The sequence below is a fragment of the Zingiber officinale genome, chromosome 8A, assembly GCF_018446385.1.
Source record: "Zingiber officinale cultivar Zhangliang chromosome 8A, Zo_v1.1, whole genome shotgun sequence".
Lineage (NCBI taxonomy): Eukaryota > Viridiplantae > Streptophyta > Magnoliopsida > Zingiberales > Zingiberaceae > Zingiber > Zingiber officinale.
This window is the reverse complement of record NC_056000.1, coordinates 21,370,056-21,442,144: the sequence shown is the minus strand read 5'-3', so window position 1 is coordinate 21,442,144 and position 72,089 is coordinate 21,370,056. Positions and strand designations below refer to the sequence as shown.

Sequence of the window (72,089 nt, the reverse complement as noted above, 5' to 3'; positions counted from 1 at the left end):
CCAAGGATTATAAAAGAGGAGGTAGAGGAGGCTTCATTGTGAATGTCTCTATTATTTTTTCTCCCTCTTTTCTTCTTTGGGTGTGGCCGGCCCTTTTCTTTTCTCTCCTCTCCTTTGTGTGGCCGAAACTTTCTCATGGTGGAGATAGCTTTGGTGGCCGGATCTAAGAAGGAGAAGAAGGAGAGAAAAGAAGCCTCTTTTCTAGCATCCCTTGGAGCATGGTGGTGGTGGCCGAACCTCTTCATCTGAGAAGAAGTTTTGATGGCCGAAACTTGCAAGGAAGAAGAAGGTGCTTGGTGGTTCTCATTTCGGAAGATCGTTGCCCACACAACATCCGAGGTTAGAAGAGGAATACGGTAGAAGATCAAGAGGTTTTTCTAAAAGGTATAACTAGTATTTTTCTTTCCGCATCATACTAGTTATTTTTGGAAATAATACTAAATACAAGAGGCATACGATTCTAGTGTTTCGAATTTGTTTTCGATATAGTGTTCTTTTGTTTTTCTTTTCCTTGTGATTTGATTGTTCTTTTCGGTTAACCTAAAGTTATTTTAGGAAATTAAATATTAGCTTTCCATAAAAGGTTTTGTCTAGTCAGTGGTGGTTGCTCCCATATCCAAGAAGGTCATGTGCCTCGCCACGTCAGTACTGGGAACCAATTATGGAAATTAATATTTAATGGAATTAATAATTTAAGGTGATTTGGGTCGAACGTGTTAAGTTCCGCAGGTGATCCAAAATTTAATTTAAAAGAACACATGGTAGATAGAAAAAGGTTCAGACCTTTGTACAAAATTTTTGTACAGTGGAACCTCTAGGTTTTCCGAGTAGCAACCAACAATTGGTATCAGAGCTAGGGTTTTACCTCTGTGTATTTGGTATTAGTTTAATTATGCACATGTCATACATAATTTAGGCAGGATAATAGTAGGATGTGCTAACTTTGTGGATGCAGGATCCAACTATTATGGCTTATAGTTATTATGTGTGTGATTGGACCCTTGGACATGTCAAGGGCATTTTATTGTGTGTGCATGATTGTATTATAAAATACAGCAGGAGCTGTATTTAGTTTTATTAGGATTTTATTTTTTGATCTAGTTACATGTACATTCCTTTTATGGAATATAGGATCGATGGATGTAAATTTTATTTTATGTTCGATCTAGTTTACATGTACATTCCTTCGAGGAATATAGGATCAAAATGTAAAATTTTATTTATGTCGCGGATCGAATCTTGCAAAGCGTGGAACCTTCTAAGGACCAGAGGCGCAGCGGAACTAGGAGCAAGATGGATGCGACAGCTAAACCCGGTGGCAGTGGCCAAATATGGCAGCAGCTTGGGATGACAACACACGGAGGACAACAAGAGATAAAAACCATAATAGTTGGAAATTAGATTTTCTATTTATTGCTTTTATATTGTGATGTATGTGCATGTTAGTAGGCTAGCATAGTTAAAATTCCTCATTTATAAATAACTAAGTGGGAGAGGGATTTTTAAGTAAATCCCATGGTCTCCATTACTGGTTTGTAAGTGATGCAAACAAGCTTGCGCGTTGGCTCTGAGTGCCTTCCTCCATAACTGATGAGCTTGTTTGTGGATCACTAGAACAGACTTCCATTTTTGGATGACTATAGGAAGTTAATTAAGAGCATGTGATCTTCCCCAACGGAAGGGGCATAATCTTATTAATGGACTTAGTGTCAAGTAATGGTATACACTTAGACACATCTAATAGTATCCTCCCCATCGGAGTCACTGCTATTATTTGTGTGACCAAATGATACCAACTATTAATTTTATTTATCAAAAAGTTAGGTTGACAAGATAATAAAATTAATGGGTTAAAACCCTCCTTTTACAAATGTTGAATTTGTATACGTCCACACTAACATGGCATGCAAAATTCACGGTGTTTGAGGTGTTGGTGAATTTAAATAATATTGTTTGAGGAATCAATATTTTTTTAAATTCAAAAGTTTTTGACCAAATATTTGATCAAAGACAGATCAACTATTAATTTTATTCATCATAAAGTAAAGTTGACGAGATAATAAAATTAATGGATAAAATCTCCTCTTTGATTTTGTGTACGTCCACACTATCGTGGCATATAAAATTCATGGGGATTTAAGGAATTGATCTTGACCAAATATTTTTGTGATTCTTAGGATTTAAAATGTTTGTCAATTCCCTAGTTGTTATACTATAGAAAAGACTTAGTAGTCCCAATTGTAATGATTGGAAATAGGACTTGGACATTAAGGTAGACTGTCTTCTAAGAACTAAGAACAATTTAGGTGTATTTAATTCATTAGTTGAAACATGTCTAGTGGTGTTATCAACCAGAACCTGGAGTGTAGATACAAGATGCCATTAATCATGTCTGCAATTCATTGTAGGGTTCCAGGAAACCCGACAACTAAACGAAAGGTAAATCATCGTCCACATGGGCACTACTGTAAAAGTGGTAGCTGTTGCAATGGGAGATGTTTATCCTTTGATAAGAATAAAATATGGATTTTAAGTAATTGTCTTTACGTACCAAGTTTAGAAAGAACCTGATTTCAGTTTCTAAACTATTATAGATATTGTGTCTATTTTGATAACAAAGTTGTTATCAAGAAAAATAGGGAAGTTATCTATTCTGGTACGATGGTTGACAATTTATAATCCAATAACTCCCATGATGCAACAAATGGAAATTAGTAACACATCTTCTAATTTTAAGAGAAAGCAACCTTCGAAAATGAACCAATTATATCTTTGGCATCTAAAGCTAGGTTATACTTGAGTAGGATTCATTGGTAGCTGATGAACTTTTGGGTTCATTGGTAGTGGAAATTTTTTCAACCTGCGAGTCTTACTTGGAAGGAAAATAACCAAGAAGCTTTTAAGTCCAAGGGGTATGGAGTCAAAGATATGTTGAAATCGGTTCATTCTGATTTGTGTGATCCTATGACTATCCAGACAAGAGGTAGTATTGAATATTTTGTCTATTTTATAGACAACTATTCAAGATACAGATAAATTTACTTAATGTACCGCAAGACTAAGTACTTTGATTAGTTCAAAGAGTACAAGGTTGATGCGGAGAAATGTTAAAGTAAAAAGTCACTATGGAAGATCGTAGTGGCAAGTACCTCTTGAGAGATTTTAGGAGTCACTTATCAGAAGTTGGATTTCAATCCCAACTAACTGCATCTAGTACACCCCAACAGAATGGTGTAGTAGAAAGAAGGTAAAGGACTCTTATGGAATAATTAGATAGATGATGAGTTATTCAGAAAATTACCAAATTTGTTTTAAGGATAAACTCAAAAACGAAAGTGAACATAGTACCTTCCAAGTTAGAACTCTCTACTCATATAGAATTGCTGAATAGGTGAAAACCTATTTTGAAGCATATTCGGATTCGGGTGATCCAGCACATATGTTAAAGAGAGACAATGATAAGTTGGATAGGAGTTCACTTGTTTGTAAGTTATCCTAGATAAACAAAAGTAGGATTATAGTCTTAAAAAAAACAGAAGGTCATTGTTAGCATCAATGACTGATTTTTAGAAAAGGACTATATAATGAACCATGTGCTCATAAGTAAATTTGTTCTTAAGGAAATAATAAAGGACATGTCTAACCTAGTACCAACTATACAAAATGAGATACCACAAGAAAACTGCAACACGTATCACAAATGATACACAATTACAGAAAGTGTCTTGTCATAGTGGGAGGGTTGTTAGGCAACCTAAATAGGTTCATGTTTTGGGAGAGTTTTTGGATTCGATCCCTAGAGGACATGAACCTGATCTCCGGTCATATGATGAAGTACTCCAAGATAAAGATGCAGCATCTTGGCAAAGAGTAATGAATAACAGAATTAGAATATATGTATTCTAATAAAATCTGGAAGCTTGTAGAATCACCAAATAGTGTAAAAGTCGTTAGGTGTAAAAAGGTCTATAATAGGAAAAGAGGGATAGATAGGAAGGTAGTAACTTTCAAAGCAAGGCTTGATGAAAAAGGAAACTTTTTCACTGGTAGTCATGCTTAAGTCTATCCGGATTCTTTTATCTATTTGGCAAGTGGATGTCAAGACAGCATTCCTTAATGGAAGTCTTGAAGAAAGCATCCATATAAAGCAACCAGAAGGGTTCATTGCAAAGGGCTAAGAGCATCTTGTGTGCAAGCTCAATCGATCTATGGACTGAGGCTTCAAGGTCTTGGAACATCCGGTTTATCAAAGTAATCCAGATCTATGGATTTAGTAACGGATAAGTCTTGTGTATACAAAAGGTGTGATGGAGCGTGGTGGTATTTCTTGTACTATCGTAGATAACATTTTGGTAATTGGAAACAATATCAAAATGTTGTCGAAAAGTATGGTTGTCCAAACAATTCGATATAAAGGACTGGGGAGAATGTATGTATTCTTGAGATCAAAATAATAAGGGATCGCAAGAAAAGAATATTTTACTTATCCCAAGCTTCATACATCGGAAAAATCCTTGCTCGTTTTAAAGCATGCAAAACTCCAAGAAAGGTTTCTTACCTTTTCAGCATGGAGTAACTTTATCTAAAGATATGTTTCTGTAGACATCAAAGGAGATAAAGGAAATAAAGGCAGTTCTTTATGCTTCGGCTGTCGGAAGCCTAATGTATGCTATGCACGAGATCAGAAATCTATTTTGCCAAGGGCATAGTTAGCAGATATCAAAGTAACCCAGGACAAGGACAGTGGACTGCAGTAAAGCATATATTGAAGTACCTTAGAGGCACTAGAGATTATATGCTAGCTTACAAGGCAGTTAATTTGGTCCTTATGAGTTGCGTGGATTTTGACTTCCAATCGGATAGGGACAATAATAAGTCAACCTCGGGGTTTTGTGTTTACTTTAGGAGGTAAAGTCATAACTATGGAAGAGTGATAAGCATAGGTGTTTTTCTGGACTCCACCATAGAAGCTTAGTATATGGCAAGCCTCTGAGGTAGCCATAAAAGCTGAATGACTCAATAACCTCAAGATAGACTTAGATATGATTTCTGGTTTGTCCAAAGATTATTATAATTTATTGTAATAATGTTGGTGCAGTAGCAAACTCGAAGAAACCATAAGTCTATAAGGCAAGTAAACACAATAGAGCGCAAGTACCACCCAATATGAGAAATCGTATAAACGAGGAGAAGTTGTTGCCGCCTAGATTGCATCAGGTGATGACCTATAGATCCTTTCACTAAGGTCCTTAAGGCAAGAGCTTTTGATGGACATGTTGAAGGGTTGGGAATCAGATGTATGACAGCAGATATGGCAGCTTAGTCTTTTAGTATAAGTGGGAGATTGTTAGAGTGTATACTAAAAGCCTAGCTTTTGGTATAAACATTTATCTAGAAATAAGAATCACATTGGTCAAATGTCTACATTTATGATAAATGTAGTTGTTCAATTAATTTATATTGTAGATAACATGGTGTGTGGTGTCACACACAGAAGATCATGTTATCGGTTTCCTTATAAATTATAAACAGTAGCTCACGACTAAGATGGAAAGGAACAAACCATTGGAAAGTCGTAGTGTAATTAGGTATTAGTTTATCTTAACTATATAATTACACTAATACACTTAGAGTGTATTGAGTAGGACCATTTGAGGTCGTTCCTTTTATACTGACTTTATGAAGGAACAAAAACCTCAGTTATTATGGAAGTGTGTGCTCTTAATCATAATATAATAACAAGCACATATATTTGATATTTATTTCTTTAATTTATCAATGGGTGAGATTTAGTTCGATAAATCAATAAGCCCGATAAGTTGGGAAATGATATCACTTATAGTGTGTGTTGTTGATTATAGAAGGAAACTGTGTCCTAGTGATCTAGGTTGAGAATGTCCCCAAGAGGAGCCCATAAGGATTGTCATGTTAAACCCTGCAGGTGGACTTAGTCCAACATGACGATGAAGTTGAGTGGTACTACTCTTGGAGCTAGATATTAATTGAGTTGTCAGTAACTTACTTAATTAGTGGACATTTGTTATTTTAAACACAGGGAGACTAACATACTCATAATAAGAAGGAGCCCAAAATGTAATTTGGGATTGGTGCGGTAGTTCAATAATAGTTCTTTAGTGGAATGAATTATTATTGATGAAATTAAGTTTTGTGTTCGGGGCGAACACGGGATGCTTAATTTCATCGGGAGACCAAAACCAATTCCTCTTCTTGGTCCCTATCGTAGCCTCTAGTATATAGAGATTTATACCCACCGCATACCCACCTTCTTACCCATCCAATGGGGCCGGCCAAGCTAGCTTGGAACCCAAGCTAGGGCCGGCCAAGACCAAGTGGATGAGTCATACAGGTGACCGGCCAAAGCTTGGGTCCCAAGCTTAGGTGGTCGGCCACTAGAATATTAAAAAGGATTTTTATTAAAATTATTTCTTATGTGGATATCATGATTTTAAAAGAGAGTTTAAAAATTAAAAATTTCCTTTTATAACTTTCTACAAAAGATTAAGAGAAGAGATTAATCTCTTTCCTTATTTGTAGTTTAAAAGGATGGTTTTAATTTTTGGTAAAAACTTTCCTTATTTGTAAATCATCTATATGTTTAAAAGAGAGTTTAAAATTTGAAATCTTTCCTTATTTGTTGATTAAAGGAGGATTTTAAATTTTAAGAAAACTTTCATTTTTAATCATGTTCATGATTTAAAAGAGAGTTTAAAATTAAATATTCTCTTTTATAAGTTTCTACAAAAGATTAAGAAAAAATTTTATATCTTTCCTTATTTGTAGATTAAAAGAGATTTTAATTTTTTATAGATAACTTTCTTTTTATCCACATGTTTAAAAGAAATATTTTAATTTATAAAATTTCCTTTTTATTAACCACCATGAAGGGAAAAATTATTTAAGAAATTTTTATAAATTTCCGGAAGCAAATTAGGAAGTTTTAATTCTTGTGTGAATTAAAATTTCCTTGATTAAAGGGATTAAGGTGGACGGCCATTAACATGATGAAAAGAAAATTATTTTTAATTAAATAAATTTTCCTTTTCAATGGCAAAAGAATTAAGGAAGTTTTTATTAAATTTTCCTTATTTGCCAAGACCAAGGATTATAAAAGAGGAGGTAGAGGAGGCTTCATTGTGAATGTCTCTATTATTTTTTCTCCCTCTTTTCTTCTTTGGGTGTGGCCGGCCCTTTTCTTTTCTCTCCTCTCCTTTGTGTGGCCGAAACTTTCTCATGGTGGAGATAGCTTTGGTGGCCGGATCTAAGAAGGAGAAGAAGGAGAGAAAAGAAGCCTCTTTTCTAGCATCCCTTGGAGCATGGTGGTGGTGGCCGAACCTCTTCATCCGAGAAGAAGTTTTGATGGCCGAAACTTGCAAGGAAGAAGAAGGTGTTTGGTGGTTCTCATTTCGGAAGATCGTTGCCCACACAACGTCCGAGGTTAGAAGAGGAATACGGTAGAAGATCAAGAGGTTTTTCTAAAAGGTATAACTAGTATTTTTCTTTCCGCATCATACTAGTTATTTTTGGAAATAATACTAAATACAAGAGGCATACGATTCTAGTGTTTCAAATTTATTTTCGATATAGTGTTCTTTTGTTTTTCTTTTCCTTGTGATTTGATTGTTCTTTTTGGTTAACCTAAAGTTATTTTAGGAAATTAAATATTAGCTTTCCATAAAAGGTTTTGTCTAGTCGGTGGTGGTTGCTCCCATATCCAAGAAGGTCATGTGTCTCGCCACGTCAGTACTGGGAACCAATTATGGAAATTAATATTTAATGGAATTAATAACTTAAGGTGATTTGGGTCGAACGTGTTAAGTTCCGCAGGAGATCCAAGTCTAAACCTAAAAGACCAAATAGATTAAGTTTTGGATCAAACGTGTTAAGTTCCGCAGGCGATCCAAAATTTAATTTAAAAGAACACATGGTAGCTAGGAAAAGGTTCAAACCTTTGTACAAAATTTTTGTACAGTGGAACCTCTAGGTTTTCCGAGTAGCAACCAACACCTAGGACTCCGCTCGGAAAGAAGGATTGGCAGGGGGAATGTCCACCGACCCTGAAGGAGGGCGGGGAGTTGGTTGGACAGATGGTTCCGAGATTGTTCGAGGGGCAGACTGGGAAGTTGATGGAGGGACTACTGAGTGATAGTAATGGTTGCTCCTAGCCGAGCAGAGGCAGAATGGGGGAGGGCCCTCCTATCCAATATAATTCTGTTTCTCCGCATTATTTCCTGCTCGCTAAAAGGGAGAGGCTGGGCATACGATGCGCGGAGAAGGGTGTTGGCTGCATGGGAAAACCAGAGTTGTGGTCACCACACCAAACAACAGGAAAGTAATTCAAGGTTAGGAAAAACTCATCCCAAGAGCGAGGCAGCTCGGCAGAAGAGATGCGACTCAGCCTAAAGAAGGACAGCACATCCTCAGATAGCAGTCTCATCAAATCCAGTCGCCAGCACCTCAGCTGAGCCAGAGCATCTGTGAAGAGGGGGGCATTACTGAAATCCCCCACATAAGGCATTACGGGAAGGGTTCGCTGCCATCGAGTAGACCACTCCACAGCAGAAGGAAACTTAAGGAAAAGATACTTATCCTTCCAAGCAGGTTCAGATGAAGGAATGGGACAAAAGAAGATAGTCCGGGTGCGAGCCTGGAAATGAAACAAGGCCTCACTGTGCTAACGAGGGGTGAAGAAATAGTGGAATAGGCAAGCAGACCAGGATATGTTGCAAACTTCACATAAGACCACAAAGCCGCATAGAATCCTTATAAAATTGGGAGTTAGCTGGCCCAGAGAAATTTGGAAATAACGGCTTACATCGGAGAACAGAGGATGAAGGGGGAAACGAAGCCCTGCCATGAATTGCTCCTTGTAGAAGGTGACGTAGCCTGCTGGAGGGGAAGAGGCCTGGTGCAGTATGTTGGGAATGATGATATGCATGTCATCAGATATTTCATAGGTGAAACGAAGATCATCCAGATCCACGCCAACAAAGGTAGAGACCCCAGGGGGGTAGACGATGTTAGGAAGGGCCATAGGAAAGACTAAGGGGAAGCCGGGAACAAGAAGATGGGGCAAAGGGCACAAGGAAGTGGGGGTAGGAGAGAGCAAAGAGCGATAACGGAGAAAGCGGTTGAAAAAGTTCCTTGAGGTAGCGGAGGCGATCTATATATAGCCAATATTCTCGAGGGTATAATGGTCAAAGTGTCATCCAACGGCTCATAATAAAAGCGGTTTAGGATATCCAACCAAAAGGAGTCGAACGATCAGCACGGAAAACAAAGCGGGGGGAGAGAGGTCAAAGAGAGTACATGACGCGACGTACGAGAGTCATTATGAGTTTATCTCGGGAAAGAGCGATACTGTGTTACGAGTGTTATGAAGCGTGGGAAGTCTTAGCGAGTTTTTTCCCTCTATGCACTTCGCCCTAGCCTGCTAAGTTTAAAGGGCGAACCCAGTTCAGGAGCCAGCTCGGGACACTAAGCGAGCAGAGTTCCAGGGGAGGGGCACTAGTCAGAACGTCGTCGAAGTCAAAATATATCCCAGGTCGGGAAACAAACAGATCCCAAGTCGAGGAACAAGCAGATCTGGGGTCAGGGAACACGCAACCAAGAATTCTCAAGATTAAGATGCTCGCCGAGGAATTTCCTAAGTTTATGCAAGTTCATACAATAATAGACCGATGGATTTCCTAAGTTTTAACACCTTTGAACACAAGCAAGTCTGGAATATTTACGCATTAAAATTTTTACATCATGGCTGAGGGTCTAGAGGAGGTACATCAATCGAGGGAAGAACAGAAAGAGCCAGAAAATCATCGTCTGCAATGAAGGACGGGAAGGCTTCATTAGGAAGATCTCGCATTAGGTGATCCCTGTCTAGGAAGTCATCTGAGGGGGTAGAGAGAAGAAGTCCTTGCTCAAACAACTGGCGCACAGCACCTACGCCCTCATAGCAGAGCATCTGGTCGGTGAAATCGCCTATCTTCTTCTGGAAGAGCGGAGACTTGACATAAGAAATTCGATATGCTCTGAGGCGATCATTTTCGCCTGATCTGTACTCCGCCAGTTCTACCTTCACTTTATCTGTAGCGGCCAGAGCCAGTGTATTCTCCTTCTTAAAGGTAGAAGCCTCCGCCTGAACTTGGAGAAGATCTGCCTGGAAAGATTTGATGGTAGCATGATCCAGAGCCCGCTGCGTCTTGAGAGTTTTTTCTCGGTCAGCACTAGCATCTAAGTTAGCTTGGGTAACCTCCAGGTCTTTCCATATAACTTTATTAGACTCCTGGAGCGCCTTCAAGTCCGCAGAAAGAGTGGCCAGCGTTGATTCCTTCTCCTCCAGCTCGGTCGCCAACTGGCGACGACGCTGCCCCTCCGAGTTTAGTTTGGAGTCGCTGGTCTTCAAGGTCGTTTGCAGTTCTATTATCTTTTCAGAAGATTCCTGAACCAGATCTCGGGCGGTTTGAGCAGACTCCCCGATCGTATGCAGATAAGAATCCAGAGGGTCGAGCGGAGCGCGGGGAGTAAGGGGCAACTCTAATTCTTGAACCCGAGCCCTCGAGGACTCGTTCTCCTTCAGTAGCTCGGCGGCAAATTGGGTCAGGCTGAGGCTCGCAGAGCAGGTCTACCATGCAAAAAGAGGCAAGTCAGAAGTAATGTTAGATAGTCAGGTCAGGAAAAGGAAGAGTCACCGATATAATGTGCTGCGAAGCCAGATTCAGCCCTCCCCATTGGGAGCCACCCCAGAATTGCTCATTAGCCGACCTCCAGCAAGTGGCAAGGGCTCCGTGCAGTTGAACTTTGCCGCAAATAAAAGTACTACCGGCCTCAGCCAACCCCCCTGCTGAATCCTGCCTGAGCATAGAGGGCAGACTTCAGGAGGCCGTGAAATCATATTTGCTACCATTGGATCTCGCCCTGGTACGAGCAGATGAAGGGGAGGAGGCAACAGGAGCTGTGGAAGGGGTTGCTGAACTCCCGGGCTAGTCTCCGGCAGAGGGGCCAACCCGCTCGGGAGCTAAGACCCGGACAGGAGTGGGCGCAGGGACTTCTGCCACAGGAGAAAGCTCAGGGGCCGGGGTTCTAGTTGTCTTGACCCGGACCCTTGGGACTTGAGAGGAAATCTGCCCTAGAGGAGGAAGCGAAGGGGAGGATTAGACTGCTGGAATAACTCTTTTACGTTTTCGCTGGAGGCGCAGACGCTTATTGTGGGGCGGAGAAAGAGGTGGCTCCTCCGCGATGGGTTCCAGAGCTACAGAGCTAGCTTCCGGGAGGACAGCTTCCAGAAGAAGTTGGTTGGAGGACTCTGCCGGCTCTGATGCGGTTTCCTGGGAGGAAGTAGTCGAGGGAACAGTAAGGACTCTCGCGATTTCTTCGCCCACAACCTTCAAAACATTGCTGGGCATTCTGCTGGATTCACGCGAATAGGCTTGGAACATAGTAGCCTCTGCAAAGCAAGAAGAAGATACCTCAGTTAGCGAAAACTGGTAGAAGGAAAAGCAAAGTCTTACCGAATGGAGCTCCTATATCTGCGGGGATCAGGCTGAGTCCAAAAAAGTACAAAAAACCCTCTCGTAATATTGTAGACAAGAGAAGGCGGGCTTCCTTTATTTTCTCTGAAGTTGCGTGGCAATCTGGTTGATGCCGGTGCTCTGGTAATTCAAAAGGGGTAGGAAGATTGGAGCGTCATTGGGTTGGCCAAGTCACCGACCAGCCTGACAAAGAAGAAGAGAGACTTCCAACCCTTATTGGAGGAAGGCATGTCAGAGAAGAATTTACAACCAGCCCTGGTTTGCACCATGAATTTGCGAGGCTTGGATCGTTTCAAAGAATAGAAGTGGTGGAAGAGTCGTGCGGTTAAAAGAATCTCGTATACCTTACAGAGGATGACCATGTCAGAGATAGCACGAATTGCATTGGGAGCAAACTATGAAAGTGGAATACAGAAATATCGACTCAAGGAAGAAAAAATTGGATGAAGAGGAAAGCAGAGACCTCCTAAAAGTTGGTCCTTAAAGAAAGTTATAAAACCTTGGGGAGGATAGGAAGGGTGTTCATTCGGTCAGGGAGCTCGCAGTTGATAGTCTTCGGTAAGGTACAAGTTATTACGGATCTGGAATAAGTCGCTATCATCCAAGTCGGAAATATAATACGAATACCAGAGTGCTTCATTACCTTCAGCCATGAGGGAACTGAGGAGGATGAAGAGAATAAGCGTTCGCGAGAAATAAACACAGAATGAAGACCTAACGGGAAGAGCAAAAAGAAGCGGAAGAGTCGAAGGCAGCACGAGTGATGTGAAGAAGACGACGGACAACCTTTAGGGTTTATAAAGCCAAAACCCTTAGGAAACATCAAAAGGAGGGAAGGTATAATAATTTGAGTCGTCGGATCAAGGGTCCCGTGCCAAAAGGCGCTGATCAGCCACAGTAGCGAGAAAGGTTAGTGGGGCATGTGTCACTCTCCTATGAAAGGTATTAATGATGGACGTGACAAGCAAATCATGAAAAGAGATTTTTCGTACGACATCATTCCGACACAGGAAGACCATACGTTAGAGGGAAAGAGGGTCATGCGGTTACCTCGAGAAAAACAAAGAGATATACGTCAGGGTTATGCAGCTACCTCGGGAAAGAGGAAGGAAAATGAAGAAAAGCAAGAATTTGAATTTGGTGCTCATTAAGATTTTCGTAAACAAATAACTTATCTGACTAAAGTTCATGCAAGCTATTTGCAGGAAATGTCCCGAGTAGCGCACAAGTCTAGATGCCTAAAATGTGATGCCAGAGCGAGAATTTTGGGGATAATCCCCAGGCCAGCGCTTAAATATCAAAGCTGATTCCTGAATCAACTCTCAAAGAACTTTTTACCAACGACCATCCAAGTTAGTGTCCCAGACTCTCGCCTCAGTGCGAGTTATAAGTGAGCACACTCTCATGCCCAACGACTGTCCAGGTCGGTGTCCCAGACTCTCACCCCAATGCGAGTTATAAGTGAGCATGCTCTCACGCCCAACGACCGTCCAGGTCGGTGTCCCAAACTCTCGCCTCAGTGCGAGTTATAAATGAGCATGCTCTCACACCTAACGACCGTCCAGGTCGGGTCCCAGACTCTCGCCCCAGTGCGATTTATAAGTGAGCATGCTCTCACACCCAACGACCGTCCAGGTCGGTGTCCCAGACTTTCGCCTCAGTGCGAGTTATAAGTGAGTATGCTCTCACGGCCAACGACTGTCCAGGTCGATGTCCCAGACTTTCGCCTCAGTGTGAGTTATAAGTGAGCATGCTATCACGCCCAATGACCGTCTAGGTCGGGTCCCAGACTCTCACCCCAGTGCGAGTTATAAGTGAGTATGCTCTCAGCCCAATGACCATCCAGGTCGGTGTCCTAGACTCTTGCCTCAGTGCGAGTTATAAGTGAGCATGCTCTCAAGCCCAACGACCGTCCAGGTCGGTATCCCAGACTCTTGCCCCAGTGCGAGTTATAAGTGTTGGAATGTATACTGAAAGCCTAAGCTTTGTAAACATTTATTATGAATAAAGAATCACATTTGGTCTAATTATCTACATTTGTTTGTAGTTGTTCATTTAATTTATATTGTAGATAACATAGTATGTGGTGTCACATACAGAAGATGATGTTATCAGTACCTTATAAATTATAAACAGTAGCTCACGACCAAAATGGAAAAGGAACAAACCATTAGAAGGTCGTAGTGTAATTAGATATTAGTTTATCTTGACTATATAATTACACTAGTACACTCAGAGTGTATTGAGTAGGACCATTTGAGGTCGTTTCTTTTATACTGACTTTATAAAGGAACAAAGACCTCAGTTATTATGGAAGTGTGTGCTCTTAATCCTAATATAATAACAAGCACATATATTTGATATTTATTTCTTTAATTTATCAATGGGTGAGATTTAGTTCGTTGAATCAATAAACCCGATAAGTTGGGAAATGGTATTACTTATAGTGTGTGTTGTTGATTATAGAAGGAAACTGTGTCCTAGAGATACTAGGTTGATAATGTCCTCAAGAGGAGCTCATAAAGATTGTCATGTTAAACCCTCGCAGTGGACTTAGTCCGACATGACAATAAGGTTGAGTGGTACTACTCTTGGACTTAGATATTAATTAAATGAGTTGTCGAACTCACTTAATTAGTGGACATTCGATATCTTAAACACAGGAGACTAACACACTCATAATAAGAAGGAGCCCAAAATGTAATTTGGGATTGGTGCGGTAGTTCAATGATAGTTCTCTAGTGGAATGAATTATCATTGATAAAATTAAGTTGTGTGTTCGGGGCGAACACGGGATGCTTAATTTTATCGGGAGACCAAAACCAATTCCTCCTCTCGGTCCCTATCGTAGCCTCTTATTTATAGAGTTCTATACCCACCTATACCCACCTTCTATACCCACCAATAAGGGGTCGGCCAAGCTAGCTTGGGAACCAAGCTAGGGCCGGCCTAGGTATAACCAAAGCTAGTAGGGGCGGCCAAATAAAATTAAAAAGAAATTTAATTTTAATTTTTATTATTATGTGGAAGATATATTTTAAAGAGAATTAAAATTAAAATATCTCTCTTGTAAAAGATTTACAAAAGATTAAAAGAAAGAGATTAGATCTCTTTCCTTATTTGTAGATTGGAGAGATGTTTTATTTTCTCTTTAAAATTATTCACATGTTAATAAAATTAAAATTATAGATATTTCCTTTTATTAACCATGAAGAGATTTTAAAGAGAAATTTTATTTTTTTAAAATTTCCGGAAACAAATTAGGAAGTTTTAATTGTTGATTAAAACTTGTCCTCTTTTGTTTCCAATGATGTGGCCGGCCATCTCAAGTTAATTGGGAAATTTTGTTTTATTTTTCTCAATTAAATCATGTCAAGGAAATTAAGGAAAATTTATTGTAATTAAATTTCCTAATTTACCTAGGCCAAGGAATATAAAAGAAGGGGTGAGGGTGCCTTCACAAGACACAACATCTATTATTCCTCTCCCTCTTTTGTTCCTTGGTGTGGCCGGCCATCATCTCCTTCTCTTCCTCTTGTGGTGGCCGAACCTCTCCCTCTCCCTTGGAGTTCTTGTGGTGGCCGGATACTACTCGGAGAAGAAGAAGAAGAAGGAGAGAAAGCTAGCATCTCTTGGAGCTTGGTTAGTATTTTTGTTTTTCTCCTTGGTAAAGCTTTTCTTTTGTGGCCGAACCTTGCTTGGAGGAGAAGAAGGTGGTTGGTGGTTTCTCATCTTGGAAGATCGTTGCCCACACAACGTCCGAGGTTAGAAGAGGAATACGGTAGAAGATCAAGAGGTTTTTTTTCTACAAGGTATAACTAGTAATTTCTATTTCCGCATCATGCTAGTTATTTATGGAAATAATACCAAATACAAGAGGCTTACGTTCTAGTATTTCGAATATGTTTTTTCGAAGTTGTGTTTTTTTGTTTCTTTCTTTTCCTTGTGATTTGATTGTTCTTTTCGGTTAACCTAAAGTTATTTTAGGAAATTAAATATTAGCTTTCTATAAAAGGTTTTGTCTAGTTGGTGGTGGTTGCTCCCATATCCAAGAAGGCCATGTGCCTCGCCACGTCAGTACTGGGAACCAATTATGGAAATTAATATTTAATGGAATTAATAACTTAAGGTGATTTGGGTCGAACGTGTTAAGTTCCGCAGGAGATCCAAGTCAAAACCTAAAAGAACAAATAGATTAAGTTTTGGATCAAACGTGTTAAGTTCCGCAGGCGATCCAAAATTTAATTTAAAAGAACACATGGTAGCTAGGAAAAGGTTCAGACCTTTGTACAAAATTTTTGTACAGTGGAACCTCTAGGTTTTCCGAGTAGCAACCAACAATAAGTGAGCATGATCTCACGCCCAACGACCGTCCAAGTCGGGTCCCAAACTCTCGCTTCAGTGCGAGTTATAAGTGAGCATGCTCTCACGCCCAATGACCGTCCAGGTCGGGTCCCAGACTCTCGCCCCAGTGCGAGTTATAAGTGTTAGAGTGTATATTGAAAGCCTAAGCTTTTGTAAACATTAATTTTGAATAAAGAATCACATTTGGTCAAATTATCTACATTTGTCCAATTAATTTATATTGTAGATAACATAGTATGTGGTGTCACATACAGAAGATGATGTTATCAGTACCTTATAAATTATAAACAGTAGCTCACAACCAAAATGGAAAGGAACAAACCATTGGAAGGTCATAGTGTAATTAGGAATTAGTTTATCTTAACTATATAATTACACTAGTACATTTAGAGTGTATTGAGTAGGACCATTTGAGGCCGTTCCTTTTATACTGACTTTATAAAGAAACAAAGACCTCAGTTATTATGGAATTGTGTGCTCTTAATCCTAATATAATAACAAGCACATATATTTGATATTTATTTCTTTAATTTATCAATGGGTGAGATTTAGTTCGATAAATCAATAAGCCCGATAAGTTGGGAAATAATATCACTTATAGTGTGTGTTGTTGATTATAGAAGGAAACTGTGTCCTAGTGATCTAGATTGATAATGTCCCCAAGAAGAGCTCATAAGGATTGTCATGTTAAACCCTGCAGGTGGACTTAGTCCGACATGATGATAAGGTTGAGTGGTACTATTCTTGGACTAAGATATTAATTAAATAAGTTGTCAGTAACTCACTTAATTAGTGGACATTCGACATCTTAAACACAGGGAGACTAACACACTCATAATAAGAAGGAGTCCAAAAATATAATTTGGGATTGGTGTGGTAGTTCAATAATAGTTCTCTAGTGGAATGAATTATTATTGATAAAATTAAGTTGTGTGTTCGGGGCGAACACGGGATGCTTAATTTTATCAGGAGACCAAAACCAATTCTTCCTCTCAGTCGCTATCATAGCCTCTTATTTATAGAGTACTATACCCACCTATACCCACCTTCATACCCATGGTGTAGGGGTCGGCCAAGCTAGCTTGTGGATCAAGCTAGGGTCGGCCAAACCATCGGTTCATGGGTGGCCGGCCCTAGCTTGAACCCAAGCTTAAGTGGCCGGCCCTATTTAATTAAAAAAAGAATTTTAATTTTAAAATTTCCTTATGTGAAAGATATAATTTATTGGAGAGAATAAAAATTAAAATATCTCTTTTATAAGGTTCTACAAAAGATTAAAGAAAGAGATTAAATCTCTTTCCTTATTTGTAGATTGGAAAGATATTTTATTTTTCTTCTTTATAAATTATTCACATGTTGAAAAATTAAAATTATAGAAATTTCTTTTTATCAACCATGAAGGGATTTTAAAGGGAAATTTTATTTTTTAAAATTTCCGAAGACAAATAAGAAATTTTTAATTGATGATTGAAAATTGTCTTGTTTGCTCTCCATGAGGTGGTCGGCCATGACATGTTTAATTGGAAAATTTTATTTTATTTTTCTTAATTAATTCATGTCAAGGAAAGTTAAAGAAATTTTATTGTAATTAAATTTTCTTATTTGCCAAAGCTAAGGATTATAGAAGAGGGGGTTTTGGGAGCCTTCAAGGTGAACAACCTCAATTATTTTCTCCCTCTTTTCTTCCTTGGTGTGGCCGGCCACTTCTCTTTTTCTTCTCTCCATCCTTGTGGCCGAAATCTTCTTCTCTCTTGGAGATCAAGTGGTGGCCGGATTTTAGCTTGGAGAAGAAGGAGAGAAAGCTTACATCCCTTGGAGCTTGGTTGGTGGAAAAAGATCTTCATCTTTTGGAAGCATTGTGCTTGGCCGAAACTTGAAGAAAGGAGAAGAAGGTGCTTTGGTGGTTTCTCATCTCGGAAGATCGTTACCCACACAACGTCCGAGGTTAGAAGAGGAATACGGTAGAAGACCTAGAGGTTTTTGCTTGCTAAAGAAAATGTATACTAGTATTTTATTTCCGCATCATACTAGTTTTATCTTCATGTAAAAATACCAAATACAAGAGGCATGCGATTCTAGTATTTCAAATTTGTTTTCGATGTTATGTTCTTTTGTTTTTTTCTTTTCCTTGTGATTTGATTATTCTTTTCGGTTGACCTAAAGTTATTTAAGGAAATTAAATATTAGCTTTCCTTAAAAGGCTTTGTCTAGGCGGTGGTGGTTGTTCCCATATCCAAGATGGTCATGTGCCTCGCCATGCAGTCCTGGAAGCCAATTTTGGAAATTAATATTTAATGGAATTAATAACCTAGGTGATTTGGATCGAAAGTGTTAAGTTCCGCAGGAGATCCAAGTCTAAACCTAAAAGAACAAATAAATTAAACTTTGGATCAAATGTGTTAAGTTCCGTAGGCGATCCAAGTTTAATTTAAAAGAACACATGGTAGCTAGGAAAAGGTTTAGACCTTTGTACAAAATTTTTGAACAGTGGAATCGTTAGGCTTTCCGAGTAGCAACCAACAATAAGTGAGTATGCTCTCACGCCCAACGATCGTCCAGGTCGGTGGCCCGGACTCTTGCCTCAGTGCGAGTTATAAGTGAGCCTGCTCTCACGCCCAACGACTCTCCCGGTCGGTAACCCCTGCATTTGTCTCAGAACGAAATACAAGGACATACTCTCGTTCTTGGCAGGTCTGTAAGCCATATTTCTACTACTTCCATCTTAAACTCTGAGAAAAAGCAAGCACGTCCGCATGATCCATGTCTTCCCAACCCTCGCGGTAAGAAAAATGTTTGGTAAGTAAATTAGTCTTTTTAAATTATTCTTTTTAGAGAATTTCCTTGGAAACTTGAGTCTATTGCATACAATAGTAAAAGGACAAGCAAAGAAGCACAAACCCACACCCTCCCAGAAACATTGTTTATTGTAGTAAGAAGAAAGAGGTATAAATACACATCCTCATAAGCAAGTCAGGCAGAGAATACTGTTTATTTCATAAGGGTAGAGACATCTTTCAATGGTTTGCATTATTACAAGAACAAGACACATGATTCCTTTTCTCTAGATGAGCTCTCGCTTGAGCTAGTTCCTCCTTGATACATTGGATGTTCTTTTGTAGCTGGACGATTGTTTCCTCTTTTATCCTGTTTTTTTCTTGTAAGAGGGCTACAGTATCCTCATGCCTTAGCTTCAAGAAGGTGATATAATGAGTCTGAGTCATCAGATCTGAGAAGGCCTTATGCTTCATAGCTACTTCAACCCTCGTCTTGGATTTAGTGGCCAGTCAGAGTTCTTCCATTTCCCGACGGAGAGAGGATTAAAGATCCCTACTCTGCATCATTTCAAGCAAGGCCTCATCTCTGTGGGTTAGCAGCTGGGTCAGATGAGTGAGTTGGTGACGCAGGGAAGAGACCTCATTTGAGTCCATGAGCACAAAGGGAGCCTGAGGAAAGTGAAAGCAACAATGTGCGTGATTCCTCTTTTAAAGGAGGAGAATGTGAATAGTTAACTTCGGAACACGTGAAAATATTTGGGAAGTAGTGGGGCATTTATGGGAAAATAGCAGGATCGAGGATAGCAGAGTAAACGTGCAGACAATAAAGACTTAATTAAGAAGGGTGATAAATTTTGAAGGAGATATTGGAAAAAGGGTCAGCAGCCAAAGAGACACAAAGGCCAGGTCAGGGAAGGATAGGACTTGGGTCTAGTCAGTCGGACTGGAGCCTCCTTCGACTAGACTTGAGGGGGAGGCTTGTGATACGGTGCATGATAGTGGGGTCGGATAGCGGACGTGGTCGGAAGTCAAGCCCACGAGACAGTCAGAAGTCAAGCACACAAGGCAGTCAATAGTCAAGCTTACGTGGCAGTCAGAAGTAAATCCCACGTGGAGGTCAAAAGTCTGACCTATGTGGGAATTGAAAGGTCAGGCTACGGGATGGACCTGGTTGGACACAAGTGGCATCGGAGACACAAGGACTAAAGCGTACAGGTCGGGATATGCAAGTCAAGGATGACAGGTCAGGATTTACAGACTCGCGACACCGGAGACACAAGGACTAAAGCGTACAGGTCGGGATATGCAAACCAAGGATGGCAGGTCAGGATTTATAGACTCGCGACACCGGAGATACAAGGACTAAAGTGTACAGGTCGGGATATGCAAGTTAAGGATGGCAGGTCAGGATTTACAAACTCGCGACACCGGAGATACAAGGACTAAAGTGTACAGGTCGGGATATGCGAGCCGAGGATGGCAGGTCGGGATTTATAGACTCGCGACACTAGAGATACAAGGACTAAAGCGTACAGGTCGGGATATGCAAGCCAAAGATGGCAGGTAAGGATTTACAGACTCGCGACACAGGAGACACAAGGACTAAAGCGTACAGGTCGGAATATGCAAGCCAAGAATGGCAAGTCAGGATTTACAGACTCGCGACACCGGAGATACAAGGATTAAAACGTACAGGTCGGGATATGCAAGCCAAGGATGGCAGGTGAGGATTTACAGACTCACAACACCAGAGATACAAGGACTAAAGCATACAGGTCGGAATATGCAAGCCAAGGATTACAGGGCAGGACTTATAGACTTGCGGAATAAGATAGCCGGACCAAAGCATACAGGTCGGGATCTACAAGATAAGACTCGCCGAGCAAGACAAGCGGACCAAAGACGTACAGGTCAGGAGACACAATCAGGATGGATAGGGTAGGATAGGCACCTTAAGCTTGGCAGGTCAGGAACTAGCAGAATAAGACAGACAAAATAGGATACGGATCAAGATGAATAAGACAAGGTAGTAGGCACAAGTCTGGATCTACCGAGATAAGCTGAATGGCAAATACGGGGCAGGACGTACCGATCTGGATTTGGGGGACAATAAACACAAGCTAGGGATTAAGCCAGGCAATGCAGGTCTGGGCTCACAGGTCAAGATTTATAGGTACGAAGACCCAGCATAAGATTAACAGACCAGGGCGGACAGGCACTACACGACAATCAAGCCAGAGAATCGTAACAACCCGTCAGAGAATAATCACCACCTATCAGGGAATATGCTAACGGTCTGCGGTTCGTTACCACCTGATCCCTTCTCAGACCTATAGCAAGTTGCCACGTGTCATTCACCGCTAGACAAAGCCTGACACCCGATATTCCCTGAGACTCGTCAGGCTCCAGAAGCATCTACTGCCATATAAAAAGGGAGACTTTGTCTCTACGCAGGTATGCTCACTCGTCATTTCATTCTCATCTTTTACTTTTTCGTCCTTTCACTGTTCTTCTGGGGAAAAAGTACCTAACTTGAGCGTCAGAGGGCCTGATCTGGGGACTTTTTCCCTAGTTCTTGGTCTCTAACGCAGAGGGGGCTTGTCTGAGTGTGTGTAGGGCCCTCGTGTCATTGTTCCCATCATCATCCCCCCCCCCCCCCCCGTCATCCGCTCGAGAGAATCCTCCCGGCAGGTGCCAGATCAACCAGGCTTCGCAACGACTTTCCGTCAATCGCGGGTACAGCGCGGTTAGCTTTCATCCGACTCAATTTCCAGACGGGATAATGATCCATTAAAGAACTAGAAGTTTAACTCTTGTTATTGGATTCTTAGCAACAAGCAATCATTGTCTAGTTCCAAGATTCTTGAACTTCAGTGGAGAAGGTTCCTGTCCAGAGTGGCGCAAAAGTGTTCAATGGCCCCTGTAAAGAAACTCTTAGGGATCATTGAACTATGTCTAGACTTCCAAATCCAAAAATCTATCTCAAAACTAGGAAATTGGGTTTCATAAAATAACCTCGAAACAGCACCAAAATGCTAATCACCAAGTGACTAAATAGACCACTAACAATGTGGGTGTGCAAAAATGTAACGAAACAGAATAATAGAGCAGAGAAGGATCTAAAGGCTTATATTACAAGAAGGGTTCCATACAGGGACATAGTCCATGAAATTCTACTACCCTAGGCATGCACAAATCTTGCTCCACCAATCAAAATGATTCCTGAAGAATTTGTTATCACTAACACTAAATAGCTAGCGCTAACATTACATGCAGAATCAGAAACTAAATGGGGGCAAAGTTTGTATGATCTTGGAAGCATCCAACCGCTAGTGGCATGCTTCATTAGCTTGTTTGAACTGCTCGGCCTGCAAAGCAGCAGCAGCCTCTGATATGAGAGCCTCCAAGACCAAACTTTTGATCTCCCAAGCAGTGTATGGGAAGCCAGGCCGAGAATAAGCATTTAGGAGAGCAGCACTGGATTGCTTCACTAATTTGAAGACGACACTTCCACCAATGTCATCATTCCGCTGTGTTGCCTCTAACAAAGTTAAGCCCGGTTCATATCTCTCCAGCAACATTGACCCAAAAACTTCAGAGACAGATGAATCAAGAGGGACCATGTTGGGCCACGGTTCTCTTCCACTGCTCCAGAATCTAAGAGAACTTGTTAAGTTAGTTTATCACAAAAATATCAAACAAAATGTCGATATAAGGTCTTTCATGATACACCATCAGAGTTTATAAAGGTATGACAGTTGAAATTTCCTAACTGAAGTGAAACAGAATTTAGATGTTAGAACTTGTGTATCCTGTCAACGAAGAGCATCCTTCTTTTTATACTACCTCACGTGACCTATGTAATCATGAAGTGGTCCTCGGTTCGTTAGGATTTGTTAGGAGATGAAGTCATCTTCTATACTTCGTGCAATAATACTTTATGGAATCTTTTTTATATCTCGGATGTACCCATTTTATCGTTTATGACTTATATTTATAATGGGGACACGTCATTATGATTGAAGAAGTTTCTAGAATAAATTTCTCGCCAAATATCCTGTTGGGCATGTCTTGATCGCTCGTTCAAGTTGGTTGCATATGCTGTTAAGAATGCTCCCTGCTGAGTATGTCTTGGCCGGTCGTTCTAGTCGGCCGTATGCCTTCTGCTAAATATATCTCAGTCGGTCGTTCAAGTTGGCTGCATATTAAGAATATCTTCTGTTGTTCAAGCCGGTCGTATCTTAAAAATACCTTCTGTTGAATATGTCTCGGTCGGTCGTTCGTTCAAACCGGCTATATATTAGGAATATCTTCTGTTGAGAATGTCTTTATGCTCGGACGGGCTTTGTCTGGCTGAGCATATATGAGCGCGTGGGTGCTCGCTCGGCCTGCGGTCAGTCGATAATATACTAGAAATCATACATAAAGCTAAATGTCTTTATGCTCGGGCGGGCTTTGACCGGCTGAGCATATATGAGCACGTGGGTGCTCACTCGGCCTACGGTTGGCCGATAATATACTAGAAATCATACATAAGGCTAAATGTCTTTATGTTCAGGCGGACTTTGCCCGGCCGAGCATATATGAGCACGTGGGTGCTCACTCGGCCTATGGTCTGCCGGTAATATACTGGAAATCATACATAAGGCTAAATGTCTTTATGCTCGGGTGGACTTTGCACGGTCGAGCATATATGAGCACTGTTGGATTGAGATGCGCTAGAGGGGGTGAATAGTGCTCGTGGCTTTCACTTATCGTTCGTTTCGGAAATCTCAAAATACGCAGCGGAATGGAAATAAAAACAAACACAAAGAATAAAGACACCAAGATTTTTTACTTGGTTCGGAGCCTGTGGCGACTCCTACTCTAAGACTCGTACGTAAAAGTGCTTTCGATGGGCAAATACAAATCAATTCAGAATAGTACAAAGGAATACAATTGTAGTACAATAGCTTTTCGAAATAAACAGAATACCGACAACTCTTGTGAGAAATTCCTCTCGAAGGATCATCATTGGAGCTTTCGGGCATCATGGAGGCGTTTTCTGAGTAGCTCGAAGAAGCGGAAGTTGTTCGTTGAGTTCTTCTTCAGCTTCTAGTCGAGGCTCCTTAAATAGGCCCTTCCGGGCTCCTAAACCACGTGGCTCGGCCACTCCGCGTGCGCCACATCAGCTTCCCGATAAGTTTTGGGTTCGAGACGCCCGGAACAGCTGAGGGCGCTCGGAACAACTGGGGCCGCCCGGACTAGATGGGGGCGCTCAGATCCCTTCCATGTGCCTGGACCTGCTTTCTCCAACAATTTTATTTTCTGCAAAACAAAGTTAGTCCAGGTATAAAATAATATAGAGTATAAGAAATTCGACAGCCTCCGACTATCCAGTTCTGACTTTGAGTTTTGTCGAAACTCTAGGTCGAACCGACGCTTAATGTTCCCTCACCGGGGAACGCGTCTTCACCTACTCCACTCAGGAGAGTATACCTGTTGCTAGTTGATCCTCCAGACCAACTGGGCTTTTGCTCGGTGATCGAATCTTCCGATCTTCATGCTGGACGTCCGCTTCACGACCCGTCCAGACTTCCACCTTGTTCGCGACACCAAGACTTTCCACCTAGGGTTACCGCCCCTTAGGATTTTTACCCGAAGCTTCAACCTGCCAAGACTTTTCACCTAGGGTTATCCCACCCTAGGACCTAGGGTTTCCTCCCCCTAGGGTTTTCCCTTTGTCTAACCGCAACTAGGACTTTTCTTCACCTAGGGTTACCAACCCCTAGGATTTTCCATCTACCTAACCGCAGTTAGGGTTTTTGCCTAAGTACACTTAGGACTTTTTTTGCAAAGCTCATTCAACATATCAGATAACAAAACACCTTAACTTTGTGTTGGTGCGGGTAGCACTAACGGTCTAACCTAGGTTTTGATGAATGACAAATAGGTTAAGTTAGTTTTGTTGTTGTCTGACACTTTGATCAAGTGTGCAGGAGAAGTCCAGACAGGTCGACGGGCTGACCGGATGTCTGGCACGAAGCCCAGCTAGGTCGACGGGCTGACCGGATAGCTGGCGAGAAGTCCAAGCGGGTCGACGGGCTGACCGGACGCTTGGCGAGAAGTCCAGACAGGTCGACGGGCTGACCGGACGTCTGGCAGGTAAGTGAGGTAAGTCACTGGAGGGGAGTGACTGCGAGGACGCGTTCCGGGGAAGGGAACATTAGGCGTCGATCCGGCTTAGATCCATTTCGGATGTCTAAGTCGAGATCGTGACTAGATTCCGGTCTCGGATAGACAGAATCTAAGTCATACCATTTGTGCTAATTCATATTATTATAAAATGTGCTAACAATCTATTTTGCAGGATACATATTACCTCGGACTAACTTTGTTTTGCAGGAAAAGGGAGTTTTCTGGAACAAGGTGGTCCGGGCGCCCGGAGGGGATCCGGGCACCCGGAAGGCAAATTATATCCAGCCAAGTCGTCGCCACGTGGAGCATCACGGTTTGAGCAGCTACGTCACATTCCAGGCGCCCGGAAGGAATCCAGGCGCCCGGAGCAGCATATAAAAGAAGCCCCAGGCAGGAGCTTCAGAATCAATCAATCAGAGAACTCTTCTACTGCTGGTCCTGCTGCTCGACGTCAAGTGCGGCGCCAACAAAGCTCCGACAAAGTGCTCCTTCGGTTTCTTATTTAATTTCCTTATCGGTATTACTTTGTTTTCACTAGCATTTTCTGTATTCATTCTGTAATCATATTTCGACTTGTTAGTGATTGCCCAACGAAAGTGGTCAAGGACCACGGGCCTTCGAGTAGGAGTCGTCACAGGCTCCGAACGAAGTAAAAAAACATTTGTGTCTATTCTACTTTTCCGCTGCGTTTATACTCCAAAATTTCTAATCGATATTCACCCCCCTCTATCGAATCTAACGGTCCTACAAGTGGTATCAGAGCAGGTATCGCTCTGATTTGGTGCAACCACCAATCAGACTGGGGGTGAATTTTTTTTCTTTCTGTTTTCAGTCTAATTCTAAATTTTTTTAACTAAATTTAAATTGGTGCAACACTATTCTAGATTTTTTTTGTTTTGTCTCTTCCCTCACTACTAATCCAAGACCAAGTCTTGGGATTCTTTTTGGTTCTCTTCTTTCGTCTGTACACAGGACTAAAATGTCTCAGACAGAAGGATTCAGCACAGTACGACCCCCGCTTTTCAACGGGGATGATTTTCCGTACTGGAAGAAGCGCATGGAGGTCTACCTCAAAATAGACTTCGACCAGTGGATGAGCATTACGAGACCCTACAAAATTCCAACAGACACTTCCGGGAATATACTGGATCCCGAAGACTGGACAGCTGATTTGAAGAAGAAAGCGTCAACAGAGAATAAAGCAATCAATACTCTACAGTGCGGATTAACAAGAGAAGAACTAAACAGAGTCGGTCCACACAAAAATACTAAAGAGCTGTGGGACAAATTGATCGAGCTACACGAGGGAACGAGCGACGCCAAGGTAACAAAACGAGACCTGCGTTTGAATAAAATTTTTAATATAAAAATGCAGGAAGGTGAAACGGCGAACCAGCTCCACGCAAGGATCAAGGACATCCTTAACGGGCTTCATGCGATAGGCCACCAAATGGAAAATAGAGACTTAATAAGGTACGCATTAAATGCTTTTCCACGTAATAGTTTGTGGGCATCAATCGTAGATGCCTACAAAATTTCTAAGAATCTTTCTAAATTAAAATTAGATGAGCTTTTCTGTGAATTAGAATTACACGAACAAACTAATGCTGGAGCCGAGAAAGGTATAGCTTTATTTGCAGGTTCCTCTAAAGAAAAGAAAAGCAAGCCTGAATTTGAAGAAGAACCTGACCAAGACTCCAAAGACGAAGAACACCTGGTGAACTTGGTAAGAAAAATATTCACCAGGAGAAAAAGGAGCTTCAGCAAAAAGGATCTTCAAAAGATCAGTTCTCCCTCAGAACAAAAGAACGTGACTTGCTACGGCTGCAATAAAAAGGGACACTACAAGAACGAATGCCCAAAACTGAAGTTCGACAAACCAAAGCCAACCAAAAAGAAGACACTCAAAGCAACGTGGGACGACTCCTCGGACGAATCGGAGGAAGAAGAACAGAAACATCAGAGCCACCTCGCACTGATATCCCACGAAGCTGAAACAGAAGACGAGTCGGAAGATGAAGACGGGTCTGAACCCGAAACAAGCCACGAGTCCGTACTCGTTTCCGAAGGCCCGAATGAGGTATACTTTAATTTAAACAAAAAATTTTTAGAATTATTTCTTGTTTAAACAATAAATTAATTAAAATAGAAAATGAAAACAAATCACTTCTTGAGGAAAATCAAAACCTCAAGGAACAAATCAAGAATTTAAATCCAACTCAAGATTCAACACTTGAAGAGGAGAATCTAACATTAAAAAATGATATTAAAAATTTAAAAGAAATGCTAGAAAAATTTACAACAAGATCAAAAAATCTTGACTTAATCCTGAACAATCAAAAAGCATGTTATAATAAAACCGGACTCGGATACAAGTCAAACTCAAATAAAACTTTTAAATCATTAATAACTCAATACAAATCAACTAATCAAGCTTGGGTTCCAAAAGCGTGTCTGACCACGCAAGTAGGACTTAATCAATATTATATACCTAAAGAAAAAATACATTATATAAAATCGAATAAACCAAACCAAAATCCAAAATACAAATCTAAATCAAATTCAAAATCTAAACACTTTAAAAATCAACAAAATTATCACCAAGTTAACCATAACTATAAAAAGAATCGACACAAACCTAAAACCAAAATTTAATGGCCAATAATTCAGGGGGAGGCTCCAGAATAGCTGGCACCTCCAAAACTAACTTACCCGACAGGGTAACCCAAAACAAACTAACCCGGCAGGGTAATTAGGATTAGAGACCAAGTTTAACTTGAATCATGGTACTGGTGAAATTTTTGGATGATAGTACGTTAGGGAAGCTTGGGCATCGCATGTCTAGAAAGATATGGCTTCGATCTGGTGCATTTGGCCAAGTGGAACTGACCGAAGCTACCCTTAAATGGATCCTAATCAGTTAGACCAAGATTTAGTACTAAGCTCCGTGGATAGGACTATTCGGAAAATCTCGAAAGGTTGGTTACTTCTAATGACGTCCATGTGACTCACCAAGCTTAGAAATTTATCCGAAGAATGCCTATTTGTGGAGACCAAAGCTAAATCTGAATCTAATACAAGTTAAACCAAAACTCCATAAGTAAAAAATCTAATTTCATCTCACAAAATCATAGGATTCCCTGATTGATAATATAGATCGGGTGAGATGAATAAGGTACAAAATTTTAATTTTAAACTTAAAAATTAATTTCAAAATTTTAAATTTAAACTTAAAAATTAACTTCAAAATTTTAATCTTAAACTTAAAAATTAATTTCAAAATGTTAATTTTAAACTTAAAAATTAATTTCAAAATTTTAATTTTAAACTTAAAAATTAATTTCAAAATTTTAATTTTAAACTTAAAAATTAATTTCAAAATTTTAATTTTAAACATAAAAATTAACTTCAAAATTTTAATCTTAAACTTAAAAATTAATTTCAAAATTTTAATTTTAAACTTAAAAATTAATTTCAAAATTTTAATTTTAAACTTAAAAATTAATTTCAAAATTTTAATTTTAAACTTAAAAATTAACTTCAAAATTTTAATCTTAAACTTAAAAATTAATTTCAAAATGTTAATTTTAAACTTAAAAATTAACTTCAAAATTTTAATTTTAAACTTAAAAATTAATTTCAAAATTTTAATTTTAAACTTAAAAATTAACTTCAAAATTTTAATCTTAAACTTAAAAATTAATTTCAAAATTTTAATTTTAAACTTAAAAATTAACTTCAAAATTTTAATCTTAAACTTAAAAATTAATTTCAAAATGTTAATTTTAAACTTAAAAATTAACTTCAAAATTTTAATTTTAAACTTAAAAATTAATTTCAAAATTTTAATCTTAAACTTAAAAATTAATTTCAAAATGTTAATTTTAAACTTAAAAATTAACTTCAAAATTTTAATTTTAAACTTAAAAATTAATTTCAAAATTTTAATTTTAAATTTAAAAATTAATTTCAAAATTTTAATCTTAAACTTAAAAATTAACTTCAAAATTTTAATCTTAAACTTAAAAATTAACTTCAAAATTTTAATCTTAAACTTAAAAAATGCATGCTCAAAAGACTAACTATAAATCCTACTTACTGTAGGAAACCAAGTGGATTTTGGACAGTGGTTGCTCCAAACATATGACTGGAGATCACACCAAGTTCTCTCAACTCACTTACAAAAGCTTAGGAACAGTTGCCTTTGGAAACAAGGGCAAACTCAAGGTAATTGGTATAGGTAATATTGAATTAAAATCAGACTTTATAATTACAAATGTTTTACTTGTTGAAAATTTTAAATACAATCTTCTAAGTATAAGTCAATTGTGTGATACTAGGTATAAGGTTAAATTTCTATCCACAGAGTGTTTAATCAAACATCTAGATAATCCTACCATAAGCCTAAAAGGTTTTAGAAAAGACAACATCTATGCAATCAACTTAACCATTTCTTCCATTAAGTGTTATTTAACACAAAAAGAAGAAACTTGGTTATGGCATAGGAGGATGTCTCACACCAACTTTAGAAATATAAGTAAACTAAATGGACTTGTAAAAGGCTTACCAAAATTACCTAACTTAGATTCAACCATATGTAATGCTTGTCAACAAGGCAAATAAACTAAATCAACCCACAAACAAACAAATCAACCACGAACTAACTCAATATTAGAACTTCTACATTTAGACCTTTTTGACTCCCATGGAGTCAAATCTATAAATGGAAACTTATATTGTTTAGTAATTATAGACGATTACTCTAGGTTTACTTGGGTAAAATTCTTAAAACATAAAGATGAAACTTTTGAAATTTTTACAAATTTCTGCAAACAAATTGAAAACGAAAAAGATATTAAAATTAAAAGAATTAGGAGTGACAACGGGGGAGAATTTAAAAATCACAACTTTAACAGTTTTTGTCTAGAAAACGGTTACCATCATGAGTTCTCATGCCCTAAAACCCCCCAACAAAATGGGATTGTAGAAAGAAAAAATAGAACCTTACTTGAAGCTTCTAGAACAATATTAAATGAGTATAACCTACCTAAATACTTTTGGGCAGAAGCCGTTAGTACAGCCTGCTATGTACAGAACAGAACAACAATAAATAAAACTCTTCGAAATGTTTTATAATAAACAACCAAATATAAAATATTTTAAAGTATTTGGGTGCCCAGTTTTTATCTTAAATACAAGAGAACACTTAGGAAAATTCACCTCTAAAATTGAAAATGGAATTTTTGTAGGATATTCCCTAAATAGTAGAGGCTACAGAATTTACAATAAGGTTACCTTAAAAATTGAAGAAACTACTAATGTAAAATTTGAAGAAACTAAACAAGACAAAGAACCTACACAACCACCTGAGTTTGTTCCAGAAACCAACCAAACTCTAAGTCATGAAGAAGAGGAACAACATCAAGAGAGTCAACCCCCTAGAACAATAAGGGTCAACCCAAATCATCCAACTGATCAAATAATTGGTGACCCAGACTTAAGAGTTCAAACCAGATCATCATTTAGAAACCTAAATCAAATTTCTTTAACTTCAAAAATTGAACCCAAAACTGTGGATGAATCCCTACTAGACCCAGATTGGATTATAGCTATGCAAGAAGAACTAGCCCAATTTGAGCGTAATGAGGTTTGGGACCTAGTCCCACCACCTAAGAATAAGAAAATAATAGAAACAAAATGGGTATTCAGAAACAAACTAAGTGAAACTGGGGAAATTACTAGAAATAAAGCTAGACTAGTTGCCAAAGGGTTTAGTCAGGTTGAAGGACTTGACTATGATGAGACCTATGCCCCAGTAGCCAGATTAGAATCCATTAGAATGTTACTAAGTTATGCAGCCCATAAGGGATTCAAACTATACCAAATGGATGTTAAGTCTGCCTTTCTTAATGGACTAATTAAAGAAGAAGTTTATGTAGGTCAACCTCCTGGATTTGAAAGTCTAGAACACCCTGATTATGTATTTAAGTTAAAGAAAGCGTTATATGGACTTAAACAAGCACCCAGGGCATGGTATGAAAGGCTAACATCCTACTTAACATCTAAAGGATTCAACCAAGGTCAAATTGACCCAACCTTATTTGTTAAATCATTAAATACAGACATATTTATTTCACAAATATATGTAGATGATATAATATTTGGCTCAACAAATTCAGAATTTTTAGAAGAATTTATTAATCTAATGGAAAAAGAATTTGAAATGAGCTTAGTAGGAAAATTAACTTATTTCTTAGTGATCCTGTCCGAACCAGAAGTCAACAGACGCTGGGCACGTGACGCTCCAAGGCTCGCTGATGTAGGTCTCCAACTAGGATAATAGAAATAAAAGAAGACCTCCGGTCGGAGGGGAATGTTGTGAATCTTGAACAAAACGACAACGCCGCAGAGGAGACGGAAGGTGTTTGGTACTAAACTTCCGAGCGGCACGCTAAAATAGTTACAGACGTCTACTATAAAAGGATGTACGGGGAACCGCAGACCGGCGGTAAATTGGTCGCGAAAGACACAGAAACCACCGCGCGGCGGTCTGTGTGGCCGAGCGGCAGGACCAGCTAGGCGAACTTCGATATCCTCGGGGATTTCGAAATTGTCAGCCAAAATATCAAAATCCCGTTGTTCGAAACGAGATCGCATGGTAGTATACCATGGGCCTAAGGATTGTTCTTCGGGATGAGAAGAACTGGCCATGATCGGGGCAGAAGAAATCAAAAAGGAAGTTCCAAAGACGAAGGAATGGAATTTCAAAGACTCGAGCTAGGGGAAGAAATACGGATTAGATACCGGAAAGGAAGGAGGAGAGATCTAAAACCTTACTGAGGGGAGATGAATCGAGGAAAGGCGCCGGAGAGCGTCAGAAGGCAGCAACAAGATCGCCGGAGCTCCACAGCGCAGAGAGCAACAGTAGAGGTAACGGAGGCGTGTGAAGGCGAGAAGGAAACGAAGAATTTATAGGGTGAGGGCCGGTCGGCCTCCACCGTCGGATCCAGGTCACGGGAATCAATGCATACATCTAGCCGTTTATTTCAAATTGCTTCGGTCACATCCAAATATCATGCAACCGCCTCCGTACTCTGATGGCATTGCTCCACGTGGCAGTCAATCATTCGGAGCATTTAATGAAGGTATGATCGACATTGATGTCGAAGATTGGCGCAGAACGCAAGGAGATCCGGCGAAAGCCATCATTGATTCATTCAAGGATACCTCTGCCGCTGACCGAGCGGAGAAGATTAGCATGGAAGAGCCGTTCGGCTAGACTCACAGTCCAGTCAGTCGGACTATGCGCCTCCTTCGACTAGACTTGAAGGGAAGGCAAGTGATCCGGTAGTAAGAGCGGGCCCCCCCTTCTCTTGCAAAGTCAACGCCAAGTGGAAGTCACCGGAACAGCCGCCCACCCAGAGGAGAGTGTGGTCCGACCGGACGTACGGCCATAGATGGCCGATCCGACTGGACTGCCGGCCGTCCGATGGAATCGAGTACCCGGAAGGGTCCGGCCGGTTTGCACTTATAGTTGGTAGGCACCCTGTCAAATCGGGGTTCCGACGCTCAGTTAAAAAGGTCATGGACCGAGCTGACCTTTTGACCGATCACAGTCATAAAGCACCCCTGTTTGTTAGTCTCCACAAAGCACAAGTAAACCACTGCGGATGTCCGGTCAGATGTTTAGGTATCTTTCCGCTCGGACTACAAGTTTGGAGCAAAGGAAAGGGCCAGAGGATTTCTTTCTCTGACAACCTGTAGGTTTCACGTGTGTGTCATGCTCCAAATCTTGTGACAGGGGATTCTGCTGTCCCATCGAGGGCATGCTTTGACTGTAGCGATATGGGTCAGGTAAATTTTCTGACAGCCGCGTACCTAGGAAAGGACAGGTAAGCTTTCTGACAGCCGCATACCTAGGATAGGACAGGGGACACTTATGCACCTTGGTACGCGTGCCCAAACCTTTCACAGCTCTATATAAAGAACCTCAGGTTTCATCGACAGGGGACGCTGGTATGTACTCTGAGACTTCATTGTGATTTACCTGACTTGAGCGTCGGAGGGTCGTCGCTGGGAATCCCCTTCCCGGCTCGACTTCTGTGCAGGATAGCCGGAGCATCTCGACACTAGTTGGAGACCTACATCAGCGAGCCTTGGAGCGTCACGTGCCCAGCGTCTGTTGACTTCTGGTTCGGACAGGATCACTTAGGATTACAAATCAAACAAACAAATAAAGGAAATTATATTTATCAACATAAATACACTAAAGAGTTACTTAAAAAATTTGGAATGGAAAACACAAAAGAAATAAAAACACCTATGGCAGTAAACACAATCTTAGACAGTGACCCAAATGGAAAACCAATTGATTTAAAACATTATAGGAGTGCAATAGGTAGCCTACTGTATTTAACTGCAAGCTGACCTGATATTTTATTTGCAGTTAGTATGTGTGCTAGATACCAAACTTGTGCTAAGGAATCCCATTTGACACAAGTTAAAAGAATTTTTAGATATCTTAAAGGAACAACAAATGTAGGAATCTGGTATCCTAGGACAAATAATTTTGAACTAATAGGGTATTCTGACTCAGATTATGCTGGATGTAAATTAGACTGCAAAAGCACAAGTGGTGGATGCCAATTATTAGGTTCATCACTTGTTAGCTGGTTTAGTAGAAAGCAACATTGTGTTGCTCTATCTACAACTGAGTCAGAATACATAGCTATAGGTGAATGTGTTGCACAATTATTATGGATGATGCATACTCTAAAAGATTTCAACTTAAATATCACAAATGTAAAAGTATTAATTGACAATATAAGTTCAATTAACTTAACCAAAAACCCTGTGCATCATTCAAGAACCAAACATATTGAAATTAGGCATCACTTCATCAGGGATCATGTTACTAAAGGTGATATTGAACTCAAGTACATTGAGTCCAAATCAAATTTAGCTGACATTTTTACAAAACCACTCCCTGAAAGTGAATTTAGCAACTTACGTCGAAAATTAGGGATGTGCTTAATAGACTAGGATTTTTTCAAAATGATTTTCAAAAATAATTCTTTCAAATTATAAGTTAAACTTGTTTGCTTTCAAAACTTTCCATTTTTAGATTTTCAAAAACAGTTTTGGCCTTAGACTAGTTTTGAATCCTTAGAAAGCATGTACCCATAGGTCTAGTTTTTGAGCATCTCACCAACACCTTAGGTTTACCTTGCTTGTGTTTGACAAACATAGAAAGGGGTGAGATGCATAGGCCAATTGTCTGGACTTAAGATACTTATTTCAGTGCATCAGCATAAGTCTGGACGTTAAATACAACTCAGATATTAATCAGATTAAGTTGATCAGTCAAGTCAACTTAATCTGACTAACCAAGTGAAAGCTACTATCTTCTGATAGTTAGTTAGTACCTAATTGGTTAGACAGCTGGTTAAATATAAGTATCAAGTTCAGGGGGAGAAATTAACTAAAATTTTGTGTGTCTGAAAAATATTTTTTTAAAACTAAGTTACTTTGAAAATTAGTTTACAAAAAGTTAAATTTAACTAAGTGTTTGAAAAACTTGGAAGTTTAATTCCACCTAATTTTCAAACCTGATTTAAAAAGTTGACTATTGAAACTTTACAAATTTAGCTTTTATCAAATTAGCCTTAAAAATCTATTTTGGCAAAATTTAATCTCACTTAATTTTTGCTTTGTTTTGAAAAATTGAAGTTGAAAATTTACCTTTTGAAAAGTACATGTTACTTAAACCGAAAAAAAAAATTTTGAAAAGTTGAAAAACCTGATTTAAAAATTTTACACGCCTGAAAAGTTAAAACTTGATTAACTTTAAATTCATACTTTTCAAAATTCAACTTGTCTCCCCCAAGTCAACCTTTTCAAGATCAACTGTTTTACAGTAACTCTACACTATGTTTACCTTTGTTTTTTTTTTGATGAATGTCAAAGGGGGAGGGTTAGGCGGTTAAGTTAGATAAACCAAATTGAAAACACTAAAACTAACTTTAAAACCGATGTACCTGTTTTTTGCATTTTTTCACTAACTTAACCAGGTTGTCATTCCATCAAAAAGGGGGAGATTGTTGGTGCGGGTAGCACTAACGGTCTAACCTAGGTTTTGATGAATGACAAATAGGTTAAGTTAGTTTTGTTGTTGTCTGACACTTTGATCAAGTGTGCAGGAGAAGTCCAGACAGGTCGACGGGCTGACCGGATGTCTGGCACAAAGCCCAGCTAGGTCAACGGGCTGACCGGATAGCTGGCGAGAAGTCCAAGCGGGTCGACGGGCTGACCGGACGCTTGGCGAGAAGTCCAGACGGGTCGACGAGCTGACCGGACGTCTGGCAGGTAAGTGAGGTAAGTCACTGGAGGGGAGTGACTGCGAGGGCGCGTTCCCGGGAAGGGAACATTAGGCGTCGATCCGGCTTAGATCTATTTCGGATGTCTAAGTCGAGATCGTGACTAGATTCCGGTCTCGGATAGACGGAATCTAAGTCATACCATTTGTGCTAATTCATATTATTATAAAATGTGCTAACAATCTATTTTGCAGAATACATATTGCCTCGGACTAACTTTGTTTTGCAGGAAAAGGGAGTTTTCTGGAACAAGGTGGTCCGAGCGCCCGGAGGGAATCCGGGCGCCCGGAAGGGATCCGGGCGCCCGGAAGGCAAATTATATCCAGCCAAGTCGTCGCCACGTGGAGCATCACGGTTTGAGCAGCTACGTCACATTCCAGGCGCCCGGAAGGAATCCAGGCGCCCGGAGCAGCATATAAAAGAAGCCCCAGGCAGGAGCTTCAAAATCAATCAATCAGAGAACTCTTCTACTACTGGTCCTGCTGCTCGACGTCAAGTGCGACGCCAACAAAGCTCCGACAAAGTGCTCCTTCGGTTTCTTATTTAATTTCCTTGTCGGTATTACTTTGTTTTCACTAGCATTTTCTGTATTCATTCTGTAATCATATTTCGACTTGTTAGTGATTGCCCAATGAAAGTGGTCAAGGACCACGGACCTTCGAGTAGAAGTCGTCACAGGCTCCGAACGAAGTAAAAAAACATTTGTGTCTATTCTACTTTTCCGCTGCGTTTATACTCCAAAATTTCTAATCGATATTCACCCCCCCCCCTCTATCGAATCTAACGGTCCTACACTTTGAACTCTTTGACATAATCAAAACATAGATTCAATCGTCTATGCTTTCCGCACCAACAATCTCCCCCTTTTTTATTATGGTTATACGGTTCAAAGTTAAGTAAAAACATAACAGTAATATAAGGAATTTTAAGCATAAGTAGAAATGCAATAAAAGCAAAATTTCTAAAAAAAAATCTTATACTCCCCCTTCCTTACTTAACTTTGGCTTTTCTCTCCCCATTTGACATAAATCAAAAAGAAAATTCATAGAGGGAATAGAAAAACATTTATTCTATGTAACTCTAAGCTCCCCCTGAAGGGTAGCACTTAGCTTTGAAAATACTTAGTTAATTTAAAAATACTTTGAGAGTTTTTGAAAAAAAAAGTTAGAGTAAAAATCTTGGTTAAGTACTTAGTTTTTAAAAGAGTACTTAGCTTAAAAGGGTTTTTTATAAAAGTATATTTAAGTACTTAGCTTGAAAAAATACTTAGCCTTTAAAAAAACCCTTGATAAGTTTAGTACTTAGCTTTAAAAGATGTGGAACTTAAAAAATTTCATAAAAAAACTTAGTTAAAAAACTTTGATAAAAATACTTTTAATAAACATTAAGTCAAAAAATCATTTTTAATAATTCAAAGCTAAGGTGAAAATAATTTTTTAATAATTTCAAAGCCAAGTTGAAAATAATTCAAAGTTAAGTTGAAAATAATTATTAATAATTTCAAAGCCAAGTTGAAAATAATTTTTAATAATTTCAAAGTCAAGTTAAAAATAATTAATAATAATTTTTTTTTAAAAGAAAACTTTTAAAACTAACTTGGTTTAATTTTAAAAAAAATATTTTTCCACTCCCCTTAATTAATGTCAACCAAGATGGATTAAAGTCCTAGAGTCCAAGCATAAAAAACACATAAAGATCATTATTTATTTTCCTAATTTTTCATCTCACTCATTCTAGATTGTTAAACATGTTCAGCTTATGAGTGAGCATAAGACAGAATTAATGTTATTTTGATTTTACCAATATTTAAAAATATTAAAATTGAAATTTAGAATATAAGTAAAAAAAAATCCTTAAAAAAAATGAATAAGTAATTAAAATTTTGAGAATTTTGAAAAATATTAATATTGATTAATTGTAATTTGAAATTTGATTTAAATAAAAATTATGATTTTAAAAATTTAAGAATTAATAATTTGAAATTATGATTTTAAAAATAATTAACCTTTTTTTAATTAATGATTTTATAATAATTTTGAAGTTTAATTAAATTATACTTAAAGTTACAATTAATTAAGATTTTTAAAATTAAATTAATTATGATAATGATTTGAAAGTAATTATCATTTTAAAATTAATTATAAAATTAAGTAAGATTTTGAAATTAAAAATAATTTTAAAATTAATTACCATTAATTTTTCAAAATTAATTAAGTTAATCTAATTAACTATTTTAATCTTAGGTTCATCTCACCCTTTCTAGATTATCAATCAGGGAACCTTAATAATTTTGTGAGATGATTAATTTTACTTTTCAATTTAAATTTCATCTAAGGATTGATTTACATTTGTGTTAGACTCAGGTTTTAAGATAAGTTAATTAAATATTTATTTCAAAGATCGGCTTCTAGGCTGTGGCGAGGCACTAGGCCTTCTTGGGTATGGGATCATCCACCACTTCTAGACAAAGCCTTTCAAAGAAATTAAATATTTAATTTTCTTATTTTAACTCCTAGGTCTAACTAGTCAAGTGTAAATCACGCCTAAGTCCTTAACTATCATAGTCTAAGCATGTAAAAAGGAAATAACAACAATCATCAAATAATACTAAAAATGGTCTTTCTATTGGCCTCCCCTAGATCATAGCCTCGATATGGTCTATCAAGGTAATGGATTTGATCCTTGGGGACCCAATAGTGTCCAAGTCCGACTTGATTAGTCAAGTTAGACTTGGGGACTCATGCTTGGACTAAGTTTCTATTATTTCTATTCACAAGTGATAAGTACGACTTGTATTTGTGTTTGGTCTTAAATCCAAGTCCGGATTTGTTATAGACGGTTCGCTATTTTCCAAGAATCAGATCAAGATTCTTGGAACCCAAGGTAAAATGTTCTAACGTGTCTTTGAGTTCTTTAACTTGAGTTTTCAAATTGGAATTTTCTTCCTCAAATTGTTGGACTTAGGTTGAACTTCCAATCTGAACTGGCTCAGTCAAAGGACTCGAGTCAATCACTTCCTTAAGGGTTGTTACCTCCTTTTGGAGTGACTTGACATGAACGTTAGATTTAGTCAATTTCTTTAATAAATAAGAAACTAAATTTTCTAGATTATCTACATTAGAAATTAAGGAGCTTACAGTGAGTTTGGGCCCTTCGGAAATGGATACGGATATGTGGCTTTGTTCGGACTAAGTTTCTGACTCGCTCTCAAATTCTGAATCGGACTCGATTTTGGCAACATGTGCTTGTACTAGTAACGCAAGGAGGCTTGCTTGCTCTTCTTCGTTAGATTCGGATTCGTCTGATGACTCGGACCATGTTGCCTTCAACACCTTCCTTTTTTGTTGCTTCTAGTTTGTCTTGCTTGTACCTGCAACCAACGCAATACCTTTCTCGGCCAGAGTAGTATTAGTCTGCTCATGTAAATCAAATAATTCGTCTATTAAATCATGCTTAATTACTTGCGTATTGTAAGTACCTTTGTGTAGCTCAATCAGCTTCTTCCATAGCTCTTTCGCATTTGAGAATGGGCCGACTCGGTTCAGCTCCTCCTTTGTTATACCACATTGAAGAGTATATGTCGCTTTGGCATTGGTCTCTACTTTCTATATCAGAGTTGCATCCCAGTTCTCGTATGATATTGGCTTGTCGGTGCCGTCAGTTGGGAGTGTTGGTGCAAGTTGCACCAGAATCAAACCTGAGTTTTGATGTTGTCAAAGGTTCAAGTTAAGTCTTGTTGTGATTTAACAAGTTAACTGAGTGTGCAGGTTATTTACTCAACTGAGAAAGACCTAGCTGGAAGCTAGACAGGAGAAATCTTAGCAGATCGTGGAACCCAGGTGCAAGTCCAAGTGGGTCAAGGGGACCCGACGCTTGGCAGTGTGATCGAGAGGTCTGGAGGACCAAAGATCAAGAGAAAAGTCCTGGGGAGACGATCAAAGCTAAGTGAAAAGTCTGAACTAGATCTAGAGGATCTAAGTTTGGTAGGTAGGTTGAGGTAAACAACTGGAGGAGCGACAGTGAGGTCGGGTTCCTGAAGGGAACAACCTTAGGTCGCTGATCCAATTGAAGAAACCAAGAAGGTTTCCAAGTTGAGATTAAGACAGTTCTATTATCTTTCATATTACTCTTGCATTATAATATTGTTGTTCTGACATCTGTGTTGCAGGAGATTTTTGTCTAATACTGTTTTGTAGGTTCGGCTGGATCGGTCGACCAAACCATAGGATCGGTCGACCGAACAAGGCAGAATCAAAGCAGTATTCAGTTCAGACCATATCAGAGCCCGAGTCCGATCAAACAATGATCGGTCGGCAGAACAGTAAGATCGGTCGATCGAACCCTGGTGACTCAGCACAGACCAGCTCACAACCATTTATCAGAAGAAAAATGGAAATTAGCTGATCGGTCGACCGAAGAGGAGGACCGGTCGACCGATCCAATCAGCATTAAATACAGCATTAAAAGAAGATCTCAGCTAATTGTGACGAACAGGGAAAAATATCCTGTTTGGTCGATCGAAAGGCATGATCGGTCGACCGAACCCTTAATGAGCAATTAATTCCGAAGATCGAGCCAGCGCAGACTCCGACCAGGAAGGAAGGGAGCGGGTTCGGTCAACCGAACAGAGGGATCGGTCGACCGAACGCCCAAGGCACTTATAAAAGGAGCTCGAAGTCAGAGGCTCAAAAGATAACTTTCTGATTAACAAAAGTGCTCTTCTACAAGCTGCTCGTGCTACAAGTCTTCATCAATTCCGCAAGTCACTTCATTCGATAGTGCCGACCGAGCTTCGACCTTCAACTATTATTGTCGGTATATCTTATTTTGTTCTGCACTTAATTTTCTGTAAGATAGTAGGTGTGTTACTATCTTACACTTTTGTATCTGTACGATCCACTTCTTTCCGAGGATCTCGGAAAGAAGGGTTATAGTGTTTTGTCCATCGGTGCGATCAAGGACCGCGGGCCTTCGAGTAGGAGTCGAGCTAGGCTCCGAACAAAGTAAACAACTTTGTTCCCTTTCTTATTTTCCGCTACACGATTCTGATTTAAAAGTAAAAGAAGAAGTTTTAAAAGTGCGATATTCACCCCTCCCCCTCTATCGCTTGCATCCGATCTATCAATTGGTATCAGAGCCTCGTTAGGTCTGAAAGTTCTTAACCGATTTTCAAAGCATTTTTTCAAACTGTTCTCTTTTCTTATAGAATAATTTTTTTCTCATTTCTATTTTTCAAGCACTACTAATCCCAAGACAAAAGTCTTGAAAATATTTTCTATTTTAATTTTTTCTTGCAAGGATGTCGAACACATATCAAGAAGGTTACAGTACGGTCCGACCTCCACTATTCAAAGGAGAAATTTTCAGTTATTGGAAGAATAGAATGGAGTGTTACTTGAAGTCCGACATTGAGCTCTGGTTCACAATCTTGAAAGGCTACACTCTTCCGACGAAAGACGGAACAACATTAGAACCAGAAGAATAGACTCCCCAAATGATCAAGAAGGCTCAACTGAACTACAAGGCGATCAACATCATTCAATGCGGGCTCACAATGGAGGAGTTGAACCGAGTCGGCCCCTACGACAACGCCAAAGAACTATGGGACTCGCTAGTCAAACTACACGAAGGGACCGATGAGTCCAAGGTAAACAAACGAGATTTACTTTTAAACAATTTATTTAATATAAAAATGTTTCCTGGAGAGACGGCCTCGCAACTACACGCTCGACTGAAGGACATCCTAAATGACCTCCACCTGATCGGGCATAATCTTAAAAACCGTGACACGATAAGGTACGCTCTGAACGCTTTTCCGAGGAATGCTTTGTGGGCATCAATTGTAGATGCGTACAAAGTTTCTAAGGACCTTTCAATACTTAAGTTAGATGAATTATTTTGCAAGTTGGAATTACATGAACAATCTAACATAAGCCATGTCGAGAAAGGAGTTGCTTTATATGCAGGCCTAAGCAAGAAAGCAAAGTCAAAAACAAAGATCGAGTCAGAAAGTGAGTCTGACTCTGACTCAACAACGAAGAAGAGTTAGTCAACATGGTCCGGAGACTTTTGACGAAAAATAAGTTCAGAAGAAATGGCAAGAAGACACCGTTCAACCAGAACCAGAACAAGTCAGAAGTGATTTGTTACGGGTGCAACAAAAAGGGACACTTCAAAATCGATTGCCCAAATCAAAAGGAAGAAAGACTCAAACCGACAAGACGAAAGAAGGCTCTTCAAGCAACGTGGGACGAGACCTCTTCCAACGAATCTGACACGGAGCAAACAAAGCATTCAAACCATCTTGCATTTATGGCAAGAAACGAAGATTCCGACTCCGAGTCCGACGAAGAGTACGAGTCCGAGATCGACCTCAATTCTGACAAAAGCCACGGATCGGAAGATCCAAATATGGTAACGATTTATTCTAAGTAAAATCTGCTTAAAGTAGTTAAGTGTTTGTTTAAAAAGTTATCTAAATCGGAAAAACAAAATAACTTATTACTTGAGGAAATAGAACACCTTAAGCAACAAGTTAACTTGAGTGACTCGACTAACCAAGTTCAAGTCGGAACTTCGACTCAAGTTGAAAAACTTGAGGAAGAAAATTCCGACTTGAAAGGACAAGTCGAGCGACTCAAGAAAACGTTGGAAAGGTTCGAACTAGGATCCAAGTGTCTAAATATGGTACTTGGGTCGCAACGAGCCGTGTACAACAAATCAGAACTTGGCTACAACCCTAAACAAACAAACAAACAAATCATATTTGTCTTTAATTAGTGAAAAAATTAGAAGTCGAGTCTAAGCATGGGTTCAAACAAAACTTTTAACCAAACCAATTGAACCAAACCTATACTTAATCCCTAAGAGTCAGATTCATTACTTAGATAGACCTTATCTAAGTTATGACTCAGGGGGAACAAGTAGAAATATAATACAACCAACTTGATTAACCAAACTTAACACTTAGGATTAGGTTTATTTTTCTGCTTAAAATGGTTAGATGAAAAAGGTTTACCAAACCCAACAACATAGCATCGGAATGGATTGGGATGATAGTACGTCAAGGAAACTTTGTCGAAGGCATGTCTAAGCTGAATATGGAATTCTACCTAGTGCACTAGACTTAGTGGATTTGACCGAAGCTACTCTAGTCAAATATAGGCTAGTTAGACCAAAATTTAGTATTAACTTTTTTAGGCGGGAACAGTTTGGAAGTCTTCAGCAAGTGGTCCACCGTTGATACACAATAAGGTCATATGTCTCGCCACTGAACTAAAAGCTTATACTTATGAAGTCTGCTTGATTAACCCAAAGCTAAGTTTGAATCTAACATGAGTTCAATAATCTTTTTCAAACTTAATTAAATTCCAAACTTAATTAAATATCAAATTTAATCCTAATTAAATTCCAAACCTAATTAAATATCAAATTTAATCCTAATTAAACTCCAAACTTAATTAAATATCAAAATTAATTAAAAATTATTTTTAAAACTTTATTAAAAATTATTTTAAAACTTAATTAAAAATATTTTAAAACTTAATTAAAATTATCTTAAACTTATTTAAAAATTATTTTTAAAACTTATTTAAAAATAATTTTTAAAGCTTAATTAAAAATTATTTTTAAATCTTAATTAAAAATTATTTTAGAATTTAATTAAAAATTATTTTAAAACTAAAATTAAAAACTATTTTAAAACTTAATTAAAAATTATTTTAGGACTTAATTAAAAATTATTTTAAAACTTAATTATCTTTAAACTCGACCGAAAAAAACTATCGGTCGACGGAACCTTTGTTGAACCGGTCAATACTAATCAATAATCAATTATTCGGTCGACCGAACCAATAAATTCACATCCGTTCATCTACTCTGCACCTACCCTGTATGTGTGCCGAAGTTAATATATCGGTCGATCGAACGTATGTCTGGTCAACCGAACATATGTCCGGTCGACCGAACGTTGGCTCTCGAGTTAAAAAGGACGAGGATTTAAAGGGATCGGTCGACCGAACCCTTTATCGGTCGACCAATCAACCTCTATAAATACAGAGTCGGGCAAACCGAAAGCCTCATCCCTCAATCCCTTCCTCTTTATCTTCTTCCTTGTCTTAGAAGTTCTTCGCCGGTTCAAGTACACCTGACAATGCCTCGGTACTCTCCTTTATTCCTCTCTTAATTAATTTTCATGTTACTAAATTATGTTATTTTTTTTAGTGAAAAGAGTAGAGCAATTACGCAAAAAGAGGCTAGCTCTCTCAATCCCAGTCAGGACCTTAGGTTTTCTTCTGAGGAGTTAAGGCAATTTTTTCCAAATAAAAAATTTAAGGTGATAGGTACTCGTTATTTAGATCTCCAATTCTACCAAACCTTTTGTCCTGAAGCCATAGAGATCAATCAACAATATCAACTAGATAGCATTATCTTTGCAGGCATGCATACAATCCTATCCTCTGTTTCGAATTTTATCACAGCTTGTGTGAACTTGATCCTCATCACTATAGGACTAGGGTCGCCACCAGAGAGATGTTATTTGATCTAGATATGTTTCTTCGATTTTTACGAATACGACCCTCAGTTAACTGTATCTTTTTTAGTGCTTCTCTTCCAAATCCATTATCTGCTCCGTTTGCACATCTTACTCTTGATCTTATGTATGACGACTTCTTTGAGGGATCACACCCTAAAAAGATGTCTATTGTACCCCTTAGTCCGACAGACAATGCTTTTTATAAGTGGTTGTTTCCTGCGTTCATCCCCTGTCATCTAGAGATCAAGGTGTTTTACGACTAGTTCATCTTTTTCTGATGTATGCATTACGCCATAGACTAGATTTTGACTTAGGTTACTAGGTGTTTCGGTCCATTATCTATTATTTGGGGTATAGCACCTCAAATAAAGCTCATATGATCTAGTGTCATGTTCTTACTGCTTATATTGCTTCTTTGGGTGTGGGAGTTCATCGAGGTGAGTTGATTGAGTTATCTGATTTTGATCTTGTCGGAGTTAGGCAGTTGTCCTTGGCTGAGATTAAGACTAGTGTCGAGGGTCTGGTGTATAAATGGTCTCATCCACACTACGTACCACCGGCTGTTAAAGAACCCATTGCTGAAGATGATCTGGTCCCAGCAACTATGCCTCCTCCGGTGTTTATTGATTCAGGATTTGCCATGACACCTTACTTTGATTTTTCTCAAAGCAGTTCATATGCTCCACCTCCTCCGCCTAGTGACTTTTTTACCCGTCTTCGTGATGATATTTTTAGTCGATTTAATTCCTTAGAGACAAAGATGGATGATCAGTACAGCTCTCTTCAGGGTCAAATTGCAGATTTTCGTCAAGAGATGATGGATCGTATTAAGCCTAAGCTAGGGTCGGCCAATCCTTGCATGGTGTCCAAGCAAGGGGTCGGCCAAGCCAATATTGGAGCCCAATCTAGGGTCGGCCAAGCCTTGCTTGGTGCCCAAGCAAGGGGCCGACCACACATAAACTAGAAAATGAAATTTTATTTTTTGTTAAAATATTTCCTTTATAGAGATCCATAAAAAGGATTTAAAAGAATGATTTTAATTATAAAATTTTTATTTTTTAGATCGGTTACAAAAGGAAATAAAAAGAATTTTTATCTTGTTAAATCTTTCCTTTTATAGAGATCCATAAAAGGGATTTAAAAGAGAGATTTTAATTATTGAAATTTTTTCTTTTATAGAAATCCACAAAAGGATTTAAAAGAGATATTTTAATTTTATAAAACATTCCTTTTATAGCTATCCACAAAAGGGATTTTAAAAGAGATATTTTAATTTTTTATTAAAATCTTTCCTTTTTTTTTGATGAAAGGGGTTTGGCCGGCCATGATAGAGAATTAAAAGGAAGTTTTAATTTTGTTTTAAAACTTTCATTTTTTGCATTCATCAAGGATTATAAAAGAAGAGGAGGTGGTGTCTTATGGTTTAACACATCTTCTATTCTCCTCTTCCCTTCCTTGGTGGTCGCCCCTTCATCGACTTCTTTTCTTCTTCTTCTTTGTGGCCGACAACATCAAGCTTGGAGTTCAATTAGTGGCTGGATACTTGGAGGTGAAGAAGAAGAGAAAGGAGGTTCCGTAGTTGTGATATCTTTTTGGTGGCCGAAAACTTGAAAGAAAGAAGAAGGTTTGGGTGGATTTTATCTTGGTAGATCGTCACTCACACGACGTCCAAGAGGAGGAGAGAAATACAATAGAAAATCAAGAGGTTATTAAATCTTCAAAAAAAGGTATAACTAATTATTAGTTTCCGCTTCATAATTAGTTCATATTATTTGAATGGATCCTGAAATACCAACACAAGAGACTATCGATTTAGGCTATCAGTTTTGTGTTATCGATTTTGTGTTTCAATTTCATATTTCGATCTTGTGCTTATATTGAGATCTCTTTAGTTAAACTAAGGGTTACTATAAGAAGTTTAAACATTGAATTTCTTTGAAAATCTTTGTCTAGGAAGTGGTGGATGATCCTATATCCAAGAAGGCCTAGTGTCTCGCCATGTTTAACCTGGAAGCCAATTGATCCTGTCCGAAAGTTAAATCAACGGACGCTGGGCACGTGGCGCTCTCCGGTTGCTGACGTGGGTCTTCGAATGCTGGTGCGAACTTCCGGAGATCCTGCAAAGAAGTCGGGCCGGGAAGGGGTTCCCGACGGCGACCCTCCGACGCTCAAGTCAGGCAAGCTAACAGTGAAGAAGTGACTGCCAAAATTGTAGAACGCGTACCTCTGGCGAAGTATAAGGCTCTTTATATAGAGAGGTGAAAGAGCTCACGCACACCTACCGAGGAAAATATGTGTCATTAGCCCATACCTCGGTATGTGTTTGTCAGAAAGCTTACCTAACACCATACTGCTACAGTCCAGGCACATTTTCGATGGGACAGCAGAACACCTTGCCGCCAGATTTGGAGTATGGCCTAGTCATAGGACTTGACAGCTATCATAAGATGTTCCTTGTCCTTCTCTCCCTACTCCATGCCGGGGCGTCCGGCCGGCCGGCACTCATCTCCCGTCCGGCCGGCCGGCATTCATCTCCCGTCCGGCCAGCCGGCACTCATCTCATGTCCGGCCGGCCGGCACTCACATCACGTCCGGCCCTCCATATGCATCGGTATGCTGGGGAGATCCTCGGTAAGGTGCTATGTGGGGACTGCTAGCAGTATGTTACCTTATGTCTACAGCTGAGCATGACTTCTGCTCGGCCCTTCGTTACTGTTCAATTGAGCGTCGGAACCCCGACTCCTGTCGGGGCGCCTTTTGCCATCGGTTATTCACCGGTCGGCCGGCCGGGAGGTCGGCCCACCGGCCCGCCTGGCCCTTTGACTTTCACGTGGCGTTGACCCCTCAAAATGGGGGTCCCCTGTTCTAACCGCCGGATCACTTGCCTCCCCCTCAAGTCTAGTCGAAGGAGGCGAAGTCCGACTGACTAGACTACCGATCTGACTGAGTAACAGCCGCTACATTAGTCCGCTCGGCCAGGCTTAGGGGTTCTCATCCGTTCGGCGGTGTTTTGCCCGTGCAGGGGTGCTTATCCGTTCGGCGGTGTTTTGCCCGTGCCTTGTATTCTCTTGGAATCCATACCGAATCCTCTCCCCTACTGCCAATCACGTGCGCTGCACGCGGTAAGGGGCGCTCATTAAATGTGACCTGTATCCTGCTGACACGTGGCGATTTCGCTTTTGTCAGCGTATGGCGGTGGCGTTACCTCCGATGGGACAGCCGCCGTTTGAAAGGAACGGCTGGATGATGGCCTCGTTCTTCACGACCTGAATCGGACGGTGGAAGCTGCTTGCGGCCGACGTTATAAAGCTCGCGACTTCTCTTCTTCGTCGCATTTCGGCTTCATCAATCCCCGACGCCCTGCTGCTCCTTTCTTCTCCGGCGACCTCGAGGCCCCTTGCAACCATCGTTTTGCTCGTAAGCCTTTCTTTTACTCGCTTCCTCCCTCCTTTTCTTCCTGTTAGTTGTCTCTATCATTCTACCCCCTTCTTTCCTTGCTTTATTTCCTTTTCCTTTCATTCCGTGTTCGTTCCTTGCCTTATACCATGACTAGTACCTCACAGTCGACCGCCGGCGCTCCCGGTCTTTGGTACACGACCATGGAGAGCCGGTTTGACGAGGAGGACGCGCTGCGCCTCTCTCGGACCTATGAAATCCTTGCCGACCACCACATAGTATTAGCCACTCCCGTCGACCGGCCTCATGAACCGCCGCCCGGCACCGTTCTTTTCTTCCAAGACCAATTTTTGGCCGGGCTACGCTTTCCACCCCCTAAGTTTTTCTTGCAAGTTTGCAACTACTTTCGCATCCCGCTCTGCCAGCTAGTTCCGAATTGAATCAGGCTGCTGAGCGGGGTGGTAGTTCTGTTTAAACTTAACAACATCCCGTTGGACCCCAAAGTGTTCCACTATTTATATTACCCTAAGCAAGCCGAGTGGGGTACTTTCGTTTTCCAATCTAGGATAGGTTTTGTCCTTTTTGATAATATGCCGAGCTCCAACAAACACTGGAAGGAGCATTTTTTCTAAGTGCGTTTCCTCGAGCCACCGGCCTTCCGTATCAAATGGCAGACGGCGATGCCAGCGCAACCGGAGCTCGGCAAGTTTAGGGGCGATCTGGCCTACCTTCATGCAGCCGACCGGCTGGTCGGCCAGCGCTATCACATCGACAAGCTGCTCCTTCTGGGAGTATTGTATATATTCGGCTTGTCTTTTATCCCAGCCGATCTACCTTGCAGCATGAGTAAGTTCTCTTATCTTCCCGTTTCTTTTGTTCTAACTGATTTATTCCTTGTTTTTGAAGCCGAAGTTATGTGGCGCGCAAAGGCTACCGAGCGGCTGAAACTGTGAGCCGCTGAGATCGAGGCGGCCAAGAATAGGGAGATCGTCGTGCGGAGCTTGGACTCAGCTGGTCCGGCAGGCGGAGAGGGTGAGGGGACTCAGAGTGTCCCCGAAGCCTTAGACGCTTCTGCCTCTCTCGGCAAGGCTGCGGGCGATATAGAGCCCTCTACTCAAGTCGAGGTAGAGGGTTGTTCGGCCGACGAAGTTCCCCTGGCAGCTCGGAAATGCAGACGGCCAGAGCCAGCCTCTCAACCAATTCCATCTGATGAACCGCCGTCTGAGCGGGGCGATGAAGTTCCAATGCTGTCCGGGACGGTCTCTATAGAGAGTACCCCCACGCCGCGTGACTCTCCAAGGGCTACCTCTGAGGTAGCGCCCGCCAGTCCTCCGCGAACCATGCGTCGCCTTAGGCGATTGGGCGACCTTCCTTCCTCAAGTGGTGAGCCGTCCAGCAAAGCAGCTGCGCCCCAGGGTGATCCGAGCGGCCCGAGATTGATAAAAACTATCCTACGCCTTCCGTCGGAGGAATATATGGTGGCTGCTGATCGACCATTGGTCCCCGAGCAGCAGATCACCCTCACGGGTCCTCTTGCCAAAGTCTGGGAGGATGCTCGGCTCCGAATTACAATGATGACTCCCAGTCAGCTAGGCGACAACAATCTACAACAGGCGATCGGGGTATGTTCTTTGCCTTGTTAGTTATTTGGATTTAGTTTCTAACTTGCTCCTGTCCGTTTGCAGAATTGGGTGGAGCAGATTGCTATCAGCAATCGCCTAGCCGAACTGGAGGACGAGCTGAAAAAGCTCAGAGCCGCGGGAGAAAGCAGACAGTCAACGGCCGCTCTGGAGAAGGCCAAAAAACTGCTGGAAGCCGAGCGGGGTAAGTCCTCCGATCTGTCGAGTGAGGTGGCTCGACTCGAAGCTTTGGTCAAGCAGCGGGACAAGGAAATAAAGACCGCGACCACCCGGAAGCTTAAAGCCATCGATGACATGGATATGATGAAGGTAGAGAACCGGGGGCTGGAGCAGCGAGTGAAGGAACTAGACGCCTTGCTGAAGACTGAACGGGAGGGCCGCTCGGCCGACCAGGTCAAAGCGGAAGGGGCTTTGAAAGATCTCCAGGCGGCCCTTGACGCTTCCGGAGCCACTCTCAAAGAATATCAAGATGGGGAGCCCGGTCGGTCGGCGGAAGCGCGCAAAGCATTCGTCCGCTCGGATGAATTTGGCGAAAAGTTCAGCGACAAGCTGTCCTTAACTTTTGAAGAGGCGATCAAAGTGGCAGTGGAATATCTGAAGACCAAAGGCCATATACCTGCCGAACTGTCCGTCCCCTCCGAAAATTTGGCGGCCATGATGGGCTCCATCCCCGACTCTCTCTTTAACTTTGATGATAGTGAATGAGGGATTTATGTAATTTCTCTAAGTGTGCAATCTTTTGTATGCCTGTCGTTCAGGGTGAATATTATAAATTGTCTGTCCGCCACTCGGCGTAAGTGGATTGTCTCCTTTTGTTATTTATCTATTCGACCAGCGTCCCATCTTTACTTTCGTCTCGGTCACAGTTTTCTCGCGTCCCAAGTACATTTTATAAAGGAGCGGCTTGGACCCACGCTTTCTTTATTCTAGCCTTATTAGCGGCCCGATCAGAGGTCGGCCTTTACAACCGAGCAGGACCTTGCAGAAAGTTATCCGTCCGGAGGATTTATAGACTCCGGTTGCTCGCCTTTTAACGTCGAATTTTACCGTCAGCGCCTGACGACCTTCCGCTCGGAGGGTTTATAGACGCCGGCTCATCTCTCGATTTTTAATGTCGGAGCTCGACGGTCTTCCGCTCGGAGAGTTTATAGACACCGGCTCGTCTCTCGATTTTTAACGTCGGAGCTCGACGGTCTTCCGCTCGGAGAGTTTATAGACGCCGGGTCGTCTCTCGATTTTTAACGTCGGAGCTCGACGGTCTTCCGCTCGGAGAGTTTATAGACGCCGGCTCGTCTCTCGATTTTTAACGTCAGAGCTCGACGGTCTTCTACTCGGAGAGTTTATAGACGCCGGCTCGTCTCTTGTTTTTTAACGTCGGAGCTCGACGTCTTTTAGCCTGATTAGTATAGACGCCGTGCGTCTCTCGATTTTTAACGTCGGGCTCGACGGTCTTCCGCCGGAGAGTTTATAGACGCCAACTCGTCTCTCGATTTTAACGCCCGCTCGACGGTCTTCCGCTCGGAGAGTTTATAGACGTCGGTTCGTCTCTCAATTTTTAACGTTGGAGCTCGACGGTCTTCCGCTCGGAGAGTTTATAGACGCCGGCTCGTCTCTCGATTTTTAACGTCGGGGCTCGACGGTCTTCCGCTCAGAGAGTTTATAGACGCTGGCTCGTCTCTCGATTTTTAACGTCGGAGCTCGACGGTCTTCCACTCGGAGAGTTTATAGACGCCGGCTGGTCTCTCGATTTTTAACGTCGGAGCTCGACGGTCTTCCGCTCGGAGAGTTTATAGACGCCGACTCGTCTCTCGATTTTTAACGTCGGAGCTCGACGGTCTTCCGCTCGGAGAGTTTATAAACGCCGGCTCGTCTCTCGATTTTTAACGTCGGGGCTCGACGGTCTTCCGCTCGGAGAGTTTATAGACACCGGCTCGTCTCTCGATTTTTAACGTCGGAGCTCGACGGCCTTAAAGGCTAACTTTGACATAGCCGCTCGGCAAACACATTAGCCATTCTTTAAATCATTTTTGCTTCCTACATTACAAGGACATGGGCGACTAGCATATACACAAAAATGAGTTACATCAGTGCACCTTTCACTCAGCTCGATAATGCTGGAGATGATTCGCGCTCCAAGGTCGGTCCAGCTGGCGCCCGTGTTCATCCTCCAAAAAATAAGCACCCGAGCGGAGCTTTTCGATAACCTTGAAGGGGCCCGCCCAAGGAGCTTCCAGCTTGCTGACGTCGCCGACCGGCTTGACTTTCTTCCAGACAAGGTCGCCGACTTGGAATAATCTGGGTATTACGCGCCGGTTGTAGTTTTGCTTCATCCGTTGACGGTACGCCATCAGCCGGACAAACTCCTTGGCCCGCTCCTCATCAACTAAATCCAGCTCTATGTTCCTCCGCTCGGCGTTGCCTTCATCATAATTCTAGATCCGGACGGACTCGACGCCGACTTCAACAGGAATCACCGCTTTGCCGCCGTATACCAGATGGAAAGGCGTGACGCCCGTTCCTTCCTTTGGAGTCGTCTGAATGGCCCATAGGACGCCCGGCACTTCATCCACCCAACTTCCTCCCAAATGGTCGAGCCGAGCACGCAGAACGCGAAGAATTTCCCGATTGGCTACTTCAGCTTGACCATTGCTTTGGAGGTATGCCACGGACGTGAAGTGTTGCTCAATGCCATAACTTTTGCACCAATCTTCAAGCAACTTTCCAGTGAATTGTCGTCCGTTGTCGGAAACAAGTCGGCGAGGGATGCCGAACCGACAGATAATGTGCTGCCAGATAAATTTCTTGACCATCTGCTCAGTGATCTTGGCTAGCGGCTCTGCCTCCACCCATTTGGAAAAGTAATCAACTGCCACAAGTAAAAATTTCCGCTGCCCGGTTGCCATAGGGAATGGACCCACGATATCCATTCCCCACTGGTCGAACGGACAGGATACAGTAGCTGCTCTCATTTCTTCCGCCGGTCGGTGTGAGAAGTTATGATACCTTTGGCAAGAAAGGCACGTCGACACGGTCCGAGCGGCGTCTACTTGTAAGGTTGGCCAGAAGTATCCTGCCAGCAGGATCTTCTTAGCCAGCGATCGTCCGCCCGGATACCCTCCGCATGATCCTTGATGTACTTCTTGGAGAATGTACTCCGAGTCTTCCAAGCTCACGCATTTCAACAGCGGGCGAGAGAAGGCCTTCTTGTATAATTGATCTCCAATGAGTGTGAACCGACCGGCTCTCCTCCTTAACAGCTGGGCTTCATTCCGATCAGACGGTGTGGCGCCCGAGCGCAAAAACTCCATGATGGGTGTCCTCCAGTCGCTCGAAAATGTGAGGCCCTCCATCCGGTCGACGTGCGCCACCAAAGATACTTGTTCAATTGGCTGCTGGATGGCGACCGGCGTTATTGAGCTCGCGAGTTTGGCTAACTCATCGGCCGCTTGATTCTCTGCTCGGGGTATCTTTTGGATAATAACCTCTCTGAAGTCGGCTTTGAGTTTTTCAAAGGCTTTGGCATAGAGTTTGAGCCGAGCGTTGTTAATCTCAAAGGTACCTGAGAGCTGTTGGGCGGCCAACTGAGAGTCTGAATGCAGCATCACCCGTCCAGCCCCTACATGTCGGGCGGCCTGTAAGCCGGCTATAAGGGCTTCATATTCTGCCTCATTATTCGTAGCTCTATAATCAAGCCGGACGGATAGATGCATCTTCTCTTCTTGGGGAGACAGCAATAATACAACAATACCGCTCCCGAGCCGAGTGGACGATCCGTCCACAAATATCTTCCACATGGCTTCGGGCTCTGGCCTTTGTACTTCGATGACAAAATCCGCCAAGGACTGCGCTTTTATCGCCGACCGGGGCTGGTATTGAATGTCGAATTCGCTCAACTCCGTTGTCCATTTGATGAGCCACCCGGACGCTTCTGGATTCAGTAATACTCATCCGAGCGGGCTATTAGTTTTGACAACGATGGTATGCGCCAGGAAGTATGGGCGAAGGTGCCGAGCGGCGAGGACCAAAGTGAAAGCCAGCTTCTCGAGCCCAATGTAGCGAGATTCAGCATCTTTTAAAATATGGCTCAGAAAATATACAGGCTCTTTTCCGCTCGCCCTTACTAGTGTCGAGCCGACGGCATGCTCGGTTGAAGACAAGTAGATACAAAGTGGCTCACCCGCAGCTGGCTTGGCTAGTACCGGAAGAGAATTCAGATACGTCTTCAGATCTTCGAACGCCCGATCGCATTCTTCGTCCCAGTGAAACTTGGTGGCTTTGCACAAGATTTTGAAAAAAGGCAGGCTCTGGTCGGCGGTCTTTGAGATGAATCTGGACAATGCTGTTATCCGGCCGGTCAAGCGCTGCACTTCCCTCAGATTTCGTGGAAGCGGCATATCTTGTAGAGCTTTCACCTTGCTGGGATTTGCTTCGATACCGCGCTCGGTCACTATGTAACCCAAGAAACGCCCTCCTTTTGCTCCGAACAAGCACTTCTGAGGGTTTAGCTTGACTCCATATTTTCATAGCGTTCGGAAAGTTTCCTCCATGTCTTCGAAGAGATCGGCCGCTCGGACGGACTTGATGAGAATGTCGTTCACGTATACTTCCAAATTTCACCCGATCTGCTCTTTGAATACTTTGTTCATCAAGCGCTGATAAGTGGCTCCCGCGTTCTTCAGTCCGAACGGCATTACATTATAGCAGTAGGTGCCGTCGGCTGTAACAAAGCTGACTTTTTCTTGATCTTCTGGGGCGAGCGGCACTTGATGATATCCTTGGTAAGCGTCGAGCATACATATCAGCTCGCAGCCCACGGTGGAGTCCACCAGTTGATCGATCCGCGGCAGAGGATAAAAGTCTTTCGGGCACGCCTTGTTATGGTCCCGGAAATCGATGCACACTCTCCACTTGTTTCCTGGCTTGGAGACTAGCACCACGTTTGCCAACCAGCTCGGGAACTAGACCTCGCGTATGTGGTCGGCCTCCAGGAGTTTCTCCACCTCCGCTCGGATAATGACATTCTGTTCGGCGCTGAAATCCCTCTTTCTCTGCTTCACTGGCCGAGCGTCCGGTCGGACATGGAGCTCATGCTGCGCTATACTTGGTGAAATTCCGGGCAACTCATGCGTCGACCAGACGAAGACATCATGGTTTTTCTGGAGGCATTGGATCACCTCCTCCTTCTGGCTCGCCTCCAGATCGGACGCGATGAATGTCGTGGCCTCCGATCGGGTCGGGTGAATCTGCACTTCCTCTTTTTCTTCATAAATCAAAGAGGGAGGCTTTTCAGTTATAGCGTTCACCTCGATCCGTGGCGACTTCCGAGCGGAATTGGCTTCTGCTCGGACCATCTCGACGTAACATCGCCGAGCTGCTAGTTGATCTCCCCGTACTTCTCCCACTTTGTCCTCAACAGGGAACTTGATCTTCTGGTGGAAGGTGGAGACGGCCGCTCGGAACTCGCTGAGCGCCGGTCGTCCCAAAATAACGTTGTATGACGAGGGAGAGTCGACCACCACGAAGTTTGCTGTCCGCGTCCTCCTGAGCGGCTCTTCTCCCAGCGAGATAGCCAGTCGGATCTATCCGACCGGCTGAACTTCGTTGCCCATAAACCCGTAGAGGGGGGTCGTCATGGGCAGCAGCTCGGCTCGATCGATTTGTTGTTGGTCGAAGGCTTTTTTGAATATGATATTAACCGAGCTCCCTGTGTCAATAAAAACGCGGTGGATAGTATAATTGGCTATTACCGCTTTGATGAGGAGAGCGTCGTCATGAGGCACTTCGACTCCTTCCAAGTCTCTGGGTCCGAAGCTTATCTCGGGTCCGCTCGCCCTTTCCTGACTGCAGCCGACTGCATGGATTTGGAGCTGCCTGACGCTAGCCTTCCTGCTCGGTTAGAGTCGCCTCCGGTCAGACCACCAGCTATAATGTTGATTTCACCTCGGGAAGTGTTGTTTCTATTCTCTTCTTCCCGAGCGGACGGTCTGGGCCGCTCCCTGGACATCCGAGGATTGTCTTCACGCCTAAGAGTATGCTGCCGTTCGAGGGTTTGTCTCTATCGGTGATCAGCTATAGTCCGATCGGCTCCGTGAGTCCTCTGTCGCCTGTCGGACGATGGTGATCGACGGCCACCATTCCGGGGAATGGGATGGGCGATCAGGGGAAGACTCCGACAATCTCTGGTATTGTGCGTGTCCGTCCGGTGGAATGAGCAGAACATGGGGGTCCACTTCTTTTTTGGCTTGGGCCACTCGGCTGCAACTTCTTGGACATGGGACCTAACATGGGGGGAGCGGATTGCTTCGGACCTTGGTCCTCTTGGCGGCTGATGAGCAGTGTGCGGCTTCCGCTCGGCCGGAGGAGCCCGCTCGGTTGGAGTTTCCTTTCTTCGGGCAGCTTGGGCTTCCTCCACATTGATATATTCGTTGGTCCGATGCAGCATATAATCGTAGTCTCGGGGCGGCTTCCGCACGAGCGAGTGGAAGAAGTCCCCGTCCATGAGGCCTTGTGTAAATGCGTTCATCATTGTCTCTGAGGTGGCCGTTGGAATGTCCATGGCCACCTGGTTGAACCGCTGAATATAAGCTCTGAGCGGCTCTCTTGGCTCTTGCTTGATGGCGAAGAGGCTCACGCTAGTCTTCTGGTAGCGCCGACTACTGGCGAAATGGTGGAGGAAGGCCGTACGGAAGTCTTTAAAGCTTGTAATGGATTCGTCCGGCAACCTCCGAAACCACCGTTGAGCCGATCCAGAGAGGGTGGTCAGAAAAACTCGACACTTCACCCCATCTGTATATTGGTGAAGGGTAGCCGTATTGTCAAATTTACCCAAGTGATCATCCGGGTCAGTGGTTCCATTGTATTCACCGATCGCCGGGGGCACATAGTGCTTTGGCAGAGGGTCCTTCAAGATGGCCTCTGAGAATTGACGATTGACCCGCTCGGGCGAAGCGTCCGCTCGGGGGGCTTTGCCTTTTCTGTTATCCCACATTGGTACTTCATCTGACGAAGAGCCTCTATCGCGATTAGCTGCTGCGGCTTCAGGAGGAGTGCGGAAGAGAGCTCGATGGAAGGGAACTGTGGCCTATGGTACTTCCGCTCGGCCACCTGATGCTGATGTAGCTTGCTGCTCAGGCCGCTCGGCTGGGGCCTTCTGTTTTTATTCCACAAGCTTAGCAACCCTTAACTTGATCAGAGCGTCGAGTTCCTCCGTGGAAAGCGTTACCGTAAGCTGTCGTCCAGCCTCGTCCATTGCTTCCGTTCGGATGCAGGAGTGTTCCCACAGACGGCGCCAAATTGATCCTGTCCGAAAGTTGAATCAACGGACGCTGGGCACGTGGCGCTCTCCGGTTGCTGACGTGGGTCTTCGAATGCTGGTGCGAACTTCCGGCGATCCTGCAAAGAAGTCGGGCCGGGAAGGGGTTCCCGGCGGCGACCCTCCGACGCTCAAGTCAGGCAAGCTAACAGTGAAGAAGTGACTGTCAAAATTGTAGAACGCGTACCTCCGGCGAAGTATAAGGCTCTTTATATAAAGCGGTGAAAGAGCTCACGCACACCTACCGAGGCAAATACGTGTCATTAGCCCATACCTCGGTATGTGTTTGTCAGAAAGCTTACCTGACACCATACTGCTACAGTCCAGGCACGTCTTCGATGGGACAGCAGAACACCTTGCTGCCAGATTTAGAGTATGGCCTAGTCATAGGACTTGACAGTTATCATAAGATATTCCTTGTCCTTCTCTCCCTACTCCATGCCGGGGCGTCCGACCGGCCGGCACTCATCTCCCGTCCGGTCAGCCGACATTCATCTCTCGTCCGGTCAGCCGGCACTCATCTCACGTCCGACCGGCCGGCACTCACATCACGTCCGGCCCTCCATATGCATCGGTATGCTAGGGAGATCCTCGGTAAGGTGCTATGTGGGAACTGCTAGCAGTATGTTACCTTATGTCTATGGCTGAGCATGACTTCCGCTCGGCCCTTCGTTACTGTTCAATTGAGCGCCGGAACCCCGACTCCTGTCGGGGCGCCTATCGCCATCGGTTATTCACCGGTCGGCCGGCCGGGAGGTCGGCCCATCCTTCTCCGGTCCGCCGACCGGCCCGCCTGACCCTTTGACTTCCACGTGGCGTTGACCCCTCAAAATGGGGGTCCCCTGTTCTAACCGCCGGATCACCAATCTTTGAAATAAATGTTTAATCATATTCTGTAATATAGTTTAACTTCTAAAGAACACATCGGTTGAACTTGGAGTAAAAATGTTAAGTTTCGTTTTCAATCCAAGTTTAACTTCTGAAGAGCAACTTGGATTAATAATGTTAAGCATCGTTTGCAATCCTAGTTTAACTTCAGTAGAGCACATAGGTAGCTAGGAAAAGTTCTGTGCTTGTACAAAATTTTTATACAGGGGAACAGAATGGAATCCAGATGTAGCAACCAACAGAGTCTTCCTGCAAAATAGAGTTAACACATAGCAGATAATAAATAACTTTGATAGCCTTCGGATTGGCCGGTTCTGATTTCAGATTTCCTCCGGAAACCTTAGGTCAAACCGACACCTACTGTTCCCTCATAGGGGAGCGCGTCCTCATCTACTCCTTTCAGGAGAAGTTACATATTGCCAGACCGGTCCTCCAGATCGACTGGACTTTTGCTTAGCGTCCGATGCTTTCTGTCTTCATGCTAGACGTCCGCTCCACGACCAGTCTAGACTTTTACCGGCCCGCGACCATCACGATTTCAACCTTGAGTCCCCGACTCTAGGATTTTGCCCAAAGCGCTCGACCCGCCAAGAATTTTTGCCTAGGGTTATCACCCCCTATAACTTAGGGTTACCATCCCTTAAGATTTTTTACCTGTATAACTGCATGTAAACTTATTAGATTATAAATAACTTTAACTTTGAATTATTTTCATTATTAAAATCTAAATTCGATCGTCTAATATTTCTCGTACCAATAATGATTTTTTTTATTAATTTTATAAGGATTCCGTTTAATTTTATTAGAAAAAATTGTCATTAAATAAAATAGACACCGACACATTATACAGCTTGCATCCATTATTATGGATTCTTACAGCCCCACATGACCACAAAAGAAGAAGATGAAAGTTTCATTTTCAAAAGGAAAATAAGTTGCGGATATCGACAAGTTAACAATTTGTCGGTAAGATCTCGACTCCTCGCAGCATGACAGAGCTCGATATAGGTTAGATCTTGTTCCGTATCGTATGCTAAAGACGAGGCCATATCATATCGGGTTCAACTAAGTCTTCGGCTAGACTAAACGACAATATTTGGCTCATGAGTTATGTTTGACATAACCTATTCTCTAAATCATGCCGTATTGTATGACATAAACCTAATTCAAGCATAAACTTTTTTTTTATAGTCCTTTACGAGAATAATTTCATTAACCTAGCATATAAATTAAATTTATATTTAAGGATTTTAAAGTTTAGGGAGATAGAAATAAAAAAAAAGGGATGGATGAAGAAAAAAACTAAAGATTGTCACTAAACAAAACTATAACGTTAGAATTTATATTTAGATTAGCATTTACTTTAAAAAAAATTATATATAAAAATTATTTAAAAAATTGATCCGACCTTTTTATTTTTAAATTTTAAAAAAAAAAATACCAGAGATGGGGCCTGTCCGTCGGCCCCACTTTGACCACTCCCGGATCGGCTCGGGTTCCTTAAACATTAAGCCAGCTAAGAGAATCCCACGAGTAAAAGTAAATAAAATAGAAGAAGGGGGAAAATACGTTTCTTTTAATCAACGGACGTCTTGCCTGTTGTTATTATAAATGTACATTATAGCTTTCTATTTTATTGTCAATTAAAACATTAAATGCGATTTATTAAATTATTGATTTTTTTAAATATCTCATTTGGTATGTGTTTTAATTCGTAGAAACTAAATTTTTTATTTTATTTTATCTTTACGCATCCATTCGCATCCTGTTTTATAAGTCATTTTAGGTCTCTCTTTCTAAAGTAGAAGGTTGTCGATTCTAATTTTATATATCTTTTTAGATTTTGATGCACTTCAATTTAATCTTCCAAATTGAAGATTTTAAATATCATAACAATTAATTAATTACTTTTTTGGCCTCCCATTTAGATTTTCAAAATTAAATTATCTATCTTAGTCCCACATTTATATATTTTTTAAAAAATCTTCATTAATATGAACCTATAATCATGTGAATTGATCCTGGAGCCATGATATCGTGATAAAATATTCAGGTTGTCATCCAGTCATATGTAGTTCGAACTCCGCTTAATGATTTATCCTGATAATTGGTGGAAAACTTCTATGAAATTTTTTATTTATTTTATTTTAAAAATAAATTAAATAAAAAAGAAAAAAATAATAAAAGGTTTGTTCTTTGATTTTTTTTTTTTTAAGGAGATTGGAGCATGACCTAGTTTATCTTCAACCCGACCTTAGTTGATCATTAGAATAATCACCACAAGTAATCGACCATATGTGATCACATAATATGTGAATCTATGACTATTGATTCGGTTTAGAATTGGAAGTAACTTGAATATTTAGTTTTAAAATAATCATTATATAAATTGGCAAGAAATTATAAAAAAAAAACAGTTCATGCTACTTACTAATCACAAGGCATCAAATTTTAATGTCTCTAAAGTTGGTTCGAGCTGTTTTAATGTTTTAATCATTTCGAACTGATTTAGAATACAACTACTAAATCTAAGGAGTAGGTAGTATTAAAAAAAATGAATAAAGTATTAATACATTCGAAATTATTTAAATATTTTTCAAAGTTTCTATTTTGGAATAGAAATGCCATTTTTTTGTTTAAATGTTTTTTTTTATAAAGGTAAATTGGATATTAGTTTTTTTGGACAAGTTAAATTTTTTTTTTGATAAATTAGGTAACGCAGTTTTCAAATCAGATACATAAATTTAAAAATTATGTATGTAATTCATTTAGTTCTTTTAATTATATTTAATTATATTGATATATTAAATTTTCAGTTTTTATACAGGTCATATCGAGAATAATGTATTCTATTTTTGATTCAATAAATTGTCGAAGTTTTTTTAAATAAAAAACAAAGCTCAAATTACATCTTTCCTTCCTGACAACCTCTCATCTCCTTCTGGGGCACGTTCCATCCGACGGTTGGCATGCGATGCCAACTAACCCCCGACCCAACTCGGCACCTCTCTATTTAAAAGTTAAAACCTTCTCCTTTACTTCCCAGGGAAGAGAAGACACTTCATCTTTTCCCCTGCCCAGCCTTTTCCTTCTCATACTCGATCCTTTCCCAATCCCTAGATGGATCTCCCCAACGGAGCTGCCGACGCCATTTTGGGCGACCTCTGCCTCAATGCCCCCGCGGATCCCCTCAATTGGGGCGCAGTAGCGGCGGCGTCGGCGGGGAGCCACCTGGAGGAGGTGAAGAGGATGACGGAGGAGTTCCGCCGGCCGTCGGTGCGGATCGAGGGCGCCGCGCTCACGATTTCGCAGGTGGCGGCGGTGGCCGCCTCGGCGGAGGTGAAGGTGGAGCTGTCGGAGGCGAAGAGGGAGGGCGTGCAGGCGAGCAGCCAGTGGGTGGTCGACAGCTTGAGCAAGGGCAAGGACAGCTACGGCATCACCACCGGATTCGGGGCCACTTCCCACAGGAGGACCAAGGAAGGCGTCGCCTTGCAGAACGAGCTCATTAGGTCACCCATTTATCCTCTCTCTCTCTCCCTCCCCATTAATTTGATAGTTTTTCATCAAATCTCGAACTCATCTAACTGCATCATGAACTTCTGCAAGTTGATTGTGAATTTGACTAAATCATCCAAAACAATTTCGGCGAGAAATAGATACCCAGATTTTTCAAATCGTCCATTCTTTTATGTTCGAGTTAAAAGGACTAAACTACAAGTTTGAATAGTCAACTTGAAGCAAGTGGGAGAGTTGAAATCATGCTCCAGCCTGTGCATTGGTTGTCACCCATTTTATTTAGGTCATCATCCTCATAGCTGTTCTTCATTTTTTTTTTTCCCCCACCCAAATCGATAGGGAGAAGAGTCTTTGTTTTTTTATTATAATCAGTCAGCTTATGACCAGATCCACATGATTTGTTCAGCAATAAGTGAAGAAAAAGATGCACCGACGAGAACGGCCGACCAAACCCAATAAAGTGGAGAGAGAAAATTCAAGAAGCATGTCCTTGTCAAATTTTATATGGTTGCGTTCGGTTCAAGGGACTCCAAATGCGTCGCCTCACCTCCATTATTCTGCTAGCGTGAATGTTTACTTGTGAATGAATATGTGATCCAATGATTCAGGCACACAATAAGTTGCAGATGAACCAATTTTGACTATCTCCTATGATTTTGTCTGCTTTATAAGAAGACAATTTTTTCTCTCCAGATTTCATCTCTCTCCTGGAGGCGTTTCACTTATTTACTATTTGTTTATTCATAGAACTCATTATTTCATGAACGGAGATTAAGTATCAGTCTAGAAGATTATACTATGTTATATAGTAAATTCAATAATTTTCTGTAGTTGATTTTGGTAGTTTGAGCACGAGATTTTTTGGGATTTGCCGTGCAGATTCCTCAATGTCGGAATATTCGGCTCCCGGCTAGACGCTGGCCACACGCTGCCGTCCACCGCAGCCAGGGCGGCTATGCTCGTCCGCATCAACACGCTTCTCCAGGGCTTCTCTGGGATCAGGTTCGAACTCCTCGAGGCCATAGCTAGCCTCTTGAACTCCGGCGTCACCCCTTGCCTTCCCCTCCGGGGTACCATCACCGCCTCAGGCGATCTCGTGCCCCTTTCCTACATCGCTGGACTCCTCACCGGCCGTCCTAACGCCAAGGCGCTCGCGCCAAGCGGTGAGCCCATCGACGCGGCTGAGGCCTTCCGCCGTGCCGGCATCACCCACGGCTTCTTCGAGCTGCAGCCCAAAGAGGGCCTTGCGCTGGTCAACGGCACGTCCGTCGGCTCCGGCCTCGCTTCACTCGTGCTCTACGACGCCAACATCCTCGCTCTCCTCGCGGAGGTGCTCTCCGCTGTGTTCTGCGAGGTGATGCAAGGGAAGCCCGAGTTCACAGATCACTTGACCCACAAGCTCAAGCACCACCCGGGGCAGATCGAGGCGGCCGCCATCATGGAGCACGTCCTCGCCGGAAGCGCCTTCCTCAAGCTCGCCGAGAAGCTCCACGAACAGGACCCCCTACAGAAGCCGAAGCAGGACCGGTACGCCCTTCGCACATCCCCCCAATGGCTCGGCCCTCAAATCGAGGTCCTCCGAGCTGCCACGCGCTCCATCGAACGCGAGATCAACTCCGTCAACGACAACCCCCTAATCGACGTCTCGCGTAACAAGGTCCTCCACGGTGGTAACTTCCAGGGCACACCTATTGGCGTCTCCATGGATAACGTTCGCCTCGCCGTCGCCGCCATCGGTAAGCTCATGTTCGCACAGTTCTCCGAGCTTGTCAACGACTTCTACAACAACGGCTTGCCCTCCAACCTCACGGGCGGTCGGAATCCCAGCCTCGATTACGGCTTCAAGGGCGCCGAGATCGCCATGGCCTCCTACTGCTCCGAGCTCCAATTCCTCGGCAACCCTGTCACTACGCACGTGCAGAGCGCGGAGCAGCACAACCAGGACGTGAACTCCCTGGGGCTCATCTCTGCCAGAAAGACGGCGGAGGCTATCGACATCCTCAAGCTAATGTCCGCCACCTACTTGGTTGCCCTCTGCCAAGCCATCGACCTACGACACCTGGAGGAGAACCTGAAGAACGCCGTGAAGAACACCGTCAGCCAAGCGTCCAAGCGGGTGCTCACCACCGGCCCCACCGGCGAGCTCCACCCCGCGCGGTTCTGCGAGAAGGACTTGCTCACGGCCGTCGACCGCGAGCACGTCTTCAGCTACATCGACGACCCCTGCAGCTCGACGTACGCATTGCTGCCGAAGCTGAGGGCGGTGCTGGTGGAGCACGCGCTCGGCAACGTCGAGAAGGAGAGCGAGCACAGCACCTCCATCTTCCAAAAGATCCTGGATTTGGAGGAGGAACTCAAGGCGGTGCTGCCCAAGGAGGTGGAGGCAGCCCGGGCCGCTGTCGAAAATGGCAGCGCAGCTATAGAGAATCGGATTAAGGAGTGCCGGTCCTATCCCTTGTACTGCTTGGTGAGGAAGGAGGTCGGGGCGGCGTTCCTCACCGGGGAAAAAGTGCGGTCCCCCGGGGAGGAGTTCGAAAAGGTGTTTTCGGCGATCAACGGAGGACTTCTCGTCGGGCCTCTTCTCGAGTGTCTGAAGGAGTGGGATGGTGCCCCACTTCCCATCTGTTAGGAAATCGGTTTGTGAAACTAGTCGTGTAAGTGTTATTGTTCCATTCTTCCCATTGTCGTCACCCTAAGAGCATCCATAATAATGGGAGCTCCTTTGTGATGCTCTAAGAACATTTGTTATTTTTTTTTCTCTGTAATTCTCTGTAACTTGTTCCAGTAACGAACTAGAAGTTTGTAGAAAAAAAAAAACTTGTGTTTTCCTTAGAGCATCCATAATAACTTACCTCATTAATTAAATATCTTACTATTTAAATACTTCAAATCTCATAATCAAATATCCCCTCAACTAAATATTATAGGTTTTATCTATCAAATATTTTACTCTCAAATATCTCAAATTATATAATAAAATATTATTATCCCTTATGGGATCCATTTGCATACCACCTATCATGAAATCGGTAAAAATTTATGCCCGGTGATTATTATTCACCTCTCAAATATTCCCCATAATGGGAGATATTTGAGAGGGAGGGATATTTGGAGAAATATCTCTTCCAAATATACCTCATTGAAGATGCCCTTATTGTTTCTGTGATTTGATCCATTAAAGAACTCGAAGTTTAACTCTTGTTAGCCACTTCCACATCATTTTTCAAATATTTTACTATTCAAATATCTCAACTTTCACAATGAAATATCTCCACTTCCATACCATTTTGGTGGGACACATCAGATTTAATTAAATTAAAAAACCCATCACTTTGGTGGGCCCCACAAGAGAAGATCACCAAGCACAAATTTATGCCTGATGATTTCCAATATCCCTCAAATATCCCTCACAATAAGAAATATTTGAAGAGGGATATTTGAAAAAATATCCTCTCCAAATATTCTCCATTGGAGATGCTCTTATTGGATTCTTAGCAACATGCAATCATTGTCTAATTCCAAGATTCTTGAACTTCAGTGGAGAAGCTTCCTGTCCAGAGTGGCGCAAAAGCGTTCAATGGCCCCTTAAAGAAACTCTTAGGGATCCTTGAACTATGTCTACACTTCCAAATCCAAAAATCTATCTCAAAACTAGGAAATTGGGTTTGATAAAATAACCTCGAAACAACACCAAAATACTAATCACCAAATGACTAAATATAAGACTGTAAACGAATCAAACGTTCATGAATAAATTTGATGTTCAATTTCATAAGAGCTTGTTTATGTTCATTAATATATATAAGATTAATTAAATAAACAAACTTAAACAGTTCGTTAAGCTAAACAAACAAGCTTGAACACTATATGTTCAGCTTGTTAACATTTATGAACAATATTCATGAATAACGTTCGTGAACAATATTCACGAACAACATTCATAAACAATATTCACGAACCATATTCATTAATAAAACTCTTTTCAACGTGCTAAATAAATAATAAAATAAAATAAATAAATTTAAATTATCAAATTCAATAACCAATCAAACAACTAAAAATTTCAGACAATCAAACAAATTTGAATTAAAAACTTGATAATATCTAAACAAACTAAAGTTCAAGCCAAACTTGAATTGAAAACTTGATAACATCTAAACGAACCAAACTCAAATCAAGCTCAAGCCAAGTTTGAATTGAAAGCTTGATAACATCTAAACGAACTAAACTCAAGCCAAACTTAAATTGAGAATTTGATAACATCTAAATAAATCAAGCTCAAGCTTATAAAAAATAAATCAAATCAAGCTTGAACACTCATTTCAAAAGTTTGATTAATTTTAAACTCGGCTCGACTTGATTATCTTATCAAACAAACTTGAACACCCCAAAGCTCAGCTCGTTTACAATCCTAACTAAATAGACCACTAACAATGTGGATGTGCAAAAATGTAACAAAACAGAATAACAGAGCAGAGAAGCATCTAAAGGCTTATATTACAGGAAGGGTTCCATACACGGACATAGTCCATGAAATTCTACTACCCTAGGCATGCACAAATCTTGCTCCACCAATCAAAATGATTCCTGAAGAATTTGTTATCACCAACACTAAATCGCGCAAACATTACATGCAGAATCAGAAACTAAATGGGAGCAAAGTTTGTATGATCTTGGAAGCATCTAACCGTTAGTGGCATGCTTCATTAGCTTGTTTGAACTGCTCGGCTTGCAAAGCAGCAGCAGCGTCTGATATGAGAGCCTCCAAGACCAAACTTTTGATCTCCCAAGCAGTGTAGGGGAAGCCAGGCCGAGAATAAGCATTGAGGAGAGCAGCACTGGATTGCTTCACTAATTTGAAGAAGACACTTCCACCAATGTCATCATTCCGCTGTGTTGCCTCTAACAAAGTTAAGCCCGGTTCATATCTCTCCAGCAACATTGACCCAAAAACTTTAGAGACAGATGAATCAAGAGGGACCATGTTGGGCCATGGTTCTCTTCCACTGCTCCAGAATCTAAGAGAACTTGCTAAGTTAGTTTATCACAAAAATATGAAACAAAATGTCAATATAAGGTCTTTCATGATACACCATCAGAGTTTATAAAGGGTATGACAGTTGAAATTCCCTAATGCTTTTAAGCATTCAAACCTTCTACATGCATTATAGGATATGTTATCAAAATCAAAATGAGAAGCAATGAATAAAGTGAGTGTTGTTTTACAAAAATCTTTACACTAGTATTTTGCAGATTGAAAAAATGAAATAACTAGAACGTAAGGTTTGGTCTATATTATAACAAAATAGAGAGCATATTTCCTAATTCATGTTTGATTCAATGGAGCATCCACCTATACGCTTTATCATATGAGATCCAAGTCCCCGGGGCATGGTGTCGCGGTAGGACATTCAGATTGTCACCCAACCCGCGGTTCGATCCCCAGCTACGGCGTATTTGCAGGAATTTTCCTCCAAATGAGGAGCGCAATCAAAGAATGTTGGGCGTCTGGGTTGGCTGCCTCGCACGTTTCCCGATTTACCCTAGTAGCCGGTGGAACACTTCCGTGGGGCTGGACCGGTCACCCTAGAGATAGTCAATGAGACTAACTGGGATTATCATTTTTTTTTTATCATATGAAATCCAAAGTAGGAGGTTTGAAACATAATCAATGGATGTATCTATTAGAGAGAAAAAAATCTACCTTGCTAATTACCTTTCCATCTAAAGTGAAAAAAAAAAGAATTTACAAATATTGAAGTGTTGTCATCCAAGCATAGCTAATAGCTTAGATGCCAGCATTTTGCAATTTCTTCCTTTGGGTCTCACATCAAAATCTATTTCACTAATTTTTTTAGTTGACACCATATATTCAGCTTACGTCAACTAATTCTGGGAGTGACCAGCTCGGCCTCATTGAAGTTTTCCATCGGCCACTAAAGTAAATCGGGAAGCGCTCGCAGCAGGCAGTCCATCAGCCTAGCATTCTTATGTCAATTGCTCATCGGCCTATTTCATTGATTGCACTGGGACTCGATCCTTAGATGTCTAGGAAACTGAGAAGGTGCCCTGCCGATGCACCATTGCCCCAAGGGCAAAATTTATTTCACTATTATAGCAAAAAGTGATTATGCTCACCCCAAACGCCCCTCACAGTCCAGCCCCACTATTTCACTATTGTTTCATATAATTATGACAAGCGATGGAGTTGACCATACTAGTAGGGATCTGATATTCATGTATCTAAGTCACCACTTACATTCTGCTATCTTGACAATACAAAATAGAATATGGTTTCTCTATATGTTCTCTTAAAGTGTGAAGTGATTTTGTTACAGTTTCCTTCCAATAAAATGTTTTTGTTGCATTAACATCACAGATATTAATCCTGTGATGGTCTTGTTATAGCATTTCCTATAGCAATTTGCGCCATTTTCGCTTTGTCACAAAGTTATCAGTGACAAAACCATCTGTAGCAGTTGCTGTGATGAAATTTTCCATCAAAATTGAGTATTAGTGTCAGATATGAAATCATCAGCAGTGCCTTTTGTCATCACAAAAGACCAAATTTTTTTTGCATTGAACTACAAAGTGGTCAACATGTGGATTTTGTAATATGGACAAACTCTTCATTGTAAGATACAAGGAGAGTAAGATGAGTTCTTACTACCATAGATATCTCAGAAATGGGGAGAAGGATATAGAAGTAGTAGGGCTAGAGATAATAGATGAGATGTGAAGGTGCAGCATAGACGATATGATTAGAAAGCAATGCCTATGGTCAAGGAAACTAGTGGTTTCTTAAGAGGAAAATTGAAAAACTAATATCTAGCAGCTCATGGAAAAGGTGAGAAGAACCCCATAAGGCAAGGTAAAGATATGAAAAAGGATCAATAAAATAGGTGGTTTAGAAATGATAGTCGATCAATAATCATGGATCAAACATTGATGATGTAGATGGTCCATGCAAACAAGAAGACCAGACGGCTAAAGATTGGCAAGTTTAACAATAACTAGACAAGTGCATTGTGAATGTTATCAAGGCAACTGCATATTGTATTTGCCATGAAGATACCATGAGCTGAGTGAGCATGGCAGACTGCACATGCACATTATTTTCAATTGGTTGATTTCCCTTGGATTTTTTACCTCGAAAGAAACAATAGATAGACTAGTAAACTATAGTTTTACAACAAGCCTCCCAGATATTTATTAAGGATTATGCTAAAAATAATATAAACTATTAGAAACTAGAACTTGATGCTGCAAATTTATGCTCTAGTAGGAGAGTAGATATGTGTCATTGAAATTTCTAAGAGATCTCAACTGGAGTTATATCTCTCAGTTGAGAATGCAATTTGATCACAAGCACCCAGTAGAGAGAAACAGTTCAAGGATTTTCAATCTCTCCCAACTCACTCTTTAGCATGAAAATATGATAAAACTAGACATCTCTTTCATCCCAAGCTTGTCCCACATATATTTTTTTTGTTTTTGATAGTCCAGTTGTCTAGTGTCTGGGCCTTAGACTCGACTAATCCTGGAGGTGGGTGGCCTTCCCCAGTTCGCCCCCGCGACCAGCAGCCAATTTCCTATATTTTTCATCTCACTGGATGATAATGCCCTGGGATTTGGAGCGTGGGTGCTTGGGAGTCTGCTGAACGTTTTGCTGCTGCACTATGCTTGTCCCACATCTTTGCACCTATAAACTATGACAAATCATCTCCTTCATCCAATCCCATCATACTCTTTGTTTGCTTCTTCCCAACTCCCTTTATGCAACTCTAAAGCTCTAATCAAGCTCCCAGATTCAGACATCTAGACTTGGTTTACCAGGACAGATAATGTTTTCTATATCCTTCCTCTCTTTTTCTGTGTCGACCTCCTGTCTATCTTTCCACACGGTAAACCAACCCTAAGTCCACATCAAGCTAAAACCCTACTGCAACCGTATTATTGCAAGGGGAAAGAACACACGAAAAAGACACATGAACACAAGAAATCACAAAGCTTTCTCTTTCGCGTGCATTGAAACAATCAAAGAGAGAGATTTAGGGTTATTGGACGTACTGGGGAGTGCATCTTCCAGTGGGTCTGACGTAGAGATAGCCGGGCATTCTCGCATCTGTCGTCAATCTGAGGCCTTCCCTTCCGCTAGAAGTGGCTTGAACGCCCAAACCTGCACTACCAAGAAGATAGATGACCGCCAGAGGCAGCAATACGGTCGCCATTCCTTCTCTCTCCGTGCTCACGCCGCTTCAGTACCCCAGATGAAGCCGAGAACACTTTATTTCCGCGCTCTCTCTCTCTCTCTCTCTCTCTCTCTCTCTGCTTCCTCATTTGAATTGACTGGTAGCAATTATTTCGTGGGTCGATTGACAAGAACGCCCTCGAACATTACCAAATTGACTACTTTTGTCCGATTCAAAACTGATACAGTTTCCTGGTGAATTGTGAATCTTCCAAGGTCAATCCAATCCATGACGCTGTTAGATTATGATTCTGAAAATAGATTTTGCTGGATTTTTTTTCCTTTGGAAAAGGATAAATTATATAAATATTGAATAAAGAAAAATATATTCATAAATAATTTACATTAATTTATCAAAAGAATAGTGTAAATTTTTGAATTTATCAAAATACACCACTACGTTAATATTTATTAAAGGACACATTTAATTATATATTTTTTTATTTTATCCCTTATGAGAAATTTAACATTTTATTTTTATTTTTTTACTCTAAATTATATATATATAATCACGATATGTTATAACTGTGCACATCGCATATCAGACTTTTATTAACTAAAAAAATTAATATTTCTTTATATAAATTTCTAATACATAACTATATTCTCTAAATACATTATAATACTCCATAAATATTTAAATTTTTTTATTTTTAATTTTTCTTTTTATTAAACACTATAATTTAATTGAAAAATCTGACCCCTAGCGATAAAATCTTTTAAAAAATAACTTAAAAATTATAACCCAATTGAGAAAACATGAATCCTAAAGACAATCTTTATCATTAGATAAAACGCCCCCGGGCTATGGTGCATATACAGGACATTCAGGTTGTCACCCAAGTATCCGTGGTTCGAGCCCTAGTTATGACGAATTTGCAGGAATTTTTCCTCCAAATAGGACACACAACTAAAAGATGTTGGGCTCTTGGGTTGCCCGCTGCGAGTGCTTCCCGATTAACACTGGTGGCCGGTGGAAAACTTCCATGAGACCGGACCAGTCACCCCAGACTCGATATTACCCAGCCTGGTTAATCTTTTTTTTATCATAAGATAAAGCAGGTCCAACGTGACCCTAAAATGGAACTATATCGAGTTACGATTCATATCAGATCCATGTTTAGCTGATTATTCTAATAATATTTTAACATTTATAAAGAGGTCAAAATAAACAATAGAGGATACCATTGAACTTCTTTCAATATCAGAAATTCATAAGATTTGAAATGGATCTAATTGAACTTGTTTAGGTCGATCAATGAATTTTGATCGAAATCCGCTAATGTACCTATATATGTTCGATTGGACTTATTTCAAGTCTTATAGATTTTTGATATTGCAAGGAAACCAAGGATGTCCTCCATTGTTTATTTCGGCTTCTCTAGACGTGTTAAAATATTATTGAAAGAATCAGTCCAATGTGTGCTTGATATGAATCGTGGACCTGATATGGTTTAGTCCCTAGCGTCATGGTGTCTCGGTAGGACATCCAGATTATTATCCAGGCATCCGCGGTTTGAACTCCAACTACGACGTATTTACAGAAATTTTTTCTTCAAATGATGTTGGGCTTCTGGGTTGAACGCCGTGTGCACTTCTCGATTTACTCTGGTGGCCAGTGGGAAACTTTCGTGGGATCAAACTGGTCATCGCAGAGATAATCGATGAGGCTAACTGATATTATTTAATGGACCTGATATGACTCTATATTATCTCTATATTAACCTGATATGATTTGATATTTAATTGATTATTCGAATCATATTTTAACATAATTGAAAAAATTGAAAAAAATGATAGAGGAGATTAGTCTTTACACCCTCATAAATCTATAAAACCTTACATGAGTCTAATCGGATTACCTATCCATGTCAGACACACAATCTTTTAGCTGATGCATGCTTTGTACAATAGAAATTATACCACAAAGGCATAACTTTCAAAATTACATTACATCCCAAACACAAACTACAAAGTAAGAACAATTTGCAACTGAGTCAAATCTTTGTAAGCTACACTGAATAGTTTAAGAAAATTAATCAAACATCTCAAATAAAGGTACTAAAATACATTGAAATAGATGAACTAATAATAATAATAATCTGGTAAATAGCTTCCAAAGTCCAAAGCACCTATCAAAATAAATGAGAGTGGTAGATGCCTCAAAATGTAGCATAATTAAGCTATAATAAGCTTTTTTATCTCATGAAAAAAGAAACAAATAACTGAGTTCTTGATTGGTTAACTACAACCAAACTTTAAATTAAGTGGGCAAATTTTTCATTTTTTTTTACTAGTGCAGAGTTGATTTTTTATTCAGCAGAGTGTATTTTTAGTTTTCAACCAATGAAAATTGTTTCCAGTTTTTTATCATAGATAACTATTAGCTCCAAGAGCAATATCATTCTTTTTTACTGATAAAGCTACCATACAAGTATTGAATAGCTAAACAACCCAAGTTAACAATAGTTAAGCTGAGGAATGTCTCTAAGTGTGTGTTTGGTTCAAGTTATCATGTATAATCTTGGTTATGTGATTACCAGGTAATCACATAACCAAGATTATGGGAAATAAAACATAACTAAATATTGTTTGGTTCAACCTAAATAATGCAACAAAAACTTGTTTGTTTGAAGATTTTAATGAATACCCTAGTTTAATATTTTACCATATTACCCTCAGTTACAAAACCAACTATAATAATAATATTATTATTATTATTATTATTTTATGTTTTTTTACTTTTCTTTTTCCGGTATATTTTTTTATTTTTTATGTGTTTTTTATTTTTTTTTATGTTTTTATATTATTTATATTATTTTTAAAAAAATTACATTTTTAAAATTTTTATTTTTAATTTTTTTATTTTTATAATTTTTTAAAATTTTAAATTATTTAATTATTTAATTTTTATAAATTTTTTAATTTTTTATTTTTAAAATTTTTAAAATTTTAAAAAATTTTACAATTTTTTAAATTTTACAATTTTTATTTTTTAAATTTATTTTTTAAAAATTATTTATTTAAAAAAAAATTTAAATTTTTTAATTTTATACTTTTTAATATTTTTTTACATTTTTTCTCTTTTTTCATGTTTTTTTTATCGGAGGGTATTTTTGGTAAAAAAAAATTCGTTAACCCTGGAATCAAGAAAAACCTTAGTTTTCTGAGGTTTTTCGATTCCGGGTTGCATGACCCTTTTGCTGACGTGTCGGGCATGGAACATTACTCGGGAATCATCGAATACCTAAACCAAACAAGGTTTTTGTTGATAACCTTTGATGGATAACCAAGGTTATCAAGAATAACCCC

General features: G+C 40.9%; 2 protein-coding genes across 2 annotated transcripts; one reads left to right on the top strand and one right to left on the bottom strand.

The window, feature by feature from the left end:
* The first annotated feature begins 60,027 nt into the window (after window positions 1-60,027).
* LOC122007921 (phenylalanine ammonia-lyase 2-like) lies at window positions 60,028-63,284 on the top strand. Its single transcript, XM_042563459.1, has 2 exons — window positions 60,028-60,519; window positions 61,406-63,284. The coding sequence occupies exons 1-2, from the start codon at window positions 60,131-60,133 to the stop codon at window positions 63,153-63,155; spliced, it is 2,139 nt and encodes a 712-aa protein (XP_042419393.1). The 5' UTR covers window positions 60,028-60,130; the 3' UTR covers window positions 63,156-63,284.
* A 1,712-nt stretch (window positions 63,285-64,996) lies between these two features.
* Window positions 64,997-68,858, bottom strand: LOC122008262. Its single transcript, XM_042563943.1, has 2 exons — window positions 68,597-68,858; window positions 64,997-65,544 (listed from the first exon to the last, which is right to left on the bottom strand). The coding sequence occupies exons 1-2, from the start codon at window positions 68,755-68,757 to the stop codon at window positions 65,217-65,219; spliced, it is 489 nt and encodes a 162-aa protein (XP_042419877.1). The 5' UTR covers window positions 68,758-68,858; the 3' UTR covers window positions 64,997-65,216.
* Between the last annotated feature and the right edge of the window lie 3,231 nt (window positions 68,859-72,089).

What these genes read in the sequence shown, in the direction of transcription:
- LOC122008262 (XM_042563943.1), bottom strand. Translation starts at nt 68,757, where the DNA reads ATGGCGACCGTATTGCTGCCTCTGGCGGTCATCTATCTTCTTGGTAGT. An exon ending in ACTGGAAGATGCACTCCCCA is followed by an intron (nt 65,545 to 68,596) that starts GTACGTCCAATA and finishes AAGTTCTCTTAG; the next exon opens with ATTCTGGAGCAGTGGAAGAG.
- LOC122007921 (XM_042563459.1), top strand. Translation starts at nt 60,131, where the DNA reads ATGGATCTCCCCAACGGAGCTGCCGACGCCATTTTGGGCGACCTCTGC. An exon ending in TTGCAGAACGAGCTCATTAG is followed by an intron (nt 60,520 to 61,405) that starts GTCACCCATTTA and finishes TTTGCCGTGCAG; the next exon opens with ATTCCTCAATGTCGGAATAT.